Consider the following 53,448-nt stretch of genomic DNA (forward strand, 5'->3'; position numbering starts at 1 on the left):
ATGAAAAAATAATGATTTAAAAAAAATATATGATGAATATAGTATCAAGTCTAACCAATTACTTAATACTATTTTCATTTTAATAATAAATATAAAAAAATATGATGAATATAGTATCAAGTCTAACAACTACTATAAAACCTTTCTATAGTGCTACTTCGTATAGAAATAATATTTGCATAGTAATAACAATGACGATCTTAATTTAGGCCAGTTATAAATAGTACTAAACTCTATTGTAATAAATTATAATTTTTTAAGTCCCCTTTTAAGAAAATATTCCTTTATATAGTAAAATTTATATACATAACTTTAAAAAAAAAATATGTTATGCTATGTTTTGTCTTACTGTAGTACTATTTTATCACATTCAGTCTTATTTGTATAATAATAATAAGACATTAACGTATTTTATCTTTGATTTATATAATTTCATCTACAACATTAATTATTAAGTCCAAAGAAAATTTTAATACTCAAACCTGCATTAAGTTATAATATCTTCATAGTCATAAATTTTATTGGTTCCAAGTGTACGAGTATAGAAAGGTTTTACTATATTATTACGGGATTAATATGATAGTTAAACAATAATAATAATCTAAACTAATAAAGATATGTTAATAAAGAAATCATCCATTAAATATAAAAACAACAAGGTTTATATAAAGTAAAAATGTTAAATTAAATACTAAAAAAATTTAGCCTAACATATTTAATTTCATGGTCGTAGTAATTAAATAGTTAAATATAAAAATAAAGGCTCCCTCTAAATTCAGAAATTCTTCAAGATGTGAAGATAATTGATTTTCACTCTTCACTTTTTAAAAGTTTCTTGGTCTTGAAAGAATAAAAATTTAAAACTAATATTCTTTGTGATAGAAAATTATAGAGAAAACTTGCAGAGACAGGAATAGTAAACAAATATTAAATAGAAGAAGTGTTTGGTCTCCACTACTCATCCAAATCTACAGAGGCTTGTTCCATGAATAAATCTCTTAAAAATTATTCTTATCACAACTCTCAGTTATCCATAAATAGATAACTAATAAAAACTCTTAAATATTAAAAGACTAATTTAATTTTTAGGCCGTGTAATTTTCAGGTAGACCTTGTGAATTGCTCGATCTTGGGTCTTAATAGTAACAAATCCTATTAAGCCATTATTTAGTATTTAATTTCATAATTTGGCAAATTATAACATAAGTCCCAGACCATGTAGCTAGAATTGCTACATAATTCTAGGGGTTCAACAAGGCCGTTTACATTTATTTTACACGTGCATTCAAATTTATAACATTCCTCAGCTTTAGTTTTTGGCCTAAGTTTTTCTTTTCTTTTGTTTGGTCTTGGATTTCTTTTTATTTCTTTTATTATAAGTTTTATTATTTATATTTTGATTTTATTAATTAGACAATTATTAAAATAGATTAAGAAAAAGAATTTTAAACAAAATTTTAATATTTATAAATTATATGATGTATTGTCAGATGTTATATTGCTTATAAAATCATAATCTATGGTGGTTTATATTAAATACATGCAAAATTATGTAAACATAATAAAAACATAAATATATATGTTGTGCCGTAAGTTTATATATATTTTTGAGTTGAATTTTAATGAATTTTAAATGATTAGTTAGTGTTAATTAGGAAGATTTTAGATTTAATTAGGAGTTTATTTAAGTTGTATATTTATTCTAGTATTTTATTTATTTAGAAATTTGTATTTGATTACATAAGTTTTTTCCCTTTTTGTAGGAAAGATTAAAAAGGAATCCTAAATAATCATGAAAGGCTATGTCATGATTATACATAGGCATGCTTATACCCTTGTTGCACGTGAGTAAAAGAATCGGGAAGCATAGCTTGACACATGGCCATGCTAGAAGCTGCGTCTACCTCTAGATACTGAAAAGTATGATGCACAGAGATCACACGAGCGTGCTTGAAACCATGACTGCTTCTGCTCAAATTGAAAAGATTATGAGAGCTCAGCATGGCATCACACATGGGCGTGTGATGGTCGTGTTCAAAGCAGTGTTGAAAAAGAAAAGAGTTTCCTTTCAAAAGAAATTTAGGGCAAATAGGATTTCTTTTGAATCTAGAATATTAAAAGGGGGACAAATAGCTATTTTAAATAATCGCCATCAGAGAAAAAAAATTTGAAAATACATTCAAGGAGATCAAGAAGATTTATGCAAAAGATTCAAGAGTTTATATCAACTATTTTCTTTTTCTTCTTTGATTTCTTTAATGATGTTTTTATATATTGCCGTAATTATGCAAAACTAAACTCTTCTTAAAGTTTGGATTTGCATAGTTAGTCTTATACTTGTTTGAATCTTAATTTTCCTTCAATTAACTAATTTTCAATCAATTTGAGTTGTTTTTAATTTTTCTTGTATTTGATTTTAGACCTGATTAAATAAATATTTTTAGATAAATTAGAGATAATGAAAATTGCATGATTTATCAGCTCATAAACTTGTAAAACTTAGGAACCTCGACCACAAAAGTAGACAAATCCTTCAGGGAAAAATAAATTGCTAAGGAGCTTAATGAACCCCAGTTAATTGACGTGACCATAAAAATAAGTTGTAATTAACATCAGTGTTCTTAGATAAACTCAAGGAAACTTTAAGTAATTTGAGTGATTTATCCTTGACTAGTTAATGATTTGAATTTTTAAAAAATTCTATAATCGGAGTAATAATTAATGAAGTAAATTTAGGGTCTAGTTTTTAATAATTAGAGTTTTAAAAGAAATTATTCTAGCTTTAAGTTATCTTTTCTTGTTAGTTATTTATTCAATTATAATTATTCGATCACTACAACAAAAAGGACCTTTGGCAGCAAAATCATAGGGGTTGTTATTACTGTAGAAGATTTGATTTGTTATTTGTCTCTTAAACAGTATATATTTCATGTATCTATCTCCTTCCTATATGTTCATATTCTTTAAGTTTCTAATTTGTATTAAAATATGAGTCTTGTAAATAAGAGTCTAAATAAGTTCTTGTACCCAAGAAATTCAATTTATGAAAATATAGATTGAATCAAGTTTCTTAATGGTATTAGGGCCTGGTTGTATACATCTCTATTGTAAAAAAAATGTATTTCTCTCCATCTAAAACCCGTACTAAAACAGCCATTATACCATCATCATAAATTATCCATCTTTCCTTTGAAAATTCTAGCTTTAATGTTCGATTACCGAAACCAATTATGGCACATGGTCTCAAATTATGAAGATGCATATCGCTGGGCGTGAAAAATTAGAATATATTATGAGAGATTCTCCTCAACCCGAATCAACTGATTCTTCTTACTCCAAGTGGTAATGCTGAAAACCAGAAAGTTAAAAGCTGGTTACTCACATCAATGACACCAGAAACTATGAAAAGGTATCTTCGTATCCTTACAGCCCGTGAAATCTGGAGTGCTCTTTCAAAAGCATTCTATGATGGATCAAACGAAACCTAGATTTTTGCTCTTAATCAGCAAGCATTCCTAAATCTGCAGTATAGCTGATCGGTTCCAACCTACTATGACGAGCTAATTGAGATATCCCAAGAACTTGATCATCAAGATAAGGTAAGCACAAAAAATCCTAAGGACGTTACTATATATAAAGTAGCTATGGATAAGTTGAGAATTCATATCTTCTTAAATGGATTTGATTTCAAGTTTGAACAAGTAAAAGGAGAAATCCTTCGAATAAATCTGAGTTTAGACCTTTAACGAACATATGCTTATATTCACCGAGAAGCAAATCGGAGAAAAATCTTGACTGGTGAACAAGCTTCCTCGGAGTCAGCTGCATTGCTCACCAAAAGAACTAACTCGTTAGCTTGGGAAATACTACTCGTAGCTTTGATATTGGTAATAAACAGACCAATTTCATAGAACAATGTACACATTATGGTGCAACAGGTCATACTCAAAGAAAATTTTATGATCTAATTAGATATCTTGAATGGTGGATCCGTCTAAAGCCCTGAAAAGAAAGTCAAAAATTGAAAAAACTACATCAGTATCAACAACTGTAGCCGAACAACCTTCCTCTCCAGATGTTACTACCTTACACATATCTTCAGCACTATCAGGTAATTCTTTTTTATAATTTTACTATTGTTAGGTCGTATAGATGGATTATTGATTTTGGATCACTTGATCATATGCCTTTTAACACACCTATCGAGCTAAAACCAATTGAATAATCCGTTGTATCTATAACCAATGGTACAGAAGATAGTGTTATTGGTAAAGGGCCATTCACACTTGATAACCTAAATTTAGAATTTATTTTATTTGTTCCATCTCTAAACTTCAATTTAATATTTGTATCCCAACTAACCACCTCTTTAAACTGTGTAGTAATTTTTTGGCCTAATTATTGTGTTTTAAGGACGTAAAGACAAAGAGGACGAATAGTTGTGGTACTAGAAAAAGAAAGCTCTATTATCTTGACCTTGCACTATCTAGCTTAAGTACCTTGACTGATTCAAGTTCAGAAAATAGCAGCTCGGTGTCGCCAAGTATAAAAGATATGATATGGTTATGGCATAAGTGCCTTGGACATGCATCATTTGGATATTTAAAGTATTTGTTTCCCAAGTTATTTTTAAAAACATCTACTTTAAACTTCAAATGTGAAACTTGTGAATTGGTAAAAAGCCATCATGTCTCTTTTCTGACTAGTTTAAATAAAAGTCCAACACTATTTATGATTATACACTATGATATTTGGGGACCTGTTAAGGTACTGACCTTGAATGTGACAGTCTGACCTAGAGAAGCGGTCTGATGAGAGCGAGAAGTGGATGCCAGGGCAAGGACAGGAAGCCTAGACAAGGAGCGGCTTCTAGAATGGCAGCACTCTAAGGTACAGGGGTACATGAATGAATAGAATTGTGAATGGTTAATAACATATATGTAAAGAGTTGGAACCAATCACATGAGCCATCTTTAAGTTGTTTGGCTGTGGAGTTGTAGGAACTTCAAAGTTAAACGTGGTTGGTTCAAAGAAATTCCAAGATGGGTGACCTCTTGGGAAGTTCTCGAACCCGCCAAAGGGACAAAACTTTGAGGCTAATAGGGGCCAAAACAGACAATATCTCATGTGATCTGGTTCCTAATCATTACAGAATGGAGCTCGGTGGTTTATTTATTTTATTAAAGATTATAGTTATATAAGCTGGATATGCTTAATGAAAAGTAAGTAAGAAGTTGACTCATTATTCAAGAAATTCTATTTGATGGTGTAAACTCAAAAATGAAACTTCAATTCAAGTACTACGGACGGATAATGGAGGTGAATTTATTAATCATGAACTCACACAATTCCTTCAAAATATGGTGTAATCCCAAACCACATACTCTTATTCTTTCCAACATATTGGGGTTGTAGAAAAAAACTGATATCTCTTGAAAATGGTACGAGCTATTCTGTTTGAAGTCAATATGCCTCTCCAATATTGGGGAGAAACTTTATCCTTAGCATCTTACCTAATAAATCGAATTCTATCTCGTACCTTAGACTTTCATACTCCACTTGATACATTAAATAAAAGCCTTACCCCCTAAAGTCCTTGGTTGCACAAAATTTTGTTCACCTTCCTCACCATACACGCCACAAGTTCCAGCCTCGTGCTATTTATTGTATTTTTTTTGAATATGGTCTTTATCAGAAAGGATATAGGTGTTATCATCCTCTAACTCAATGAATTTATGTTAGTATAGATGTCCAATTTCATGAACATCAAATGTATCCTACTACAAGCAAAGGGGAGAGAAACATTGACTTGCAGCCCAACCTTCAAAGGCAACCTCCCGACTTTCAAAGGCAACCCGACTTTTAATATTTTTCCAACCTTCAAAGACAACCCGGCCTTCCAATAAAGATTCCCAAAATCGAAAATCCCGACCTATCATAACAACTTAAGCATTATTCTCCCGATCTTGGATCAATCAAGCATTGCGAGCTTGATATATGAGGTCAAGGTAATATAGCTGAACTTGAAGCACCGCAATCAGTATCACCTTTACTTGATGACTCATACCGAGCTGAATCTTAGTTAACTCGTGAATCCTCTATTAGAATACTCTTGAACCGAACTACTCGAAGAAAGCCTAAATCGAGTTATGAACTCATGATGAACTCTAGATTTAAATGTCCAATAAATAATTATGTTTCGTACTGTAGGCTATCAAAGACATATGAATAATTTGTAAATCAATTATCTTCTATATGTGTACCTAATAGTGTGCAGGAAGCCATAAAAGACTTAAGGTGAAAAGAAGTAATGGATGAAGAAATGAAGTCTCTTTGAAAGAATAGAACCTGGAAGGTTGTTGATCTACCAATACCAAATGGAAAAAAAATATGTTGGATATAGGTGGATTTATACCGTTAAATACAAGGCAGATAGAAGTGTAAATAGATACAAATCTCGGCTTGTTACGAATGGATATAGTCAAACATATGGGATAGATTATGCAGAAACATCTACTCCTGTGGCTAAGATAAATACTGTAAGAATTTCTTTATCCTTGGCTGTGAATTTAAATTGGTCTCTACATTAATTTGATGTAAATAATATTTTTTTTCATGGCGATCTCTAAGAGGAAGTATACATGGAACTACCTCTAAGATGTAGACTTCGTGTTAAAGGAAGTAAATAAGTCTGTTAACTAGAAAAGTCTCTACATGGATTGAAAAAATCTTCAAGAGCTTAGTTTGAAAGGTTTACAAATTCAATGAAAGCCTTTGGCTATAAATAGAGTAGTTACGATCATACTCTTTTTATAAAATATAAAGAGAGAAGAACAATTGTTCTTATCATATATGTTGATAATATTATTGTAACATGAGATGATGATAATGAAAAGATAGCCTTATAAAACTATCTCTTTAAAGAGTTTGAAATGAAAGACTTTAGTGATCTCAAGTACTTCTTAGGGATTGAGGTACTATGATCTAAGTAAGGTGTATTCTTATCTCAATAAAAGTACAATTTAGACTTGCTTCAAGAGGTCGATATGCTAGCATGTAAACCAATTGATACTCCTGCTAGTAAACATATAAAGCTTGGCATATTTCCTGAGCAAGTACTTACGAATAAAGAAAGATATTAGAGACTTGGAGGTCGATTAATGTATCTTGCTCATACTCGGCCGAATGTGGCATATTCCCTAAGTGTAGTAAGTCAATTACGGGACAACTTTGTCGATTGAGGGCTATACTGATGCAGATTGGGCTGATTTTATTGATGATAGGCGATTTACAACAAGTTACTTAACCTTTATTGGAGGAAACCTTGTTACACGGAGAAGTAAGAAGCAAAGTGTTGTAGCTTGGTCTAGTGCAGAAGCCGAGTACAAAGAGATGGCTAAAGGTGTTTATGAGTTACTTTGGATCAAGAATTTACTACATGAGCTTCGAGTCCCACAATTGGTCCTATGAGACTAAATTGTAATAATAAAGTTGCATGTGATATAACTAATAATCCAATTCAGCATATGATCGGACGAAATATGTGGAGATGGACAGACACTTTATTAAAGAGCAATTAGAAGCTAAGATAATTGAAGTAATTCATGTCCGATCTGGAGATCAGCTTGTCAATATCCTTATCAAAGTAGTATCAAGAAAAAATTTTTACCGAGCATTAGACAAGTTGGGCATGCAAAATCCCTATGCACCAACTTGAGGGGGAGTGTAGAAGGTTTGATTTGTTATTTGTCCTAAATAGTATATATTTCTTGTATCTATCTACTTCCATATATGTTCTTATCTTTTAGGTTCCTAATCTGTATTAAAATAGGAGTCTTATAAATAAAAGTCTATATAAGTCATTGTACCTAAAAAATTCAATATATAAAAATATAGATTGAATCAAGTTTCTTCAATTACAACTGCCCCTTATATAATATTAATTATTTTTACAGCATTATTTTGGGGCGTTTCTTAATTCTGTAGGTAATAAGAGGGGTCATTTTGAGAAATTTTTAACCGTAAACAAATTATTACGTTATCATCTCTCCCTACTTAAAGAAATTTCTTCCGCCATTCCTTTTAAACCAAAATCTGTCTGTTCCTTTTAAACCGAAATTTGTTCTTTTATTTTTCATTCTTTTTTATTACTCTTACAAATCAAAGAGCTGGAGCAAGGCATCTCCTTCAGAGGAAAGAAAGAAGAAGAAGGAAAAGCTAAATGACAATATTGCATATGAAGAGGGTTACTAGGCGAAAGAATCATAAAAGGAGAAACAAATGCTAGTGAATCCATGTTTTATAAGTAGATCACTTTCTCTCATTTGTTATGATTACAAAAGCTAAATGAGTTTGTTGATTGGGACTCTGAGTAATATAGTCGAATATGTTGTGTGAATGTGGAAGTAGAAGAAAGAAACATTGAAAGGTAGAGATACTCTACGTGAAAGGCTACAACTCTAGGGAAGGAAGGAATATGAGAAGTTGGCTTTGTGAATCTATTTTTTAATTTTGAATTTTTTTATTATGATATTTTAATCAGATTTTAAAAAATAATTTATGTTACTTTATATAACATTAGAAAACTTATAATATATTCTGAAACATTTCAAATTATGTTATTGGCAGATTGTGTGAAGGTGAAAAACTACTAGACAAAATTTTATCAAGGTAATACTGAAATGTGTAGCATTATGTTTGTGAGAACATGGACACTTGTATGTTCTAATGTTGTTTGGCAAGACTGATAGCTACTAGTCCTGGATGTTTGTATGTATAGAAGTATCAAATATTCTTTCCTTAAGAGTAGGCTTTTGTTCTTTTTAATGGGATTACTTATTTTTCTAACTTCCTATAATTAAAAACTACTTAGAACAAGTCATATTCTTGACTGTCATTCACAACTAAACTTATTATTTATGAATTTGTATTTTTTCGAGCTGCAATCAAAAGTGAAAACTTCTAATCAAAAACTGAATTCTAGCTTATCTTTTATGAAACTCATATTGACTTATATAAAACCTTATGGTCAGGATGGATACCTCATATTTACTGTAAAAACATTTAGGAATGGACCAAGTCCATAATTATAAGGATATAGAGATATTTATTTATTTGAGAGTATTTATTTATTTTAATTGCATGGGAACCATATAATTATAAGGAAGAATGACCATTGCAATATCTATATCATAGGTTATGGTAATCATTAAGACTGCTCTGCTTATTTTATTTTTTATTTGGAAGTAAAGAACTTAATCTGTTAACATAACTAGTATTTCTAAAGTCAAACCTATTAGTGAGCCAAAAATCTGTTCGTTGGCATTGACCATCTGCAACCAATATAACTCACCAAAAGCTGCCTAAATTCTTTTTTTTTTCTCTATTTAAGAAAATATATAAGATAATCTTTTTTTTATAATCTTTTTCCTAAGAGTATATATATATATATATATATATATATATATCTAAATTGAACTTTATCAAACTGATTATTGCTTCTGATGACTAGTTGGTTGCTCATTATGGTCCAACATTCACAATATGGATCATAATCATCAATTTGTTCTTAGGTTTTATGATTCCATTCATTGTAGTTTTGGGATCTTAATAAGCCTCATAACATCATTTTCCATTATATTTTTCCATGGTTATCGAGTGATTTCTGTTGATATCCCATGTGTATGAAATCATCATAAGTGGATCCAACATTTGAAAAATTTCTAGATGTCATCTGCAGGGCGTTGTACACCGTGATCTTAAGCAAGAGGTATAGCACTATGAAAGCATGCAATACATGTATGTGGTTACCTACATATATACATTTACTATTTTGACTAATATGTCCTCTAATTTTATTCCAGTTAGCACATAATTCTATTTTGGTGTTTTTGCTTTCTATTTTTATTGTTATAGACAAGTGGGTTACCTTTCTTTGACTATCTCATTATTCCTGTTTTATTTTGGAGGCCTCTCTTTGCATTGGGCCATCCTTTTTAAATACATAACTTCTCTGAATGTGTTGCATTTATGGCATTAGAATTATGGAAACATTGATTAAATAACTATCGGTTAGTGATTTCTTCAACGACTAAAACTATAACAGAAAAAATGTTTATATATTTGACTATTGTTAACATTGATGATTAAATATCATACTTAACAGATATGCTTTTTTATCATAAATTAAGAGTAATCAAAGTTGGAAAATACAAAATAAATCTATTTGGCTAATTATATATTTGGCATTTATTAGGTAAGATGTGGTTGGCTTATAAATTTTATTTTTAAGTTGCTTAAATAAAATTAAACAAATGCTCACTTGACAATCTCAACAACTTTATCACCACTAGTTTCACAGATTAGAGATGTCGTTTGGATGTGCAATGTATATTTTTCCTTTTTAATTTTTTCAAAACCTTTTCTTGTTGTTTTAGAGAAATGGTTAGAGACTTTCTTTAAGGAAATAAATAAAGTTTCATTAAACTAATAATTAGAAATAATAAATGAGATTATTTCTTATATTTTAGAGACTTTTATAAAATTGATATTTGCCTGAAATGGAATTCTCATATAAAAAATTAAGTATTTATGACTTTGCTATTTATACCTAAAATCTTAGTACTTATATATATATATATATATATATATATATATATATATATATATATATATATATATATATATATATATATATATATATATATATACTAGCACTTGCTATTCAAACTGTTTTTGCAGAGAGAGTGCACAATGCCTATTTTATACTGCACACATTTAACTGGTTAAAATTTTATTTTCCAATATCTCCATAAAAAAAAAAGTAAATTTTGGGACAATAAGAAACCTAATTGGGACAACAAGGAGTGCCCAATCAGTCTGGTTCATTGCTTTCATGTCCTATATAAGGAATATATATATATATATATATATATATATATATATATATATATGCTTACTACCTCGTGCCTCTATAATTACATTCATATTTTCCTTAATCAAATATAATTAAGTTTTGTTAGGATATGCTTGAAAAAATGTAGCTATAATCTTAGCTAAGATGCAACTTATATCTCTAGTAATAGAATTATACAGGAGTAGCAACCTATAGGAGTGACTTCTACTTTATCTAAGAGTGACTTCTATTTTATCTAAGCTCGTGTAAGGTTCAGGTTAGTTCCTACCAATTCATACTAAATGTACCAATAATTATACATTTGAGTATTTTACTAGTGTATTGAAATGATGGTTTTGCATTAATTTTGATATATTTAACCATTTAAGATGTTTAATTCACAATATATATTATTCTCTTGTTGTATGTATATATTATGAATTTATTGCTCATCATTTAAGGTTTTGGAAATGGATAAAAGTTGGATGGTCAAGCCTAGAGCAGCATCAAACATAGAAGAGGGGTTAAGGATTTTCTTGATTTTGCATTTCATAAGGCATCTAAAGATGGAAAAATCATACATCCATGCGAAAATTATATTGATCGCATTTTGCAAATTTATAGTGAAGTTGAAGTACATTTGGTATGTGATGTTTTTTAAAGGGATATACTAATTGGATGTTCCATGAGGAGATATCTTCCAATAATGGTGCTTCATCATCAACTAAAATGAACACTTTCTATAACCACAGGTTAGAAGTTGTTCAAGATTGTAAAACAGTAGAAGCAAATCCACAAAGTTTAGATGATATGGTTGGGTTATTATATAATGCCTTTAATATTGCTAAGTAGACAAATGAAGTACCATTAGATAGAGACAGAATTCTTAATAATAGAGAAAATGAGGAGGTGGAAGTACATACAAAGGAGACAGTACAGAGCAACTTAGAGGAGCTTCTAATGGGATAAATAGTGAAGTTATGAAATTACTAAAATATGCAGGTGAACCTTTATATCCAAGATGCAAGACATTTTCTATTTGTCCTTTATCTTGCATTTATATCAAGTAAAATATTTACATGGATGTACTGAAAAATCAATTACTATGTTACTTGAGTTATTAGTTGATGCATTTTCTGAAGGTGTGTCATTGCCCAAGTCTTAAGAAAGTTATTCATGTGTTAGGCCTTAATTATGAGAAGATGTCCCAATCATTGTATGTTGTTCTAGGGTGAGAAGAAAAATTAAAAATCTTGTCTTACTTGTGGGTCTTCAAGGTGGGTTATTAGTAAAGAAAATCGAAAAAATGCTAATAGTGATGATCGTTCTTCATCCTTTAGTGGAAAGAAAAAAGCAGCAAAATCTTGCAATACTTTCCTTTAATTCTAAGACTTCAAAGGGTTTTGCCTCTACTAAAACCTCTAATGAGATGAGATGGCATGAAAAGGGTCGTAAAAAAGATGGATTGCTTAGACATCTGGCAGATGGAGGGGCATGGAGAACTTTTGATGTTAGGTTCCCAGACTTTTCTATTGATGCTCGCAATGTTAGACTTACTCTCGCAAGTGATAGTTTCAATCCTTTTAAAACTCTAAGCACTTCTTATAGCACTTGGCCGGTTGTGTTAGTCAATTACAATGTCACCTTGGATTTGCATGAAGTAGTCTTCTTTTATTTTATCAATGATTATTCCAGGTGATAAAGGTCTTGGAAATAATATTGATACTTATTTACAACCTTTAATAAAGAGTTGAAGCAATTGTGGGAAGGTGTAGGCACTTATGATGCTTCTACACAATAATACTTTCAAATGCGGGCTATTTTGATGTGGACCATAAATGATTTCCCTGCATATGGTTATTTATATAGTTGGAGCACTAAAGGAGAGTTTGCATGTCCTTGTTGTGCTGAGTTTACACATTCAAAATGGTTATATAAAGGTGGTAAGTATTGTTATATGGGTCATTGACGGTGGTTACCCGAGGGTCATGTCTCTCACCACCATAAAGAATATCTTGATGGTGTCGAGGAGTTTAGAGTGGCACCAACAAGACTTAATACTTGTTGTGATCCATGCACTTATAGAATTTGCTTAACAGTGTACTTAAAATATGCTCATAAAATAAAATATATGGTACTCCTTTAATACAAAAAATATATTCGTCCCTCAAATAAAAAAGTGTCAAGCCACATTGTAGTTTTTTAAAATTTACCCTAAATAAGTTAAAAATAAGTAGATCTAGGATGATTTTCTTTAAAGTTAATATTCATCACTGGTATTTTCCATCTTTGTCGTATGTATATTTAATATACATATAATATAGTGCAACAACTAATAATTATTTTTTTTAAAATTACATTATTTTATTCATTATTAGTTAGCATATTTTATATGATTTTATTTTATATTAAATAGATCTCGAATGATTTCTTTTAGAATAAAATAGATTAAGGGTGTATATTTGATTTTTAATTTTATTTATTTAAATTAGATTAAGATGTATGTTTGTTTTATTTGTTTAAATTAGATTAAGAGTGTATTTTTTATTATTTTATAATTGATTATTTTACTTATATAAATCAAATTACAAAGCTCCTTCATTTGTACATACATTATTTTGTTCATTATTATTTAGCATATTTATTTATCGCTCGTAGTTGTAATGCTCATTTATATGTACATTTAATATTTAAGTAATGTCTTTATAATGTTCACCACTTGTAGTTAATGTTCATTACATGTAATTTTAATATTGATGTAATGTTGTTATAATGTTCATCACTTGTAGTTTTAATGCTCATTGCATATATGTTTAATATTCATATAATTCCATTATAATGTTTATCAATTTTTATTTTTATTATTCATTACGCATATGTTTAATGTACTTGTAATGTCGTTATATTGTTCATTACTTTTTTTAAACAACGTATATGTAATGTTATTATAATGTTCATCCATGTAGTTGTAGTGTCCATTACATGTACATTTACTGTTCATATAAAATCATTATAACGTTTATCACTTTTATTTTAGTGTTGATTACGTGTATATTTAATATCATTATAATATTCATTATTTTTATTGTTTTAACAATTGATTCTCAAAATTATTCTTTTATTTATTTGGAACTGTTTGTGAAATCTGTTAAGGATGCTTATGATCTATATAATGATTACGCATTATATTCATTAGTTTATTAATGGATATTTATCATTAATGAACACCATATTCGTTAATTAATTCAAACGGATAAATATAATATAGACATACGTAAATCATCCTTATAGTTAATTAACAGAAAAAAAAGTCAAGCTAAAGTTATACTATAAATTAATTATATTGTGGCACATAAAAAAATTTTCATCAGTATATGACCCACATATGTACTTTGATCGGTCCAGAGTTCATGATATAAGAATCTTTCTAATTTTCTTATATAGCTAATATTATATGAAATTGAACAATTAAGTTTAAATAAAGTAAAAACTCATATTTTCATTATATTATATATAGAGAACATATAATTCAAACTCCAAATTATCCAAAATAACTATATATAATATAAATCTATTAGATGGTATTTGCATAGTTAAATGATTTTTATCAAGCGACTTAAGGACTTGAATTCAAATTCTAAAGGACGATTTCTTAAAGCCATTGCCTTAAGAGCGCTCAAATTTATACTTTGGTTGGAACTCCAGACCTAGTCTCAAAATTGTGGTCACAATGACGGATTTAAACCTCGTTGAAGCTAGCTAAAAGATTAGAAACATTTCATAGCAAATAAGAGTTGGTCGCACTTAATAGAGTTGCTAATATTGATCATCCTCTCTTCCCTGTTGATTTCAACCAAAAAAATGATAATAGTATTACTATATACCACAGAACAAAATTTAGTGCACTACAATTTTGATTTTTTTACGTTGAAATAGAACATTATTAAATAGAAACGTTTCTTTTTCCCCATTTTTAAAGTTCCCTCCATCTTGTTGTTCATTCCACTTGATATAGACATATTCTTCTCTTCTCTATAAAATTAAAATGGCTTAAATCCCAAGAGGCTCACAGTAATTTATCCAATTGTAAATGACTTTACTTAAAAGACTAGTACTATCTGCACTTTTTCTTGGTGAAAAACTCTTCTATGGCAGCCATCTTATAGTAAATTGACAAGCTTTCAAATTGGCAGCCGAACTTGAATTGAAAAACTGCATTGGAAGAAAGGTACTCAGTCACAACATCTATGCAATCTCTCCTTTGTTATCAAGCTTCTTTTAGTTCCATGATAAAAGAGAACGGAAGATTCTTATATAGGTTTGATATATATATCACAATTAATAAAAGAGTGACATGTATGTGTGAATATTTTATATTTTAATATTGAATAATTGACAAATATTTTACCATTTAAAACTAATAAATATATATATCAATAATGTATGCATAAATAGAGACACACCAAACTTAGAAAAAAAATTTAAAAAAATATTATGCTATAAAAAACACATCAGTTTTACAAAAATTAATAATATCATAGTAATATACTTAATTTTACTAATCTACCTATACAGATTAATTAAGAAGTAAATTACATATTTAAAGTTGAAAGCATAGCAACAACAAATGGTGAGACCAAAACCATGCATCCTTCCCATCAATCTCTGACTTTGTAGATTTTTCCCATCACCAATTTTTGCTTATATTCTTAAGTAATACTTTGATTGAAAATTTCCTTCTAGTTTTAATGTTATTTTATGGGTTTATAACACCAATAGGTTTAACTTAGTAGAGATCTCAAGTTTAATTTTTTTTTTCATAAGCATAAGAAAATTTTATTAATTTATGAAAATTATATATAAAAAAAAAAAAGAACAATTTTAAAGAAGAAAAATAAAATTATTTAAATATTTATGGATTGAAATATAAGGGAATAACTATATATTTTCAAATTGACTAATTGGTAAATCATTTTAGTTGGTGGGTTGGACCATTAGAGTAAATTTTAAAGAACTTCTAGAAGTCAATTATATATACAAGTTTAAATGTTGAAAAGAAAAATATCTTTTGTAACTTCTGATTTATTTATCTACTATCTGTATAACAGCCAAAAGAGTGAGTGCCCCTTCATGCACATGAAGAGACCCATTTGCAGATTTTTTCTTGCCATTCCATTTTTCAACTAAGAGATTTGTTATTTGACTAAAGATTTGATGAGATTCAAGGCCACATGTAATCTTTGCATATTTTTCATTTTAATATGTAAGACCAACACTACTTGTGTTGTTGTGACTGGACCAGTTGAACACTTAAAAATTAAAATCTAAATTTATAATAAAATTATATTTAATTAAAATTTATAAAATATGTAAAATTTAATTAAAAATTTAAAAATTACGTACTTTGAATAAACTCTATATAATTATACCTGCATAGAATTTTTATTTTAGAATTGCATATTAGTTTATCAATATATTTCATAATATTAAAATATTTTTTCTAAATTTATCATTTGTATTTTAATTTCTTTCTTATATTTTTTTTAAATGTAATTTTTTAAATGATTTCAACTAAATATAGTATGGATCTCTTATATGATAATTATATAAATATATATTAATACGAATTGAAATAAATTTATAGTGAATTCGAAATATTGATTAATGAAAATCTAAACTAATTTTAAACATTTAATTTTTAAAGATTTTTATATTTAAGTTTAAAATTTTCAAAAGTAAAAAATAAAAATTCACATCAAACCAAATGTAATCTAAATATATTTCTTTAAATTGGATTATTTTAAAAAGTAAAAAATTAATTTGTAATTTAAAATAGTTGTTGAATAAACTACTAAATCGAGTTATAAATTAAAAGAGCATCAAATGTGAATTGAGCTCGATCTATAACTCACTATAAACTCTTTAGCATGAGATTTTAAGTCTCGTGTATCTATCATTTCACTATCAGAAATTTTTCAATTTCTTATTTTACTATATTGAACTTTATGTATTTCTCTATCGGTAAATATTTTTATATTCTAATAAATAAAAGATTCACGTGTTGATCTTAATTATAAATAAATTTATAGGTCTATAATATCAAATTATTACTTTTAAATATCATCATTAAATAAAATGCAATTTATTAAAGTAGTGACCTAATATGACAAGATATGATTAAGGCCAAACAGAAAATTAGTAAAGTTGGGATTTTACATTGTACTAGTTTAGCGCCTAAACATTAAAATATATATCTTTTTTCATCTTATGATCTTGAATTTATTATTTTTTTAAAATAATTCCTTAAGAAAAATATATGATAATTTCTTATTGAAAACTATCTTATTTTCTTCTATTTAAAATTATAAAAAATAATATATTTGAATAAAATAACTAATATATTTATAGTCTATTAAGTTTAAATGAATTTAAATATTTTTGATATTTGATCTTTAATATTTTTTATAAATAAATAGTTAAACTATTTTTTTATTAAGTGAAATATAATATATGGGTATTCCTTTTTTAGTAAATTAAGTAAAAGATGATATAAAGCATTTATATCCAAATTTATTTTCTTCCATGATTTAAGTAATCATAGTCTTTTTTTAATCAATTTAGAATGATAATATAAGAAATAGTAACAAATGAAAAACTAAAAAATTTAAAAGAAAACATTTTAAAAACTTATTGTGGAACTGTGTCACAACAATGTCACCCCTTAGCATTATTTTTGGAAAAATTAGAAAACTTTATTTTTCTCTTAATTTATACTATCTTCTTCACAGTATTAGGGAAAAAAAATCTCAGTGAGCCTGTCCGAACTCACTAATAGTGACTCGTTAGTATTACAAATCAAACTCAAACTTGTCAATATTCAGCTCGTTAACTCATGAGTTAGCTCATTTACTGACTTAAGAGTATATTCGTGAGTTAACTCATCAATGGACTCGTGTTTAAACTCGTAAAGATTGCAAAATATTTTTTATTTTATCTTATTTTACATATATATATGTATATATATTTATCAATTTATATAAATTAATATGTAAAGATATTGTTATTTTTACTATACAATATAATTAACTTTTATTAAACATTAAATGCTTAAAATTAATGGAATTAACACGATGAAATAAATTATATTATTAAATAAATTAATAAAATTAAAAAATTCAAGTGAAGATTGATAAATGAATTTTAAATAGATTTTAATGAGTCAAAGTCAAAATAAGTTCAAATTCACTTCAAGTTCATAATTATTGAACTCGATCATAATTTAAATTTATGTAAAATATTTATTAAAATTCGGTTGGTTTACAACTCTACATACATATTACTTCAAACTTACACAGTTGAAGATTGAAATATAATAAAAACTAAATATCCAGGCTTTTTTTTTTTAAGCAATAAGTACTCTCTTTCTTTCTCCTTCCTCTCTTTACCTTCTTAAGCTGCTTTGAAGAAGATAATATGATTAACAAAAAATGTATATGATTAACAAAGAATGTTCTTACAAATTTTATTTTTTAGTTTTCTTCTTATGTTTTTTCTTTAATTGAATATATGTTGTTTACCCACATTCATATATAAAATTAATAACAAATTTATCTAAAACCAGTTGCATCCTAATAAGAGCTTAAAAAGATTTTAGTTATGGTACCACAATCTTAAGCTGATTTCATTATGAAAAATTTGTTTATCTATAACCCCAAACAATTGGGTTTTGACCCAGAAAATTATGGCTCAATATGTAATCCTAATTTATTTCTAAAAGAAAAAGTAATCCAAATTTAAATATGAGATGCAGAACTGTTATGAAGAAAATTATAAATTCCATTTTAGCCCTGATTTGAGATTTGTCATTGGAATAAAATATTTTGGTACTGGAATATTTCGGCATCCCGTCACGGACTGTTTCAGATTATATATATAGTTTGAATTTAAACCATCAAAATATAATAGTACAAAATCATCACCCATAATCTAATTAGTTTACAATAAACAAACAAATATTTAATTTTTTATTATTATAGAATTACAACAATGAAATCTCTTTTTACAATACAACCAACTAAGGTGCAAAATGATATTTTGCAACCGGCAAAGCTATAAAAAAAAATTATATAAACTTTAAGTTGTTATTACTAAATACTATAAGATTAAATCACAAAAAAGATATAGTAAATTAGTGAAATACATGGTAAAACTGCAAATCACAAGATAAAATGAAAATAAAGATAAAAAGATGCTTATACGTGGGTTTTTAGATTTTTTATTTTAAAATTTTAAATTTTAATTTATTTTTTATTGACAGAGAGAAAAGAAATTTTATTGAATTAGAATTAAATGTTACTGAATTACTTAATTCAATTCAGTGACATAATTTTTTTATAAAGGTGTTTCATTTCGGTTTATCTCATTTATTTTGGCTGACATTACCATTTTAATTCGATTTCAATCGTTTCGGCATGAGATGGCTGAGATTTTAACCGATGTAAAATAAAAAATATTTTATTATATTTTTTTTTTAATAAAATGAGACATTCTACTCATTTGACCAAAACGACTGTAGTAATGACCGTTTGAAATTAAATATTCCATTTCAATTTAAGCTGCCTGAATCAAGTACTGGGTCCAACCAATGGCTCATCTGCGCTATGTGTTTTGGATCATTCCTCACTACGGTTAACAGTTACAGCACTAAAATGGTTCAGTGCACTGAATCAAGTAAACCCCTCCATACGTATAGTCAAATAAGAAAATATTAAAAAAGGAATCATGTGGTTACAATTTAAGTCTCTCTAGTATTTTGCTTTTCTTTTTATTATGTTGAGATTTGTGATTATTAAATTTTAAATACATATTCGAGTTATTAAAAATTATGTTTTATTGGTTTAGGGTTTAAATATTAATATAAGTGACTAAAATAATTAGCTATTTAAGGGTTTAGACCTTACAACTTTAAAATATTATCGGGTTTGAATATCCAATTAGTATTAAGCCTTTTAATATATTTGCATTCCAAAATAATTAGCTATTTAAGGGATACTCTATGTGATTTTTTTTGTTTTAAATTTTAAGTGTTTTCCCAATTAATAGTCTCTATTGGTGATATGACTATCAATAAATAAAATATTTAATTATAAAGTCATTTCTTAAGTAATAATATATTCCTAAGAATTATTATAAATTAGTAATTTATTTACATTGCACGATTTTATTATTATTTTAATTATAAATAATAATAATAATATATTAAATTTACAAATAACATCTACAGAAATTTTTAATATTTTATAATTATTTATAATAATTTAAAAATAATAATAAGTTAAATATCTTCAAATGTCTGTTCCATAACAAATTTTTAAGAGTTTATGATTTTATTAATGTAATAACATAAAAATTATTTGAAAGTGTTTATTAATTAATTTTTAGTATTATATAAATTAATACTATAAATATAATTGATATGACTACTTTTTAGGAATAAAAGTTATTGTATAATTAGAAAATTAACTTATTAGTCAATATAATATTAAATATATATTTAAAATAAAATTTTCTAGTATTAAAGTTATTGTCTATTTAGGAAACTAATATGTTAGTTATATATTAATAAAATTATAATTAAAAAATAGTTTTCTAGGACCAAAATTATTGTTTAAATAGAAATTATAAAATTAAAATTATAAAAATTTATACATAAACTTAAATTTCATGTGTCAAATATAAGTACACATGTTGAAATAAAAATCCTTTGTATCGAAATAATAACACATATTAGAAAACTTTTATGTCTTATAATTTAAAAATTATGTCATCTTATTCCTAATAAAAAAACTTTTCATTTCTTTTATCAAGGATTTATTATAATTATTTATATGTTAAACTACTTAATAAATAAGAGCTCATATTACATTAACGATATCAATTACAAAAATATCAAAATGAAAAGAAAATGAAACTACAGGTTCTAAAATATATAATTAAAAAATGTAAATTTTCATAACGCATTATTTACATACTATTTTTATATAATATTAGCAATTTACTTATGTTGTCGCACAATTAGTTATTTATTTTATATTTTAAGATTTTATCTTATAAATTACATATAATTTATTTATCATTATATTAATATAAAATAAGCTTTATTTTTATTTTATAATAGTTTCTTTTACATTTATAATCTTTTATAAAATTTGTATAATATATTCCTGTGAAAGTTTTATATTATTATATGCTAAGGTAAATAAATATGAGAAGTTTGTATATAGATATTTATTAATTTTAATTTTTTAATTTTTATACGTTCATATAATAATTATTTTTTGATATCACATATATATATATATATAGATTGAATTTTTTTATTTATTATATTGGATCAATAAATTCTCAAACATATCACAAACCTTTTTAACTACTTTTATGATCCAAATTTAAATTTTTTATTATTTTACTAATTTCTTCTAATTTTTTATTAATTCATATATAAATACAAACCTATTTTATTAAAAATATAATAAGATTTACTATTAATATATAGCAATATTTTAAAAATCGGACTGGAGAATGAATCAGTCAAGGTGTGTTTTTCAATTTGATCAGTTCAACCAATCGAATCGCCGATTAGACTAATCTAATAAAAATTGATTATATTTTATTTATTGTATTTTAAATAATAATTATAATAAACTAATAGTAAATTATCAACTTTTAATCATATATCTAATAAAATTCAAATACTAAAATCTAAATAATTAAATAATATATTTAAGTATATGCACATTAATAGAATCAATATCCTATAATAAAATAATAAATATTAAATATATAAATTGTAAAAAAATAAATTATAAATACAAATTTAGAAAAAATAATTTTCTTCAGGTGTTCTAATGGACCGGATTTGCAAAATTTAAAATAAAGAGTTAGAAAAAAGATATGATATTGTTAATTTAATTTTACTGATATATTAATTCATGTATTCATTATTCTTATAATATTTCATTCATAAGATTATTTACTATTTAATATTTTATGTTGACATTTTCCTTTTTATCATAAAAAAATTCAAATTCTTATATCTTTTTTACTATTTTTCTTCAAAATAAAAATTAATATTTTAGTTATACTAATATTACAATTAAAAGTATTATATTATAAAATTAAAAATTTTAAAAAACTATTGAAACTAAAATATTAAACTCTTTTCATATTTCTTTCTTGGAGAATTAATTTTAATATTTTTATCAAATAATTATTAAAAATAATATAATTAGATTATTTAGAAAAATAAAAAAAAAATATTTGATTAAGATAATTTTTTGATAAATAATAATATAATTGAATAAAATAAACTTAAAAAGCTTAGTATTGAGATTATATAAATATAAATATTTTATAAATTTACTTGAAGTCTAATTATTCATTAATGTATAAAATATATAATAGTACAATACGGCAAAAAAAATATTTATAAAATAGTTAAATATTTAAATAAATATTATATTATATATTAATTTTTTATATTAAAATTTTTATAATAATAATTTACATGTCTTTATTTGGTCTTTGTAACTTAAGAAGACAAAATATAAGGTAATTGGCATGACGACATTGTATTGTCTCTAGAAGTTATAAAGAAGATTATTTTATTCTCTAAAGAGACGATAATTCTTGAGGTGGAATCAAGTGCCAACTCTTAAATTAAATCAAATACAACTGAAGGCACTTCTGCACATGGCATACATACATACATGTCTAAGCAAGCATTAAGCTTTCATATATATATATATATTGTTTATATGAAAGGTCTAGTTGCCGTATAAAAAGGGTTAGTTATTTTTGGAAATACAAGTCCACGGTGACCATGAAAGAGACTTAACTGGATGGCAGCTTTCTTGGAAGGAAGAAACAGCGCTTCTTTTACATATATAATATCACACTCAAATTAACAGACATGATTTGTATCCGTTTAAATTCTTGCATCTAATCTCACTAAGATATTGACAGTCTCAATCTCTATATGTTTCAGTTTTTTAAATCCTGATCTAGATCAACTATATACTTTCTTGGAGAATCTTGCTTTGATCTCTCTCTCTCTCTCTCTCTCTCTCTATATATATATATATATATATATGAAGAACACCATGTTTCTGAAAGCTTTCTCACCCCTTCTTCTTCTTCTTCTCATGAGCTTGATTGTTGATTCTTATGTTCAGCTTGTTTCCGCTATAAATCATCAAGAAGTTGAAATGGAAGCATTACTCAAATGGAAAAGAAGCCTTAGTGACCAAACTCAGTATGTTCTTTCTTCATGGACTTTTGTTTCCAGGAATACCAGCGGCACTGCCATTAGTCCATGCTCTTCATGGCTTGGTATCAGCTGCAATGTGGCTGGAAGTATCGCCAGGATAAACTTAACAAGTGTCGAATTACAAGGTACGCTTGATGCCTTCAACTTCTCATCATTGCCTAATCTATCTTCTCTTGACCTCCATGACAATGAACTCACTGGAAAAATCCCTCCTCAAATCAGTAACCTATCCAAGCTTACCATTCTTAATCTGGGTTACAATGAATTCCACGGATATATTCCTGAAGAAGTAGGAACCATGACAGAACTCAATGTTCTGAGCTTGTCTAGCAACTTTCTTTCAGGGTCTATTCCTGCCACTATTGGAGATTTGACCAACCTTTCCGTTCTAAACCTTGGCAACAATGGTTTATCTGGCTCAATTCCATCACAACTTGGAAAGTTGAAATCTCTTTCTGAGCTTCGCCTCAACTTAAACAACCTTACCGGTTCAATCCCTCCTTCCATAGGTTATCTGATAGACCTTAAGGTTTTATCACTCTATGGAAATCAATTGTCCGGTCCACTTCCTCAAGAGATCAATAAACTTGTTAACTTGACATTGTTCTTCTTGTCAAACAATAGCATTTCTGGTTTCTTGCCAGAAAACATTTGCTACGGTGGCATACTGGAGGATTTTTGTGCAAGTAACAATAGATTCACAGGTGCTGTTCCTGAAGGCCTGAAAAACTGCACAAGCTTGACTAGACTTCGACTCGATAGGAATAATCTCGCTGGTAATATATCTAAGGATTTTGGGATATATCCAAAACTTGATTATGTAGACTTGAGCTATAATAATTTTTGCGGGGAGGTTTCGCCAAATTGGGGAAAGTGCAAAGTTCTGACTAGTCTAAAAATCTCCAACAATAATATCACAGGTGTGATACCAACAGAGCTTGCAGACTCGACACTTCTACATTTTATGGACCTTTCTTCAAATAACCTTGAAGGGCAGATACCCAAAGAGTTGGGGAAATTGGAGTCACTGTTCAATCTGACACTGAGCAACAACAATCTTTCTGGCGAAATTCCTCCAGAGCTCGGAACGTTGCCTGATCTTGCTTATCTTGATCTGGCAGCAAACAGTCTAAGTGGAATCATACCCAAACAACTTGGTGATTGCTCAAAACTGTTGTTCTTGAACTTGAGCAACAACAATTTTCGTGAAGGCATTCCGGTTGAGCTTGGGAAGTTGGTGTCACTGCAAGTTCTACTAGATCTTAGTAGAAATTCACTTTCTGGTGAAATTCCATTGCAACTTGGAAACCTAATCAAATTGGAAGTATTGGATGTCTCTCACAATGACCTGACAGGTTCAATTCCATCCACTTTCAAGCAACTGCAAAGTCTGAGACTTATTGATCTCTCCTACAATGAGTTAGAGGGTCCAATTCCTGACAGTAAACCATTTCAAGAAGCACCATCGGAAGCATTTACGCACAACAAGGGCTTGTGTGGCAACTACACCGGCTTGGAAATTTGTCTTCCTTCTCCTTCCAACAATGGGAAAGACCATCCCCATACACTAATTCTGATTCTTCTACCTCTTTCTGCAGCAGTACTCCTACTCCTCACAATCATTCTAATTGGCGTGGCATGCATCCTGAAGAAAGGGAGGAACAAAGTAAGCAATAATTTCATGGTTTCACAGCATTCAGATTTGTTTGCAATATGGAGTTACGATGGGAAGTTAGTCTATGAAGACATTAAAGTAGCAACAGAAGGTTTCAATGCCAAGTATTGCATTGGTGTTGGAGGATATGGAAGTGTTTATAAAGCCAAGCTATCAACAGGTCAGGTTGTAGCAGTGAAGAAGCTTCACCCTTTTCATTGTACCAAGCTTGAAGATCGAAAGACTTTCGAGAGTGAAATTCAGGCATTGGCTAAAATTCGTCACAGAAATATTGTCAAGCTGCATGGTTTCTGCTTGCAAGTTCAACAACCATTTCTAGTCTATGAGTACTTGGAGAAGGGAAGTTTAGCTAAGATCTTGAGCAATGCAGTGCTAGCAAAACAGTTGGATTGGTGTAAGAGAATCAATGTTGTTAGAGGGGCTGTCAATGCTCTCTTTTACATGCATCATGACTGCAATCCACCTGTAATTCATCGTGACTTATCAAGCAACAATATCCTGCTAGATGAAAACTATGAAGCTACTGTTTCTGATTTTGGCACTGCTAGACTCATAAAGCAGGATTCATCTAACTGGACAGGTCTTGCAGGAACATATGGATACATTGCACCAGGTAATGTGATTAATTTTCAACTTTCTACATTTCACTTCACTTTTGTCGGAACTAGGAGTTCGACTTAGTGCCCGTTTGAGATTGTCTTTGGATGTTAGAAAAAAAGGGTTGAAATTTTTTAATTTGATTGATTGATTTTTATTTTTTAGTATTATTGTTTTTATGAATAGATTTTAAAATTTGCTTTCAGAGAAATATTAATTTATCTACTTTATTTTTTTTATTATGCAGTTTTGAGAATTCTAAAAATATAATTAATTTTTCTTTTTTTTTTAATTTTTAAATGTGCCGTTAGTAGGGTTAGTGGGCTGTACGATAACTTACTCTTTCCGTTCCATTCCCTATTAATTGACTTTTTTTTTAATAATTTTTTAATAATTTATTATTTTTATATATTAATATAATATTAATTTTTTTATTTTATCTTTATATTAACATTATTTATAATTGGTTTTGTAAAATTTTATAAGTCTATAAAAGAGTGTAATAAATTTTAAAAATATCTATAGAAGAATAATTTAGTTCTATTTTATTATTTTTTTAATAATTAAATTTATTAAATGTTTTCTTAATTCAGTAAAATATTAAAAAATATTAATTAATATGGAACAGTAGGATATCACCTAACTTGATACCCCAAAAAGGGGACATTATTTTATTAAATTCCTCATCAGTTATCATCTTTTTTCTGTTTATTGACCTCTTTGTTTTCCAAATGTTTCATATTCAGAGCTTGCATACACAATGAAGGTTACAGAGAAATGTGATGTTTACAGTTTGGGAGTGGTGACACTTGAAATAATAATGGGGCATTATCCTGGGGAACTACTCTCTTCCTCAGGATTGAATGCTCATAACATCCTCTTGAAAGATATATTAGACAGGCGTCTGCCAGCTCCTGCTCTTGAATTAGCTGATAAAATTGTCACAATCATCAGGTTAGCATTTACCTGCATCAATGCTAACCCAAGGAATAGGCCATCAATGCAACAAGTTTCTCAAGAGCTGTCCACCAGAAGGCTTCCTCTGTCAGAGTCGATGCAGACACTTACTTTAGGAAATGTTTTGCTTGTAGAGTAGCCTGAATTATAGTCACAGAATACCACTCTTTAACAGCTTTTATGTGTATCCCATGTGAATGGAAGTAAAATAAGACAATATGCTCAATGATGAAGCTGAGTAGAAACCACAACAGTTTTTCATCATCTTAAATAGGCTTAATTGCTAAATAAATCCTGTAATTTGGACTTGTTTTCAAATTTACTATTTAATTTTCAAGTTTTCAATTTTAGCAATGTAATTTAATATTAATCTAAATTTAGCCTCGGTAAAAGTTATCGATCAAAATTCCTTGATTGACTATAATTCTAATGATAACAATTAAAAAAAAAAAGAGATTAAATTAATATTATAATTGTTGACTCATCATCTATCTATAAACAGGCATCATAATTAAAGAAATAAACATATGATCTAATAATTGATAGTTTTATATAATATTTTATTTATCTTTATTATTCAGAAGAAGATTTAGTAATCTAACTTTCTATTCCTCCACTTTTTTTTATCATTTGTTGTAATAGTAAGAAATATTTCAAACCTTAGATTTCTAACATTCTAAACATATTTAGAAAAAAAAGAATTTTAAAGTCTCTAAGAATAAGTTAGTAACTCTAATACTGACTCATTTTCTTTTATAGCCGAAAATATAGTTATATTAGCAAATCTTTATTGATAATTTTGCCAAAAACATAATTAAAATTAATGTCAAAATATATAAAAGATAATTACTATTTGCCCATGTATTCTTTTGTAGTATACTATCTCATAATATATAAGAATTATATTTTTTTCATCCTTCTATTTTGTAATTTTATACTAAAAATCTCTTTCGTCAGAATTTTCATTAAACAATCAGTAATTATGTTTAGTTTTGTAATATTTTCCCTTACATTTGATGTAATATATAAATTTTTTCTTATAATTAAAATAATAAATTTTTCTTGATCTAATTTATATTTTTAATACAAAATTTAATCCAAGCAAATTTAAAGAATTTAAAACTACTTATATTAACAGTAATATTATTAAATTGCTATATAAATTAATTTTAATTATTAATATAAAATAAATATTTCTAGTTAAAAAATATCATTCTATTGTTATTTTTATTATATATTATATTTAAACTATATAAAAATTAAAAATTAAATTAAACAATCATGTCTTATAGTGAAATAATCTGAAGTTCACAAATTCGCTATCAACAGAGAAGATCACGATAATCTTGTATGTCAAAATTAAAATCTTTTATTAACCATTCAAATGAGATCAATATGAGTTAAATCTTTATTTTTAATATAGTTTGATTATAGTGTGTAATAAAAATAATAACTTTAACTATTTATTTTATTTAAACATTTAAAATTAAACTACATAATAATTTAATAATTTTAAATAAAAATAAGTATTTTTAATACATTTAAGTTTTTTAGAATTAAATTATGCTAAAATAGTAAAAGACATAAACAAGTAATAGAATATTAAATCTATTATTTTAATTAGCACTAAAACTAACTTATGCTAAAAATAAAATCTTACCCTAATTTGATAATAAAATTAGTTTTGGACGAGTTTGATACTTGATAATAAGTTCAACATTCAAATTGTAATCTTAACTTACCAGTTTAGTCTTTAAACTAACACGGAAGAGGATAATAGTTAGTTTATTAAAACTAAAAGGGATTTTAATATAATAAAAAATACAAGAATCGAGTCATATATTAAACCAAACCTCATGGAGTAAATAGTACTTAACCTAAATAATTAACTAGTGTTCTTTAATTATTTTAATTTCTAGCATAGTCAAATTCTAGCAAAAATCTATATATTTTAAAAGTACTTGTATTTATCAAAATATTGAAAACTCATATGATTTAATTTTAAATTATTAAAAAAATAGATATTGTTCTTATTATTAATTTTGTTATACTCGAATTGTGACTTTGATAAGAAATTTGAGTATTAAATTGTATTTTTTTATCAATTTAGTTCTTTAATTCCATTGACTTTTAAAACACAAGGAGGTTTTAATGCAATATAAAAATAAAAAGGAGAAATTTATATATTACACAAAAAATTAGATAATTAACGATTTTCTAATAAAAAAATTCTAATGGAAAGAGTTTTTAATATAAAATTATAAAATAAAAAATATAAAAAATATAATTTTTTTAATGTTAGAAAGTAACTAATATAATATAGAAAAACGCAAAGATACCCCAATTAAAATTAAGATAAAAACAATGTGATAGGTGGAAAACAATGGGAAAGTAGAAAAGTTATTTGAAAAGTAAGCCTAATGTAAACATATATTTCTGGCTAGAAGGATGTATTCCCTTCAACTTTAGAAGGGTAATGGTCCATTGTCGACCACCTTCTAATCAAGAACTTTCCCTAAAGTGTTTTGAATGAATCAATTACTCACAATCTAAGTGCCAGAAAATGAAACCGAATATGGGGACACCAAGGAAAATTAAAAACATTCAAAAACCAAAATGTATGTTTAACGACTGCATTTTGTTATGGGTGGTCAACAGAAATAAGTAAACTAAAATTTTGTTGACTAGATGGATGTTTTGATTAATAAGATTTTCTTTTTCCATTACCCCATTATTAAATTGTCATATATATATATATATATATTATAAATTTTTTTAATATATATGCTCAATTTTTACATATAAGATTTTTGTTTTGATATGTATACTTACTTTTAATATATGGAATTTAAGTTTATATGTAATTTTATAATTCTTTTATTAATTTATTAATTTATACATTACGTTCTTAATTAAATATTAACTCTAACTCTAATCTTAATAAATAATTTTCTAATCAAATAATTATATTAATTATATTATAAAATAGTATATTAATTATGTTTTAATATTATATTAACTAATAAATTATTTTTGTAATTAAATAATAATTCTAATTCTAGCAAATAATAAATTATATTTTATATTATCAGTTAAATTATATTTTTAATAATAAATTAATTCTGTAATTAAGAAATTATATTTTTAATAATAAATTAATTCTGTAATTAGATAATAATTCTAATTCTAAAAATAATAATAAATTAATTTATTATATTTTTAATAATAAATTAATTTTAATTATATAATAGATTCTTAATCTTAAAAAATAGTAATATCAATTATATTGATAAATTAATTTATATAATATTAATATTACTTAATAACTAATTTTTATATTATTGCATTAATAAAATTTTAGAATTTTAAAATATTAATTCAAAAATAGTTAGCTTACTATTATTTTTTAAAATTTTATAAATTAATATTAAATATTAAAAAATCTTATTAAAATGTATCTATTAATTTGATTTTATAATTAAAATAATAATAATAACGATCGTACAACATACGGATAAACGAGTAGTATATGTAAATTTTTGAGACCTAAATTTTATTTACATGCGTCTTTTTTTGATACATAAGATTTTTATTTTGACATGTATACTTATTTTTGAGACATGAGATTTAAGTTTATGTATAATTTTATGACTTTTTATGAATTTACTAATTAATAAGTTATATTTCTAATTAGACACTGATTCTAATCCTAATAAATAATATATTAATAATAATTAATTTTTAATTAAATAATAATTATTTTAAAAAATAGTATATTAATTATATTTTAATATTCGATTAACTAATAAATCTATTTTTAATTAGATAATGGTTCTAATTTTAGAAAATAATATTTTAAATATTATATTAATAATAAATTAGTTTTTTAATTATATAATAATTTCTAATGCTAAGAAATAGTAATATCAATTGTATTAATAATATTAATTTATATAATATTAGATTAGCTAATGAATATTTTTAGAATAACTCTTTATATTAGTACTCTAATAAAATCTTAGAATATTAAAAAATTTAAGAAGAAAAATTAAAAATATCTAATTTACTGTTATTTTTAGAATATGATAAATAAATTTAATTTAATTTTATAATAATAACAGTCGTGCAATGCACGGATAAACGACTATTTATTTCTTAAAATACAATGAAACATCTATTTGATTGAGAACTTTCGCAAGTTGAAGACTTATTCTCCTTCTTTTCTTTAAATTCCGACGCCTATTTTTCTTAAAGAATTTATGATTAAGAAAATCTAAAATATATAAATTCCACTAAGTTAAAATGTATTTGTTTTATCTATTTTAATTATTGTTATTTTCTATATACATCTTCATTTATAAAAACTAAATTCACAAAAAAAGACAATCTAAATGATCAAATGATGAAAATTTAGATTGACAAAAAATCTATAATCAGAATAATACTATCAGTAATGCTCTGAGTAAACGCCTTGGGAATATGTATTGGGATTCTTCACCACAAAAAAATTCCAAAGATGTCATGTGGATTGAAAACCAACACAAATCTAAAAGATATCTTTCTAATGGCCAAAACTCTGGGGAAGAACTAGAAAGACTATCCATTGACTTGCATTTGCGTACTTTTTAGACCAAATTGATTTATATTTTCCAAGTCTACATATTAATCTCTCCACATATGCATGCTTCAATTCTTTTCTTCTTTTTCTAAAGAATCTTGAAGTGTATAATCAATGTAATTTTTCAAATAATCCTGTGGCTTAAAATAGTAGCTAATTTCTAGAAAGATAGCATCTTCCATATGGTGTGTAAGAGAGGAAAAGTTTGGCAATGAATTGGGATTTTGGTGCAATGGAGATGATAATGATTAGGATTGCAGGAGTGTCAAATGACCCACCAGCACCATCACCAGTCACAACATTAAGTTGCTGCCACAAATTCCTAAACAACACAACAAAGTCAACCTGCACAGGAAAATCCACACCAAGATAGCAACTTCCCCAAATCCCTGCGGTGCCTTCCGGAGCAAACTCCTTGAATAAATCCCTATGCCGTGAATCACTTGACATCTCTCTACATAATGATTATGGTCCCAAACTCGAGAGAAACGCAATTGTCTTCCCTGAACAAATCGCGAGTGTCTTTGCCCAGACTAAGGAGGCCTTATTCAGGGAGGGTGGAGGATGGAGAATCATTATTGAGAGGAAGATCCTTGGCATGGAGCAATGTGACTGGATAAAAGCTTTTATAAATGTGAAAATGATGCAAAAGGATAAAACTTACGTATATGAGCAAGTCCGTTTGCATCCTAGAAAACCTTCACATTTCTTTCTAAACATGGTGCTTTATTACAACTGTTGGATAAACACAAAAAGATATAGCATACAAAATTGTATAGTGCTAATTAAATATTTGTATCGCCAAGATTTAATGCAAGGGTTAGTTCTTTAACTGCAAGAAAGGTACCTAGATCAAAGCTATCTCATATCCATTTTGTCATATCACAACCTTTTCTTGGTAGCCTGTACAAACTCCTCAAGTGAGCAACAAAACTGTTTCTTCAGTTTGCATTTGATATATCATGGATTTCATCGTATGCGCCGGTTTCCTGATTGTACGAGTACCTAGAAGAAATGAAAACAAAAGGGTATCAGTTGGGTCACGCATGCTCGCGATTACAGATGACAGTTCATATATCATTCAATCACTAGCAAGAATTTTCCACCTTGTGAAATTTCTATATTAGACAACTCCATCTGGGAGTTTTTAAGGGCAATAGCCTATCAAACAGAAGCTCAAGGCCATGCAATCACTCAGAATAGCTTAGACTGATAGCTGGAAGAAAAGAAGTGAAGACAAAGAAATGGCCTCATAATCCTAAGATTCAAATCAAACTGACTACATTATATGAATTGTTCTTGTTTCTGGTTTATTCATCTTTTGAAGGAACCAAATTGCCCTCACAATTGTAAGATTCAAATTAAACTGAACTGGATTAGTTGAAAAACGTCCATTTGGTTCAGTATTTGAAGTTTGAATTTTAGCTAAATTGGACTGAGTTGCAATATCTAGAGAAGCTAATTGTAACACAAATGAACCCATAGAGTTTAATTAAGGTTAGCAATCTTTTCTACCATAAGCATTAAGCAGTTTAGTTTAAACTACAAGGATATCAAAGTGTTCAGCCAAAATTGGAGTTATAAGAGATTTTAGATTGTAAGTTCATTACCATTGGCCTGATGTTGCATAGCAGTACAGTCCTGTAGATGGATCATAATAGTAACCTGAACTGCCGCTGTAGTAATACCTGGATGAATACAGGAAAACCAATGTCAACATGACTTTTAAGTGAAGTATAAAACCTAAAACACGAATAATATAGGTATGTTCATAGGGTTCTGCTGCATCCTTGAATTCCTGGGAAGAAGAAAAGGTAAAATTAAGGAATTGCTCCGATAATGACTAGATTGATTATTAACCAACCCCAAAAGCAAACAAAGTGCAGGAAGATGATCATTAACTAAATCACAATTAGAAAATATAGCAGGATTAACTTCAGATAAGAACGAATTCCATAAACCACCAAACAGAGTTAATGAAAATGATAACAATAATTGAACACAGAGTTAGCATGCCCCTTACAGCTTAAAGGCAAAAATAAATAAATAAATAAAGAGGAAAAAAAAAAAAAGGCAGCAACAACAATAGAAGTATTCAAACAGTTTTAAAGATACAGCTCAGAAGCAAACACACAAGAAGACACCATCAAATAATGAGAACAAGCAAACAGACGTTTCAACCTAAAATCCTCTGTTTTTAACTTAGCAGAAAGAAGAAGACGGAGATACAAAATTGTACCCACTGTTTATAGTTAGAAATTCAGGGATAAAAATAGCAATGGTGTGTTTCCATCTCTTAGAATTAAGAAATATTATTTTAGCATACTTGTATGATATCACACCCACAATACATTTTCGGTAATAATAGCGAAACATTGCTCAACTTAATTTGCTCTTTCATAAACCTTAGGGGAAAAAAAAAAGACACTCAATGAACAAGCTGATATACAGAAATTTTTTTTCCTGTCACTCCAGCGCAGCAGAAAACCATAGAATCACATAGGTCATTTCTCAACCCATAAAAGGAGCCAAAAACACCAATGCCATAGAGTTCCATAATCACTTGAAAAAAGTTTATTGTATGTGCTTGTGGGAAAAGAGAGATTACCCAGATGTCTCATCATACACATAATCATCTTGCAAAGCTCCAGCTGCAGATCAAACAATTACAAGGTATAAGGAAAACCAAGCCATGCAAGGAAAGAATTTCCCTTATAAAAGAGGACTATTTAAGTTATCCGCAAAATGTCTAAATAACTCAAACTCAATACTAAGAGCTTACTTTCAGAATTAGAGGTTGGGCCACCAGTCAATGGTTGACCGACTCCACTAGAATTAGAGTCAGAAACCAAATTACTGCCATCAGAGGATGGTCTAGCAATAGCATTATCATCATCATCTGCAAACATGTCATACTCATCTGCACCATTGCTCGTGGTTTCTGCTGTAGATAAATTTGTATTTGAAGCACCCAAAACAGAGTTCGACAGTTTTGAGGAGGTAGCTCCAAGATCTGTTACATCAGAGAACAGGTCCTTCCCCATGCTTGTGCCTAGAGATGTGCCCTTCCCCCTAGCCAAAGCTAACTTTTCGTATCCATCTAAAAAACATAACTCATCAGAGATGGGTAATAAGTAACACGGAATAACCACTTGCAAAAGGTTAATAGAGATAAAACGCAAAACTTTAGAGATCATAGTTTTCATAGAAAAGATCACCATTCTTGAGAGAGAAGGGGAGGGAGGGAAAGAAGGGGAAATATGAAGAGCTAATAACACATCATGCAATAACACACAAAGATATAGGTTTTATAATATTCAATAGCTTCATACCACAACCTTTTTTAAATGGTCAGTAACAATGAACTCTTTTCTTCTGAAGAAAAATTTATAAAAATAGATATGGTACAAATAACAATAAGATGAAATATTGCAACAAGAATCTCATACAAGGGTGTCCAATGCAGCACAGTTAGGATAAACTTTTAAAGCAACCTAAAAATAAGGTAAAATATTTCTTTAAGGTCAAGCCAAAACCAAACTGAAGAGTTACTGCTTGATTTGGTTTTATTATGGTTTTAGCTGATTTTTTAGCTTAATTAAATTAAAAAGCCCATATCACAAATCATAATATAATCAATCATTTTAAGTAAAAGGACAATAAAAGAAATAAATTAAGCCAAAAAGTAAAATAAAAAATTTGGATAAGCATTAACACAAAAGAAGCTGAAATATTTACTTGGAAAATAAATTGTCAACACTTCACACTCAAAATACTACAGCATGCATATAAATGGTATGCGGTTTGGTTTACCTCCTAAATATTAAAAACCAACCAAACCATAAGCCAAGGTTTTATATTTTTCAAAACCATACTGAACCATTTAGAGGACTAAACCAAACTGTTGACTTTACTTGGTTTGGTTCAGATTGACGAGTTAGACCAAATAGATCACACATGCGCACAGAGATAAGTCATGAACAACAGAAGGAGCTGAAATATTATAAGATGCATCGGCAAACATTTCAGAGGTGGTATATCAAATTCGGCATTCAAGAAGCAATTAAGATGATCCAAGAAGATCCAGTAACAAAGCCCAACCAGTACTTGCATTGTCTGCTATATTAAGTAATTAACTGATTAACCCTTCCCTGATTCTTGTAATGTAGATATGACTGCTGGAACCAATTACCAGGAAATACTAAAAACACAGAGAAGAGAGTGCAAAAAACAGCAATATATATCGGACCAACCTGCCTCACGCTTGAAGACCTCTTGCTTGTCATGGTAAACATCTGCATATTAGATACTTAAATCAGTGAGTAAATAATAATCAAGCAGGGCTATACAGAAGGAATAAAGAAATTTGTAACTTATATGAAAGTGATGATTGAATAGAAAAAAGAAAAGACAAGAAAACAAATAGACAAGAAGGCATAATGGCTGAATCTATATATTACATATATCCAAAATGTACTCTGGATCCAATAAAGAGCTTAGCTGAAGTAACAAACTTAACTGTATTCACCATGATCCAACAGCTTGTTCGCATCTTCAGTTAGCTGGTCAAACAGAAGCTGTGTCTGAGGCGACATCTTCTCTTTCCTCTTATTTGAGCCACCTTTCAACCTTCTCAAGGCTTGCAACACCTGTCAACAAGAGGAAATTAGCTCACATAGGACATTGCCACATACAGTCACACAAAACAGCATGCGACATTAAAAAAAGACGCACAATAAAGATAAAATAAAGTCTCAATGATAAAGTCTCAACTTGATGTCTTATATCATTGATAGAACAAAGTCTCAACTTGATATCTTATACCATTGATAGAATAAAGTCTCCACTCGATGTCTTAAACCATTGTAAAGCTCCAGACAGTGCAACAAAAATGTGAAGTATCAAAAGACAGTGTAAGGCTTGCTTAAGTAAGCAAATTCATCTATATGCTGTTTCTTTAATAGGCTTGTATTCCTTGTCGCAATAATTTGATCGGTAACCCTAATTAATTTACATAAAATTGTAACTCTGCCTTGCTTCTGCACTGCAACACCATTATGTTAAAATCATAATGCTACATAAGGAGAGTCTCAGTAATTGCAATTTCAAACAGAAGTTACAAAGAAATAGCCAATGTTCCATTACTAACACTACATGTTAAGCATAGTCATTTTGTATCTTCATTCAATTAACAAATCCTCAACAGTGAAGATGCTTGACAAATGAGTAACAGCAGAAGAGGTCTTAAATAATAGCATCCTTTTACTCCATATGACATCTTTTAAGACTAGCTTTGAAATTTTATCTTTTCAAAGCAATTTTATCATTCTTCTTCATTCAAATTAACAAATTAACAAACTCAATTAAAGACCAAATACAACAACATAGATCAAAATATTCAACCATATTTACCGTTTCTCCTGGCTCAAGTAAGCTGGAAATACGCTTTTTTATCATTCCAAGATCTTCAGAAGAAAGCTCAATGACATCATCTTTGGTATCATCTTCATTTGTTGTTACCTTTGAGCTTTTTCCAGCATATCTTGGATCAACTGCAACACTATCAAGCCACGCATCCTGTATGAATCCATATTAACACCATCAACAGATCTACTTCCAAATTTATTAGAATCGTGTACTTTAAAGAAAGCTTTACCTTGACTTCATTCTCATTGACATATTCCACAAAATTTCCAGCTTCATCAAAATAACCTTCCTCCCTTTCTTTTTCAAGGTTAAATGGTTCTATTTGGATCCCATCTTCAACAAAACTCTCATTATCCTGAAAAATAAAATACCCATCACTGTATATTTTTTTTTTGTCCCCAAAACTGATGAATCTGACATATAACTTAACTGAAATAAAATATTGATACTTCAGGGGAAAATTAAGAACATAATCACAGAGAAAATCAAAAATTGTAATAAATGTACACATGGTCTCACAAACTTTATGGCTCTAGCAGTAAACATTTCACATGCAACAACAAAACAGTGATACTCTCTGCATGCTTTACACCCTTAAAGACGGTGAAAAATTTTTTGCAACTCTTAAGTCTTTGACCATCAACAATTGTAGAGATCACATGTAGAACGGATAATACAAAGTCATCAACTACTCAGGAGGCAGGACTGAGGAGTGCAGACTGATGAAACACCAGACAAGATTCAAAGCCTCACATCTGCTAATTTAGGGCAGAAGAAGTAAAAGTGAAAATACCATTCCAGGAAAGCCAAAACTTATTTTGTCAAACGGATTGAAAGAGCAGAATCAGGTCGAATTCTTAAACCTGGGTCTTTACATAACCTAGGAAAACAAGAAGGCTGTTATTTCCTTATTATTACATCCTCGAGTGGGAACAGGTAGAAAAAGAGTTGCCTATTGCAGGGATTGAGAGACTAGACTCGCATCTATTTCATTCCAAAAACTTTCACATTTTACCACAGCATGAGCTAAATATGAAAGAAAAGGGGAAAAGAAAGTCAAGGTTTTCCTGGCTTGAAAATCCACAGGAGGGGAAGTGTACAAAGATCGCAATATTGCACCACCAAACTGCAAACCACCTCATATATGCTATAGTTTTTCACATTTTTTCACACCCATTTTCGCCATTTACCTATCCAAAAAATCCCAATTTATAAAAGTCAGCACCAAAGTTCTAAAATTTCAACCCAAAAAGAAAATGCCCTAGAGTTTAAAAACCCTCTAGAATCAACAAGCGCCAACCTTTCCCTTTTAATTTCCACCCATAAGCTCCTTCCCTCTTCTAATTTAAAAGCCCTAAGCTCCTTTCTCTTTTAATTTAAAGCTCTAAGCTTTTTCTATTTTCTTTTAATGTCAAAGCCCTAAAACCCTTTCTCCAACTTTTGAAGCATTCAGTAGAATATAATGTAACCACCAATTGGGTGCAGCTCAATGGTACTAAAGTCTACTCTAGTGCGGTAAGGTATCGAGTTTAAACCTGAGTCGGAGCCAATTAATTAAAACAAGATCATGTAACCATATAAATGAACAAAACAAACACATCATAATAGAAAACTATGTAAAAACTACACCGAAAATTCAAAAAAAAAAAAAAAAGAAAGGAGAAAAAACCTGATAAGTGACTTCAGCAGTAGAAACATCATTAAGCTCTTCACTAAAAAGCTCAGCGGTGATTAAATTTCTTCGCTTTGCACGCTCCTTGGCAGCTAGACGTGGATTTTGCCCATCTTCTTCTTCGAGTACTTTGGTTATAGCAATTGGTGCTTCATCACCGGGTTTTACCTTTTTACCCTTGGGAAACCTCACTTTCTTCTGCCTGTAAAAATCCGATTTAATTGCATGATTTTAGGTCAAGAAAAGAAAACTAAAAAAGAAAATTGGAAAAGAAATAAAATAAAATTAGAATTACTTTGGAGGTTTGCTGGAGGAGTCATCATCGAATTCTAAATCTTGTTCTAAATAAGGACGCTTGCGATTAGAGCGAGAAGACGGAATTGCACTTTCCATTGTTACTTAGCTTACAACACAGAGAAAGCAGAGAGAGAGAGAGAGAGAGAGAGAGGGGTAGAGGAGAGAACGATGATAAAAGAATAGGTAAAATTACATAAATGGTGTCTTAACTTCTGAATTTTTGTTGTTTTAGTGTCTAAATATTTATTTTGTTTAATAAAATGTCTGAACTTTAAAATTGTAATATCTTTAAATGCTTGAGGTGGATTTAGGCTCACCGAAATACTGATTAAATTAATAAAAATATTATCATATTTATAGGCGAATGCTTTAGATGGGCATCCAAATGTACTAGCGATGACAGTATTATAAAATTTTATGACTTAATTAACAATATATTAATCAATCGCAAAGACTAGTATGAAAAAGGAAGTCGTTATGTGAATAATCATTAAAACAACTTGTAGCATAACTAGATTCTTTAAATAAGTTTTGTCACATTATAATCATAAGATAAATCAGAAAACCAACTTTTCTAATTATATATTTCTACTTTTAAATTCGAGTAAGATCTCTATTATTTTATTATTTTTCTATAAATGTAACATATTATTTTTTATAAATAACGAATATACAAAGATTTATCTAGTTCTAGCCTAGTTTTTTGAATTTGACCCAATCTTACAAGTCATTAGTGTAGTAAACTATTTATATTTTTAGAAAAATAATAAAAATACTTATATTTTTAGAAAAATAATAAAAAATACTTATATTTTTTATTTTTATCAAAATCACAGTGTTATTTTATTTTATTTTTATTATATTAAAATATCAAAAATATGATTTTTTTTTATTTTTTTAAAAATATAATTTTAGTTTTTTTTAGTAATACAACCAAAAAATAATTAAAGAATAACAAAAAAAACTGGAAAAAAACCGAATTTTTGAAAAAAAAATTAAAAAAATATATATACACAGTAAAAATAATATTTTTTTTAATTTTAGACTATTTCTAAAAAATTATATATATTTTATACAATAAGCCCACTTAATCTTGTCCAATCTAATTTATTAAATCTAAGGTTACCATCTTTTAATCTAATTGGTCTATATTTTACTTGTTAGAGCCTCTTTAAGTACATAGTCTAGATGGGTCATATTATTTTTAAACATGGCAAAGTCCACTTAAATATAATCCAATTTTATTGATCGATCTAATGTACCACCTTCTACCCTAATGGACTATTATTTTTCATGTAAAAGTCAGATTTTAGATCTACTGTCTATATGAATTAATTTTAGTTAGCAATCACATATAATCAAATATTTGTCCACTATTTTACAGAGTATAAAATTTTTTTAAGAAAAAAAGCAAAAAATGATAAAAATATGATAAAAAATAAGATTTTTACATTCCTCCTACAATTAATGACTGAAATTAAACAAGACTAAGTAAAAGGACAAAAATCAGCAAAACCGGATGAAATTGGACAATCTAGCCGATCTGCTATAGGGGTTAGCCTATCGGGTTTATGTTGGTCAGGTTGCAATTTGGTCAATTTTCGATGTTTTACTCGATTCCATGTGATTTTGAGCTCTAGAAAACCCCAAATAATATGATATGCATAGAAAACATCAAATTTAATTAGCCAACTACTAAAATCAAATAAAATAAAAATTATTTATCATGCTTAGATCTACTAATTATTCATATGGATGACAAAAAGAAAGAAATTATCAGACCCTAATCATATCAATTATTAAAAGATATATTAACTAAAATAAGCAAATGTATCATATGGCAAATGCAAATAAGAAAACTATCTTAAAACAACAGAATGACAGTTTCATTAAAGCATATAAATAAAATATCGATAGATCTAATTATAGCAAAATTTACTAGTTAATTAAATGTCTTAAATATACAAATCTAATTAACCATCATAAAAAACTAACATATCTAACCTTAATCATACAAATCTAATCAAAACAAAACTCATATGATTATAATCATGGCAAAGAACATCATATCTAATCTAAACATGTGAGGCACATAAGAAAACTCTAATCATGTGAATTATCATATTTATTTATGTTAATAAACGAAAGATAGTAATCATAAAAAGGAAATAGAATATGATGAGATGATTGTGATAGAGCAACCCTCAGATTGTCACCATATTGTGCAGACTCGTGAATATCAGGAAGAGGAGAGGTTGATTCCAAGATAGAATAGGGATTAGTGTCTTCTAGAGTGTTTAGGTTTTCTGAAAAACATAATATGTTCTAGTGTGGATTTGCCAAAACTTACCAAAAATTGGTGACCCCTGGCTATGGGTTTCCTTTTCTATTTATAAATAGGAAAAAAAATCCTAGGAGCCAAGATAATGATTACTAATAATTATGTACCTTTTAAAATAAAAATTAAAAAATAATTAAGTACTTTTAGATTTATTTTTATCGATAAATAAAGCTTTTAGAACTCAAATAGTATTAAGAAAACCCCTTTAAAATTAAATTTGATATTTTTTGGCATTTAATTTTTAAATAAATCAATAATTATTATTGGATTACAGTGCACAACTGATCGACACAACCAATCAGTTGTGCTCCACAGCCAATTGGCTTTGTGCATAGCCGATCGGCTGTATGGGATAGTAAAAGTGAGAAATTTCTAATTTTGACCCTTTCAATCAATTTTGACCATTTTCTTTAATTTCTAAAAAAATTCATGAAACTAACTCTTTTAACTAGTGTAAGCACCCATTTTTCAAATCTAAATATCAAGAGAATTACGAAAATTCGATCATGAAAGTTGTTGCTTCTTCTAGATCTCAAGGAGTTGAGGATGGTTAAATCGGAGCTAGAGTTGCAAGTAATTAAGAAAAATATCATTTTTTGAAATCAATTTAAGACTAAATTGACAAAAAAATTAAATTTTCAGGGTGAAATTGAAAATTTAGAAAGTTCAGGGGTGAAATTGTAAAAATTTCTAAAAGTTGCCAACCTAGAGCCAATCAACTCCATGTACAGCTGGTCGGCTGTACCCAAAGCCAACCGGCTCTATATAGTCCCGATTAACTCAAAAGTGAATTTTTATGTCGCTTTGGGTATTTTTTTACTCTAAACGCCCAAAATTATTAAAATATAGCTTTAGACGGTCTTATTGATAATTACTCAAATTTTTAAATATTTTTATGATTTATTTAATATTCATCAATATTTATCATTCAAAACAGTTTTCATAAATCTAAATAATTATTAATAATCATTGATGATTATCAACAATTAAAGAAACGTATATTCTAGCATCTAGGGTTTTCCCCATCCTCTATAAATAGAAAAGAAAACTCTAAGCCTAAAAGTTGACAATCATCAGTAGAGAACGACTAGTAAGTTTTAAAGCAAGATACTGATACTTTTAAAAACTAAACACTTAGTCAAAACACTCTAGATTCCTACTCAATTTTTTATTCAACCTCCTCTTTTACTCTTAAGACTTGAGGATCTGCACAATACGGTAATAATTTGAGGGTTTTAAAACTATAATCTCATTATCTTCCTTCTTTTTTTTTTTTTTGACTTTCTCTATGATTAGTAACATGCTAAGGTTTTATAATAATTGCCCTCTAATAACTGTTTCGTGTGCTTTATACGCCTAACTATACGATTATTATGATAATTTCATTAAGTTTGTGTTCTTTCCATTATGATTATGTTCTTGAATTTTGAATCTGATAACTTTCCTATTTCTAGGATTTGACTTTGATAATTATATGAATATATCAATATGCTAGGTTTTTTTTTATGATAATTCATATGTGTTGGCATATGATCAGATCTAGTTTTATTGATTTTATAAGATTAGTTTAAGTTTCATACTTTTAGGAAAGCTTCCATGCTCAAGAATTTTCATTTACTGTAAGTTTATTTTTAATTAATTTGTGTCTTCTTTTCTTAAAAATAAGTTCAATTGTGTATTTTATTGTATTTTGTACATATACTAATCATTTTTATGTATTTTGTGCATGTATCTCAAATGTGTGAGAGTTGGAGTATCAAAGTTGTTCAAATCGGCCTAGGAAATACCCTAGAGCTGATTCTATGGACAGTCGATCGACTGTACATAGAGTCGATCAGCTCTGTGACACAACCAATCGGTTGTTCGTTTATTAGTCGCACGTTTTTACTGATTTCAAGGATTTTTGCTATTTTTGCCAAAATTTAGCATATTTTTAGTTATTTTTTTAGTTAATTAGTTGTAAAAGGCTTGTAATAGCTTAGTTTTTATTGCTTTTCCTTTATTTTTTGCTTTAAAATAAGACTAATAATTTTTTACAGTGCCGAGAAATATACAAATTTTGTATTTATAGAAATTTTTATGACAATAAAAAAATGGATAGAAATAAGAGATAAAGATAATGTTGTCATAATTTTATTAAGAAAAATAATACTAAATGGAGATCATAATACAATTTCAAAAAAAATCATATAAATAAAAAAAAATTTAAATCTTAGATCATTGAAAAAATGGGCCGTAAAAATAAAGTTTTGCAATCCATTTTCCCTACACATGTAAAAACACCCAAAAGAAAAATAGAAAGACAATTTAATCTTTAGCAAAGCATGAATTTTCCTTACCTATTCATACCAAGGTTATTGATTCTCTTTCGTTTCAGCGAGTATGATTGGAATGTCTTATTTTATTAAGAAAAAATGAAAAAAACACATTTTATTTCCTATCAGTCAAAATTTCGGCTATCTCAGACTACAACAACCGAGAATAGATAAAAATAGCTATTCCGGTTGAAATTAACGAGATAGGACGAGATGAAATAAAATCAATAAATTAATAGAAATAACTTTAAAATTACACCTAAGCTTAAATCCCGTGTGTCAAAATAAAAATCTTATGGGTCAAAAATTAAATATACATATTAAAAAAGTTTTAGGTCTCAGAAATATATATATATAGAGAGAGAATTTATAGGATTAGTATAGGGTAATTAGTACCAAAACTTTGGCTTATGTTTTCAATTGGTACCAATGTCTTAAATCTTTTCTTTTTGGTACCAAAACTTTAATTTCTGTTACAAGCGACGGTAGCTATTGGGAATTCTTTCAATTAATATTTTATGACATGGAGGGCGGAGCTCCAGATAAGCATTTCACTCCCTATCCACATCATGCTTGACTTTTGAGTAATTGCTCCGTTGATACCAAAGTTTTGCCATTTATATCAAATGGTACCAATTCTTGAATTTATTTTTTTTGTACCATATCCGTTATTTTTATTTTAATCGATGGTAGTTGATGGAGACTTGCCTGAAGGTGAATTCCATGTGAGTTAAGAACTCGCCAATACTCGACAGTACATCTAAACCATTTACTCAATAAGTGAACCACCATTTAACACAGCCACAAAGCAATACTCCTGAAAAATCAGAATCCTAATCTTTAGGACCATGCCAAAAATGAAAATAACTAGCACTTCTCCTATAAACACCCTTCTAAAACACCAATGAAAAACTAATGCTAATACATTGTTGTTACCTTATACTCTTGGTGATATCAGTAGCCATTGGGATTTCGGTATTTTGTATGACATAGTAGCCAAAAGTCATCTAAGCATGATACTAATTAATAAATCAATAAAAAATCACTTGAATCCCAATAGATACCATAATTAAAATAGAAATAATGGTTGTAGTACTAAAAAGAAACAAATTGAAGAACTTTTACTATTTAGATATAAGTGGCAACACTTTGGTATAAACGGGGCAACTTACTCAAATGACTATTGAAAGTATAATCTATCGTTAAAAATATTATATTATATTATATTTAATGATATAAATTAATAAAAATAACTTATAATAATTAAAAATCTTATAGTTAATTTTTTAGCTCAATTGTATTTATCATTAAAAATATTTATAAAAATTATTTTAAAAATAGAAATTTAAATTTAAATTCTACTAATAAAATTTTTAAATTGCAAATACCTTAATTTTAAATATTATAATTATTTAACTATTAAAAATAATTTCAAAATATAAAAATTTAACTATATGAGATCAATTTAAAGTAAGTTATTATTAATAAATTTTAGTAAGGATAATAGTGTCCAAATAAATAAATAAATCAAATTAGCTATCAACTGATAAGAAAGAGCTCTAAAATAGAACTCATATAATCAACAGCTGATTGGGACTAAATCAGCTATCAGAGATTGTTTCTTAAGTCTTTACCGAACGCTTTAATAGAGCTATTTAGTGAGAAAGAGCTATCAGCTGCATTAAACCTTTGAACCAAACACCCTCTACGTAAGAATTTCCCTCAAAAAATTGAATAACTACGATTATCGAGTCCAAAATATTTACTAAAAAAAGAAACTATTTGTAAGTTTCTTACAATGAAGGTGTTTAATAATACATGTATCTTTAACAACTTAAAACTGTAGTGATTATGATCTCATTTACAGAACATGATCTTTCTTCTCTTACAGGATTATTATAAAATCTTTTGCTAACAAGGAATGCTGATTGTTTTGGAGAAAGAAGATATATTTCATTACTTAACATAAGAAGAACATTTGACATTGTTGGTTTGTCTATTTCATTAGCTTGCATACATAATAATCCAATTTGATGCATCTCAAGGCTTCATGAGAATCATATGACTCCTTCAGTGATGGATCAATTATCTCCAGTGCCCTATCCTCTATCCACATCTCCCATACCAGCATATATTTATGAGATGAATTGTATGTACAATATTATAATATATAAAAATAAAAAAGAAACAAATAACTTTAGTCATTATTATATTAAAGTCAATTAATATATTCTTTTACTAATTGAGTTAACTAATTATTTTTTTGTTAATCAATTAGTTTAATCAGATTTAATTGGTCTAACATACCAATTAGACTGATTTTAGTTATAAAATATTTTAAAAATAAAAATAATTAAAAATTTACTCAAACTCATTAGCTCAATGATCTAATCGATTTTATCAATTGAACTAGTGACTAGCCATTTCACTAGTTTGATCTTGAGAATAGTTTCATTAGTATGCAAGGCAACGAAAGATTTTGTTGAACTTACATGTTCTATCAAGCGTGAAGAAGAATCCTCTGGGCAAAAGTTATTCTTTTTCTTGCCAGCAATGAGATAATATTACACCATAGTTGTAAACATTGGATCTAATTGAAAATTTTTCACAAATAATGTACTCATGTGACATATAACCACTGCATTATTGCAAAAAAAATAATTATTATATTGTTCATTTCAAAATATTTAATGTTAATAATATCAGTTAGTATTATAGTATTACACTATTCTCTCTTAGATGTGGAGATGAACTTACAATGTACCAAAAAAGTTATTCGTTATTTCTTGAATTTGTTCACCTTTATATATTCTCGCTATGCCAAAATCTGAAATTATTGGATCTATCTCTTTGTTTAATAAAATATTTCTAGTTTTTAGATCTCTATGAATAATTCTCAACCTTGAGTATTGGTAAGGTATAAGATCCCACGAGTAGTTCCAATTTGGCTTTGTCTTTAGTCCGCATGATTATGCATTGTTCATTCGTCGAACTGACCATGGTATTGTTCTTCTACTACTTTATATTGAGGATGTGATAATAACAGGTAATATTGCATATGGTATCCCAAAATTACAATATTATCTCAATCAATATTTTGAAATGAAGGGTCTTAGCATTCTTACTTATTTTTTTGGGTCTTGAAGTTTCTTATAATCTACTTTCTCGAGCTAGCAGTATTGATGGTAAAATTGCTCAACTCCTTTATGTCGGCAACTTATTGGTAGCCTTGTTTATCTCACTATTACTCGACCTGATCTCATATGATGTTCATTTGGTCAGTCAGTTCATGTTTGCTCCTCGCTCATCACATTTTTCTATAGTACATCGAATCCTTCGATACATTAAAGGAATTATTTTTCATGATTTAAATTTCTCTGCTAACTCCTCTTTAGTGTTATCTAGCTACTTTAATGTTGACTGGCTGGTGATCCTACAGATCATAATTCTACTAGTGGTTACTATTTATTCTTAGGTGACTTTCTTATCTCTTAGTGTAGCAAAAAGTAAACCGTTATTGCGCAATCTAGCATAGAATCTGAGTATCATGCTCTTATTGATGCTACATCTAAATTACTTTAGTTGCGATGATTATTAACTATTATGGGTGTCCCACAATTTTTTACTACCATGTTTAATTATGATAATAGAAGAGGATCTCTCATAATGATATTTTTCATGAGCATACAAAACACATTAAGATCAATTGTCATTTTGTTTGCCATCATGTTACTCAAGTCACCATACTTTTGATTCTTATCTCCTCTGCTGACCAAATGGTTGATATCTTCACAAAACTCATCTTCATACTTATTTTCAAGATTTACGTGAGAGCTTGGCCTAGAGATACGGTCCAACAAGGACAGGAAGTGGACGCCGGGGCAAGGATAGAATGCCTGGACAAGGAGCAGCTTCTAGCAAATTTCTAAGATGGCAGCACTCAAAGATACGGGCGTACATGAATGAATCGAATTGCACATTGAAATAGGACGGAGAATGGTTGATAACATAAAAGTTGGAACTAATTATATGAGTTGTGGAGTTGTAGGAACTCCAAAGTTAAATGGAAAGTTCTTAAATTCGCCAAGGGGACAAAACCGTGAGGCCAGTGGGGGTCAAAGCGAACAATATCTCATGTGATCTATTTATGTGGCGTTACATACTAAGCAAACTCAAGCTAGCATCCACTATACCATCTTGAGGAATAATGTTTTAATTAATTTTTTTATTGTATCAATAAAAAAGGAATAATGGGATCCTTACACTTAATGACATTTTGAACGTTGTTAACATTAGCAGTTAATTGAACTATTTATAAAAGTTAATGAGTTTAATTGGCAAAAAAAAAGGATAGAAACTTAATTGGACCTTTTATAAAAGTTTATGGATTTAATTGAGCCAAAAAATACGATGAAAACTTAATTGAATTTTTTATAAAAGTTAATGGGTTTAATTGAGCCAAAAAAATGATAAGAACTTAATTAGACTTTTCTAATAAATTCAAAGGTATTCTTATACCTTTTGCCATTGTTTTAGTACCAACATAATTTTATTTCTACACTTCCACCCAGTGTCATTTAGAATAATGGCTTATGGCTGTATTTTAGCAAAGTCTTGTCTAATGGTCTATACGTTCTATTTTTATTTTGTCTTTTTTCTGGTGTTATTTGTCTTGAGTGTCATTAATTATGAATAGAATTATATAGGCAATCCTAGCTTCTTCCCATGTGCTTGGAATTTTGGATTGTTGATCTCTAATGGGTTCACCCATTTTCAACTCAGAACTATGTAATCTTTTTTTCTCTGCTTCTCAACCTCACGCTAAAGGCAAAAATGCACCTTTTTTCAATTATGAATCCTTTTGTTGTCTTAGAAAAGGTGCATTTTTGCCATTAACGTTTTAGGCCAAGAAACAAATTTGCCCTTAAAATTTTTCTTACTGCAAATATATACTAAATTGTTGAAATTCTACAATTTAAACCCATTTCTCAACTTAGAACTTAACAGAGTTTCACTCCGTTTATAAAACTACTTACATGGAATAAAAAAAATTCTCTTTCCTTTCTCCATAGGATCAGTTATTTTTGTTTGAAGTTCTGTTTGTTGAATCAATTTTTGCGGGTTAAAGGATATTGATTTTGGGGGATTTAAGCGAGCAACCATTTCAACAGTTGTTGGCGATTAGGACAAGCTCAATTGATATTTGTTGTGTCAACTGGCAGCTTTGATTACTTTAAGGATGAAATGAGCTTCTTGATTATAATAATACTATTGGATTTATATTCGATGATGAAGCAAAGAAGCATGAAAAAAGTTTCTAAATTTAGGGTCTTTTTTTAATGGGAGAAGGCTAAAGTTGTACAACAGTTGAGAAATGAGAGATTGAATAATTTGATTGGGTGTTGATGTGTAAATAATTGAGATTCGCTCTTGAGGTGTTTGATGAAAGTCCTCAAAGATATAATGGAGGAAGTACATTATTGTGGAAGTGTTAATCAATAGTTTGTTGCAAGGTTGGGGATATGAGAAAGGCTTTAAGTTAATGGAGGCTATGTGAGTGAGAAATATATATTTTGGAATAGTTTGTTTAACGAGTTTTTAGGATTAGAGATTGAGAGCGAATGAGCATGAAGCTTCGAATGGCTATGATGACATTGTTTCTTGGACTTTCTTGTGGTATTAACTGCATGCATATATGCTGGCAAAGTAGATCTTGGACTTAATTTCTTCAACGGTATGAAGCTTGACTACTCCATTGAGCCCACATGAAACATTATGCTTTGATTGTTGATTTGCTAGACATGACAAGTCAACTAAATCAGGTGCTGCCAGTTTAAATTTTTGCTATATATTCTTTTCTTCCTTTTGGTTACATTTGAATTTGGTTGTATTTTGATGGGTGTTGGTATTGCAAAGAAAGATGAGAAATGAGGATTATATGGAGCTGACATGGCACTATATGGGTCCTACTTCTTAAAGAAAGCTAAAAAGTGCCACACTAGCTTTAAATAACGGTTTGTTTCCCTTATGAACCAAGAATGGATGGTTGAATTGGTGAATAGAGAAGGATAAGAAATGAAAATTTTAGTTTGAGAAAAAGTTAAAAGAGTATAGCGAATAAAACACAAGAAATTGTAGTGGTTCGGTGTTAACAAACCCTACGTCCACTCTCCAATTCATAATTGGAAACTCACTATACAATGATTCTTTACAAATGGAGTTTTTTAAGCTCACTCTCAATTTAGTATTTTTAAGCTCACACTAAACCTTACACTTTGTATTTTAGTGGCTAACACATAACCCTCGCAAGAGTTTTTTCTAGGCTAACCCTTAAACCTTATCCAAAGTGTTTAGGCTAATACTTAAACCTCACAAAAGAATTCAAGCTCTTACAACAACCAAGAATTAAGAAATTAATTGTAAGAATGAGAAATATTAAATGCATAATATTATGGATTTTTGGAGGTAATTGATCAGTCATAAATGACCATTTGATGTGGTTTTTATAACATAAAAATCTCAAAGAGCCATTATACAAGTATTCCCAAAACACTTATATATACATGTTACTTTCCTATTTATTGTAGTGTATATATCACCTTTAAGTAAGAATTTTCTTCATAATGATTATCAGAGTCCAAAATATTTACTAAAAAAAGAAAGTTTTTTACAAGTTTCGTACTATGTTGGTGTTTAATAAATACATATATCTTTAACGACTTACAACTGTAGTGATTGTGGTCTCATTTACAGAACACGATCTTTCTTCTCTTACACAATCATTATAAAATCTTTTACTAACAATAAATGCAGATTGTTTTGGAGAAGGAAGAGATATTTCACTACTTAACATTAGAAGAACATTAGACATTGTTGGTCTATCCATTTCATTAGCTTGCACACATAATAATCCAATTTGGATGCATCTCAAGGCTTCATGAGAATCATACGACTCCTTCAATGATGAATCAATTATTTCCAGTGCCCTATCCTCTATCCACATCTCCCATGCCTGCATATATTTATAAGATGAATTGTATGTACACTATTATAATATTTTAAAATGAAAAAGAAATAAATAAATGTATTAATTATTATATTAAAAATGATTAATATAGTGTTTTACTAATTGAGTTAACTAATTATTTATTTATTAATTAGTTAGTTTAATCAGATTTAATAGGTCTAACATGCCAATTAGGCCGGTTTTAGGTATAAAATATTTAAAAAATAAAATAAATTAAAAATTTAATCAGACTCATTAGATCAATGATTTAATCGATATGATCAGTTGAACTAGTAACTAGCCATTTCACTAGTTTGATTTTGAGAAATAGTTTTATTAGTATGCAAGGCAACCAGAGATTTTATTGAACTTACATATTCTATCAAGCTTGAAGAAGAATCCTCTGGGCAAAAGTTATTGTTCTTCTTGCCAGCAATGACCTCCAATAATATAACACCATAGCTGTAGACATCGGATTTAATTGAAAATTTTCCGCGAATAATGTACTCAGGCGACATATAACCACTGCAACTCAAAAAATAATTATTATATTGTTCATTTCAAAATATTTAATGTTAATAATATCAGTTAGTACTATAGTATTACAATATTCTCTTTTTGATACGAAGATGAACTTACAATGTACCAATAATTTTTTTCGTCTTTTCTTGGATTTGTTTGCCTTCGAATATTCTCGCTATACCGAAATCTGAAATTTTTGGATTCATCTCTTCGTCTAATAAAATATTACTAGTTTTTAGATCTCTATGAATAATTCTCAATCTTGAGTCTTGGTGAAGGTATAAGATCCCACGAGCAATTCCAATAATTATATCAAAGCGGTTTTTCCAGTTTAGGATTGACCTTCTCATTTCATCTAAAATAAAAAATAAAACTTATTTAAATATTAATTTTTATAATCTATCTTAATAATTTTTTTTTCTCTCTAGACAAATCTGAAGTTAATGGACAACATGCATAAAATAAATATTAAGGAACAAGCATAGAATATCTTACCAAAAAGCAATAAGTCCAAGCTTTTGTTTGACAAGTATTCATAAATTAACATTGGTTCTTCTTCCTCAATACAGCATCCTAAGAGTTTGACAAGATTCTTGTGCTGAAGTTTTGCAATTAGCATTACTTCATTTTTAAATTCTTCAATTCCTTGCCTTGAATTCTTTTCTAACCTTTTCACAGCAATCTCTTGTCCATTAGCTAGTTGACCCTATAATCATGTACAGAAACTTAAATTAAATTTCAAAAACCATTCCATTAAGTTTTTGAAATACTTGCATAGAGATTACCTTGTAAACTGAGCCAAAACCACCTTGTCCAAGCTTGTTAGCTGCAGAGAAATTATTGGTTGCAGCAAGTATGGTCCTGTGACTGAAAATTGCTAGATGGCTTCTACTATCTCCAACTTTATTTGCAGTCAGACCATTTATCTCTTTGAATCTTCTCTTCCATTTATCTCTCACTGTCCTCCGACAAAATAAGATATAATTTGAATTCTTTTCATGTTCTTGTTTACAGTGAAAGGTAGCTTCACGATATAGATGTCTCCTATCAGCAGGAAACTATATATCTAATGCAACCGTTGTGCGATGCTAATTTGCAACAAACATGTAAAACTGAAATCAATGCTGCCAATTAGTTAATTCATGTTAAAGGAAATTTGAGTTTGCCATTCATTGTTGTGCATGTCAAATTCTTATTAAATTATTGCATAATGACATAGCATCATATGATCCTCTTGGAATTTCCCCATCAGAATACAACATAGCAGAAGAATATGCATGGCAAAGCACAAACCAACAGACATAAACCTGAATCTTACCCTTTTCTCTCTTCCTCTTGAGTATATATGCCAATAGGATAATCACAAACCAAGCTGAAGCAATAGACAATACGAAAATTAAAATCATACTCCTCTTTCCAAGAAACCGGCTTGATTTCTTGGAAGCCGCTGCAGAAGTAGACAAGGCAAATAAACATTAATTTTTTTTACTTTTGAAGGCAGAAAAAAAAAATTAAAGAAAAGAAGGTAGAAATTAGTAAAAGGAAAAGAAAAAAGAAGAATCCAGTACCTAATTCAACTGCATCAACGCGAACATATAGATCACTTGTTGCATCAAGATTATCTACTGTATCTATTAAATCACCAAACCACATAAGGCAACCAATCCCTTTCCCGACAATATCTATGTTTGCGTAGGCATTGCATGAACAATCCCTTCTGCATTCTTGTTCACAATCCTTGATACTCATGTTCACCCAAGTTGCTACTGAAGTATCAGGAACTTTAACATGTTCCACTTTCAGAAACCCTTCTCCATGAGTGCACCTTTTGTATGATTTTAGCCGCTTCCTGACACACCCACCTGAACCATCTCTTAGAATATTCCAAACCCTTGTATTTTTTGGTTCGAACCCAGGTAAACAATCGCATTCAAATACACGATCAACAAGTGCTGGATTACACTTACTGTAACTGCCACAATGCCCATATGTGCCACATTGATATTTTGGGGCTAACCATATTTCGTTCCATTTACCTTCACTTTCATACCATGTTAGATGTCTGTGAATTCCTAAATAATCCAACACAATAATTAGGATAACAGAATCGTCGATAATAAAATGGGAAATGGATATCTCATCTTGGTTATCAACTAAAGTGTAATTTCTTACATCCGCATAAGTTTCTGTTCGCCATGGAATAGTTCTCCAAATAGTCTTTCTACCCTTGTAGAGAAAGACTTGTGGAGATCCTGTGGGATTGAGTTCAAGCGAGTATTCTCCAATTCCAGGATCATCTGCTGATCTCCATGATGTTAAGAATCGACGCAAACCTGTCTTTCGATCCAACCCCAGCTTCATTCCTGATAGCATAGTATCTGTAGGATAATCAAAGCTTTGCCACAAAACTCTTTTACTTGCATCTTCCATCAAAACTAAATTTCCTGAATCCAAGAGCTGAGCAACACAAGTGCTGCTCACTTCAACTGAAACATTTGTAGACCACACTGGAACTTGTTGGTCATGGTTGCTATATAGCTTGAGGTTTCCATCTCGGTTAACTGAAAGAATTCCTGAGGAACCATTGATTGGACTATTCCTATTTGCTACCCACACAATTGTTTGTTTTGGTATTTTATAATACCATATTCCTAGATATCTGTACCTGGAATTTCCTGGAGTAAAGAACCCGAGTGTGAAAGTCTTTTCTTCGGAGAGTAGAAGGTTACCATCTTTAATGGGTTGATTTAAGGTAATGGTGTCGAATGAAGTAGAGAAGGTGAAATGGATGATTAGTAG

The 53,448-nt window shown here is 28.5% G+C and overlaps 3 protein-coding genes across 5 annotated transcripts in view; 1 reads left to right on the forward strand and 2 right to left on the reverse strand.

The window, feature by feature from the left end:
- Positions 1-22,882: 22,882 nt before the first annotated feature.
- LOC125369406 (probable leucine-rich repeat receptor-like protein kinase At1g35710) lies at positions 22,883-26,796 on the forward strand. Its single transcript, XM_048371526.1, has 2 exons — positions 22,883-25,510; positions 26,241-26,796. The coding sequence occupies exons 1-2, from the start codon at positions 23,044-23,046 to the stop codon at positions 26,588-26,590; spliced, it is 2,817 nt and encodes a 938-aa protein (XP_048227483.1). The 5' UTR covers positions 22,883-23,043; the 3' UTR covers positions 26,591-26,796.
- A 4,954-nt stretch (positions 26,797-31,750) lies between these two features.
- On the reverse strand, positions 31,751-38,666 carry LOC8264068 (SUPPRESSOR OF ABI3-5). 2 transcript variants are annotated; one of them, XR_007215127.1, is made up of 10 exons: positions 38,464-38,666; positions 38,166-38,370; positions 36,726-36,851; positions 36,482-36,646; positions 35,589-35,718; positions 35,323-35,364; positions 33,852-34,169; positions 33,678-33,720; positions 32,680-32,867; positions 31,751-32,074 (listed from the first exon to the last, which is right to left on the reverse strand). XR_007215127.1 is itself a non-coding variant. In XM_048371961.1 (10 exons), the coding sequence occupies exons 1-10, from the start codon at positions 38,559-38,561 to the stop codon at positions 32,011-32,013; spliced, it is 1,269 nt and encodes a 422-aa protein (XP_048227918.1). In that variant the 5' UTR covers positions 38,562-38,664; the 3' UTR covers positions 31,751-32,010. The 2 variants fall into 2 exon arrangements, 1 of the variants encoding a protein (XP_048227918.1); XM_048371961.1 differs by having other exon boundaries at positions 32,680-32,757; positions 38,464-38,664.
- Positions 38,667-49,748: 11,082 nt separating this feature from the next.
- The window catches only part of LOC8264056 (G-type lectin S-receptor-like serine/threonine-protein kinase RKS1), a 3,818-nt gene continuing 118 nt past the window's right edge, over positions 49,749-53,448 (reverse strand). Inside the window, exons 1-7 of one of the 2 annotated variants that reach the window (XM_048371529.1) lie at positions 52,218-53,448; positions 51,968-52,021; positions 51,435-51,607; positions 51,145-51,355; positions 50,767-51,004; positions 50,502-50,652; positions 49,749-50,133 (exon numbers count right to left, since the gene is read on the reverse strand). The exon at positions 52,218-53,448 is cut by the window's right edge and continues 118 nt beyond it. In XM_048371529.1, the coding sequence (XP_048227486.1) occupies positions 49,834-50,133; positions 50,502-50,652; positions 50,767-51,004; positions 51,145-51,355; positions 51,435-51,607; positions 51,968-52,021; positions 52,218-53,448 (2,358 nt within the window). In that variant the 3' untranslated portion in view covers positions 49,749-49,833. Of the gene's footprint in view, positions 50,134-50,501; positions 50,653-50,766; positions 51,005-51,144; positions 51,356-51,434; positions 51,608-51,967; positions 52,097-52,217 lie in introns of both variants that reach the window. The other variant, XM_025159309.2, reaches the window with a different exon arrangement.

This window comes from Ricinus communis, chromosome 3, assembly GCF_019578655.1.
Source record: "Ricinus communis isolate WT05 ecotype wild-type chromosome 3, ASM1957865v1, whole genome shotgun sequence".
Lineage (NCBI taxonomy): Eukaryota > Viridiplantae > Streptophyta > Magnoliopsida > Malpighiales > Euphorbiaceae > Ricinus > Ricinus communis.

What these genes read in the sequence shown, in the direction of transcription:
- LOC125369406 (XM_048371526.1), top strand. Translation starts at nt 23,044, where the DNA reads ATGAAGAACACCATGTTTCTGAAAGCTTTCTCACCCCTTCTTCTTCTT. An exon ending in ATATGGATACATTGCACCAG is followed by an intron (nt 25,511 to 26,240) that starts GTAATGTGATTA and finishes TTTCATATTCAG; the next exon opens with AGCTTGCATACACAATGAAG.
- LOC8264068 (XM_048371961.1), bottom strand. Translation starts at nt 38,561, where the DNA reads ATGGAAAGTGCAATTCCGTCTTCTCGCTCTAATCGCAAGCGTCCTTAT. An exon ending in TCAATGAGAATGAAGTCAAG is followed by an intron (nt 36,647 to 36,725) that starts GTAAAGCTTTCT and finishes GGATTCATACAG; the next exon opens with GATGCGTGGCTTGATAGTGT. An exon ending in CCCAACCTCTAATTCTGAAA is followed by an intron (nt 33,721 to 33,851) that starts GTAAGCTCTTAG and finishes TTTGATCTGCAG; the next exon opens with CTGGAGCTTTGCAAGATGAT.